At 43.6% G+C, this 60,948-nt stretch overlaps 1 protein-coding gene across 2 annotated transcripts; it reads right to left on the bottom strand.

Annotated features, from left to right (window-relative positions):
- Positions 1 to 9,465: 9,465 nt before the first annotated feature.
- On the bottom strand, positions 9,466 to 48,443 carry LOC129151638 (alcohol dehydrogenase E chain-like). Of its 2 annotated transcripts, XM_054727192.1 has the most exons (10): positions 48,282 to 48,443; positions 38,170 to 38,240; positions 34,678 to 34,779; positions 20,722 to 20,860; positions 18,821 to 18,908; positions 18,505 to 18,724; positions 14,656 to 14,916; positions 11,919 to 12,054; positions 10,973 to 11,111; positions 9,466 to 9,607 (listed from the first exon to the last, which is right to left on the bottom strand). In XM_054727192.1, the coding sequence occupies exons 1-10, from the start codon at positions 48,310 to 48,312 to the stop codon at positions 9,583 to 9,585; spliced, it is 1,212 nt and encodes a 403-aa protein (XP_054583167.1). In that variant the 5' UTR covers positions 48,313 to 48,443; the 3' UTR covers positions 9,466 to 9,582. The 2 variants fall into 2 exon arrangements, with proteins under 2 accessions (XP_054583167.1, XP_054583170.1); XM_054727195.1 differs by lacking the exon at positions 34,678 to 34,779.
- Between the last annotated feature and the right edge of the window lie 12,505 nt (positions 48,444 to 60,948).

Here is a 60,948-nt window from a genome sequence, read left to right as displayed (position 1 = left end):
TGTAGAACTATCCATTTAGGAGTCAGAGGAGGAGAGATCTCTCGCTGCCAAGTATTCCAATGTCCATGTTGTTATTGTGCCTCTTACAGAAATGTCTTAGTGGCTCATATTGTTTTCCCCCTTTTATTTTTCTCACCAAAGTTGATCAACAATGAAAATAACAGCAATTATTTATCATCAGCTTATTATGTGCAGGTCTTGTGTCACAATAGTGGGTATTAGATGGCATTTTGTGTTTGGCAGGCTTACATGAGGGAGGATGAAGAGGCTAGGTAGTGGGGCTCAAGTTCAAATTTTGGTGTGGGGATCAGGAAGTCTAAAGCAGCCCTATGAAATATATTCATTAGACTAGAGGCCCGGTGCACGAAATTTGTGCGCTTGGTGGGGGGTCTCTCAGCCCAGCCTGTGCCCTCTTATAGTCTGGGACTCCTCAAGGATCAGGCCTAAGCTGGCAGGTGGACATCTCTCTCGCAGTCTGCGAACCCTCGCTCCTTACCACCCGCCTGCTTGCTGCTCCTTACTGCTCAGCTCGCTGCTCCTTAACACTGCCATGGAGATGGGAGAGGTTCCTGCCACTGCCACTGTGCTCACCAGCCCTGAGCCTGGCTTCTGGCTGAGTGGTTCTTCCCCTGTGGGAGTGCACTGACCACCAGGGGGCAGCTCCTGCATTGAGCACCTGCCCCCTGGTGGTCAGTGTGCATCATAGTGTCCTGTCGTTCCGCTGGTCATTCTGCCATTCAGTCAATTTGCATATTAGGGTTTTATTATATAGGATATAAATTCAAGGGCAAATAACTGAAAACCTGATTCAGAGTGGACTGAATGCCTAGGGGTTCTTTCCTCCCTGGATAATCAGAATTTGAAGCAGGTGTTCTGCTGCATGAGGACCCCAAGGCCACTGTTCCTGAAATTGCTTTAACCTTTCCCATATTGTTATCATTGGTTCTAGGATGGCTGCCTCAGCTCCAGGTTATATAATGACTAGAGGCCCGGTGCTTGAAATTCGTGCACAGGGTGTGTGTCACCCAGCCCAGCCTGCACCCTCTCCAAACTGGGAACCCTCGAGGGATGTCCGACTGCCCGTTTAGGCCTCTCATAATCCAGGACTGCTGGCTCTCAACTTCTCGCCTGCCTGCCTTCCTGATTGCCCCTAACTGCTTCTGCCTGCCAGCCTCATCACCCCCTAACCACTCCCCTGCCAGCCTGATTGCCCCTAACTGCCGTCCACTGCCAGCCTAATCCCCCATAACTGCTCTCCCCTGCTGATCTGGTCCCCTCCTCAACTGCCCACCCCTGCTGGCCTGGGTCCCCCCAAACTGCCCTCCCCTGCAGGCCTGGTCCCGCCAACTGCCCTCCCCTGCCAGCCTCATTGCCCCTAACTGCTCTCCCCTGCTGGTCTGATACCCTCCACAACTGCCCTCCCCTACAGGCTTGGGTTCCCCCCAACTGCCCTTCCCTGCAAGCCTGGTCACCCCCAACTTCCCTCCTCTACCAGCCTGCTCATCCCTAACTGCCATCCCCTGCAGGCATGCCCCCCCCTCCCCCAACTGCCCTTCCCTGCAGGCCTGGTCCCTCCCAACTTCCCTCCTCTGCAGGCCATCTTGTGGCGGCCATCTTGTGGCAGTCATCTTGTGTCCACATGGAGGCAGCCATCTTTGACCACATGGGGGCAGCCATCTTGTGTGTTGGAGTGACAGTCCATTTGCATATTACTCTTTTATTAGATAGGACATTTAAGGCAGGCAAAAGGGGAGGGTAGTGCAGGTGGAAAACAGGGCAAGGAGACAAATGGAATAATGTTAAAAATGTAGTGCTAATTATATTGTTTTCTTCATCAAATAATAGGCAGCTTGATCCCAGAAGACTCTCAGAATTGTGTTACATCTCTGTTGGCAAGAAGATGTAACATATGGCTGCTCTTTCTTTCATCCTAAAGATGGAAACATATCTCCTCTGCTCTCAGAAATCATTATTTTTATGCTTAGTACTTTATCTCTGCCTGAAATGATTCCCTCATCTCCCATGTCTACTTACTGGACATCTTATAAATGCCTCCTGTCTCATAAAAATTCATGTTTCTAAGACATGGCCATTTCTTTTCTTTATAAAAACCTTTCTTTAATGCGTACTATATGTTAATGAGATTATTCTTTTTCACTTCTCCTCTGATCTCATCTTTGGTTTCTTATTCTCATAACAGACACCGATTTCTATGAGCCATACTTTATGGCATTTCTCACATCCACCTCTTATGATCCCTTTCTCCTCTGTCTCACTCATGTCACACTGCAGTTCTCTTCCAGTTGATTGCCTTGTTTAGCATCAGTCTATCCTACCTACTACTATTAAATTAATTTTCAAGATTGCCACAATTGCCAAACCTTCAATAGTTCTTTTCTTTAGGAAAGGAGCCAAAGCCTATCACTAAGATGACCACAGTCTGTCATCTTTCTGCCTGTTCAATCATTTCTCCCAGCTCTCAATCAACTGACTCACTCCTGGTTCCACTGAGAGTAGTGTAAACACCTCTGTCTGTGGCTCTGAGCTGATATTTTCTCCCTGATTAAAATGCTCTTTCCATTTCTCCTTCTGTCCTATACTCTCTGCCTGGGCAATATTATCTATTCCCAGGAACTCAACTAACACCTAGAAGCCAAGCAGATTAATTCCATATTACCTATCATCTCCATTATCTCAAAACCTTCTATTTTGGGCAAGCAGAATAGAGATGATTGAGCAAGCAGACTATAGGCTGAGCTTCCAAAAATAATGTCAGGACCCAGCTTTCCTTGATTAGGGAGCAGCCAGCTTTTGACTCCAACTCCAGACCCTATCTATCCTCACTATGATCCACACCACTGAGAATGGATCCTCAATATCAAGCATGTCAAACTCAAAGGCTAACATGGGCTAAATAAATAAGGTTTAAGTTTATGTGGGCCACAAAAAAAACAAAACCTTCAATTTTTATAGCAACATAGGTTTATTTTGTAGAGACATGCTGAATACAAAGGGCTGAAATAAATGAGTAATTGTTAACACAAAATAATAAAAAATTTTACAAAAAAGTAATATTTTTTCTTGAACATTAACTTACCAGACACTGAATAACTATACAAATTAATAAGTGTAATGCAAATAAACCTGTTTTTCTTTTCTCTGAAAGCAAATATTTCCTGTTGCGCATACCAAACAAGTCAGTCCAAGACTAATGACATGGCAGTTGGCTGCTAAAATATTCGCTGCTAGAATTAGTGGAGAGAAATGGTGTGCCTGTGCGTAGGGCATCTAAGGGAAATGAATGCTACACGATTATAGTAATCAGTCATTAGCAAACGTTGTAGTTATTAATAATTATATATAACAGGATATTGTAAAAATTAAGTTATGAAATTTTTATTAAAATATTTATTGCATACGATTATATTGGCTGGCCGCAAAAATATTTATTGTGGGCCACATATGGCCCTCAGGCTGTGAGTTTGACATGCTTGCTCTATATCCTGCCTCTTTGAGAAAGCGCAGTTCTTCAGCATGGTCTCTCATGAATGTATTTGATTAGTAGAACTTAAATCACACTCTGGATCTTGTAATGTTTTAGGGGAGAATTCCATGCTAGGAAAGGAGGACTTACACTATAGGGAATTATCAAAATGGGAATCAACCTGCAAGCTATATATTTAACTCAGAACATATTTCCTAGCTGCAGATTTGTATGGATGGCTACAGTTGTAAATCTTAGAAGTTCTTCAAACTTGTCAAGTCCAATGGTCTTAGCTCCTAAGTTGGTGAAGGGGCCTACCGTCCATACTCTGTTGTTAGGACAGAATGGGCCCACATTCCCTCAGTCCTAGTGCCAAGTCAACTATACTTCCTAAGATTATTTCATTCTGATGAATTCCTTCCCCTTGGACACTTCACTAAAATGGGCCCCATCCTCTCTTGTCTGTATCCTTCTCATTCTGTTTCTCTCCTCACCTCTAATAACCCCACCCACGGGTGCAAGAATGAACTTCTAATATGTGAATCTGATCATTTTACCAATCTGCTCAGAATTTTAAAAAATATATTTTTATTGATTTCAGAGAGGAAGGAAGAGAGAGAGAAACATCAATGATGAAAGAGAATAATTGAATGGCTGACTCCTCCTTGCCCCCTACTGGGAATCAAGCCCACAACCCAGGATTCAAACCATGACCTCCTGGTTCATAGGTCGACACTCAACCACTGAGCCACCTCAGCTGGGCAGAACATTTTAATAGAGCTCCCTTTATCCAGATGATTAAATCTAAAGCTCTTTAGAGGAACTCAAGAATCATGGTTACCTGACCCAAACATTTTCCATTGTGAAGTTTTCAAGTTAGCAATTCTAAATGCTTATAATTTCCTAAACACATTATGCTCTTTCATGATGAGCCCTCTGTCTGCAGAGCCATCCTCCAATTTTCCTCCTTCAAAACTATTCTTCATCCTTTAAATTTAGGTGTAAATATTTGCTCCTAGGTAACAATCATTGTAATCACAGAATGCAAAATTCAACTTAAACATTGACAATTTTGCCTTTAGGTATTAGTTTTGGATATAATTGTTATCCTTTCCCCTTCTTTCCTTAATCCTTTATTTTTCTTCAGAACTATTGCAGAGATGAAGAAAAAGAGGCCAGAGAGTTTCAAATATCACTCACACTGAAAAAACTAACCACCATATTCTTCAAAGTCCTGTCTTTCAATGCCTTTGAAGAGGGGAAGGAAGCAAATGAAAAATAACAGGTCATTAATAGCTTTAAATTTTTTCTGCTACTCATTATACTTTGAAGATTTTGCAAAGATAAAATAAATGCCTTAGCATTTCCTTTCATTAATGAAGGAATTCACTTTAGCTTCCTTTCACTTCCAATTTACTGAGGCTTGAAGTTCAAAAGAAGTACTTAGTTACCCAGTTATTTCCCAATCTCATTCTCCCATCCATTCTTGTAACCAGAACTAAGGTTCAGTACCTGCCGCCATGAAAGCCAAACTCATTAGACAGATGTTGGTGAAAAAGGAAAGGGGTTTATTCAAGTGCCAGACACCTGAGAAGATGAGCGACTCTTGTCACAAAGCCTATCTCTACATCTCAGAGCAGTCAGTTTTTATAAGGAGGGAAAGGGAAAGAAGAATAAAGAGGTCAAGGGGAGGCAGTTGAAAAGTTGCCTATATGCAGACCAGTACAGTCCATTAGGATAATATCTCAAAAACTGGTCAAGTGATGGTCTGGGTGCATCATCCAGGCCTTTGTCACCTAGCTTTATGGTTCAAGGTCAGCAAATTTCCCAGAACTGGGATGACTGATGGTCAGAGTCTGTATCTTCTGAAGTTAGTTCCTACGATTCTTTTTAAAAAATTGTATTGTTGAAACTATATCAGATGTCCCCATTGACACTCCCACCCATATCCCACTCCTTCTGCTACCCCAGGACTTCACTTCACTGTTGTCCATGGGTTATGCATGTATGCGTATAAGTTCTTTGGTTGATCTTTTCATGCCCCCCTCCTTCCTTCCCTCTGAGATTCTTATATAATCATGTTGTTTATAATCTAAATATAAGTCAGAGTCAGCATTTATAGAAACAATGTCAAATGAAGGGTATGGTGGGTTACAATTCCTCACTGTTACACTTTGAAATATGAAATTTGCTGTGGAATATTTATTACTTAAATTAAGAATGAACTAAAATTATTTTTGTTTCAAAACTATAGTAATGACTCACCCTTAAGGCAATTATATATCTGGAAAAACACTGTGAATGATTGGTTTCTGGGTGAGTGGTAGTGTATAAACAACATATTTATATAACTACTAGGAGCCCAGTGCGCGAAATCGCGCAGCGCTGTCCACGCACCTCAGCCCTGCCTTGATGCCCAAACCTGTCCACACAGAGCTCCAGCATGCCTGGCCCAGCCACCAAACTCTCTGGCCTTCTCTGACTGCTTCAAGCCCCGCTCTCAGTTCCTCGAGTCACCTCAGGCTGGCCCCACCTTCTCTGGGTGCCTCCCCACTTCCGCCCTGTCTCTGGAGCAACATGGCGACTCCACCCCATTATGGCACCAGAGGAGAGTGTGGAAGCCTCCTGCCTGCTGCACTGTGCTCCTTCCCCTGGCAGGTGGGCCGCAGAGCACTCAGAGTGTGAGCAGTGGGTGGCGAAGGACTGGTGAGGGGGGGGGGCGCTATGGGCTCTCACCCCTGCCTTCCCTGGCACAGGATGGTCCTGTCTCCTCTGGGCGCCTTCCTGCTTCTGCCCTGTCTCCAGAGCAATGCTCCAGCTAATATGCTAAGAGTCTTGTCATTACCTATTACAGCGTCACAACCATTAGCATATTAGCCCTTTATTAGTATAGATTATTTGGCAATCTCTCTGAACTTGCTTTCTCTCATAATAAATATATCTACTGACTTCTTTGTTGACACACCAGATACTTCAAAGAGCAAGCCTGGACTAGGAAACCAGATGCTTTCTCCCTCTGGTTATCCTCTCTCCTGAGTTAGCATTGTTCGGGAGCAATGAAGCAACTTCTGGGTTCTCTTGATGATTGTGATAGGACTGTGCAGATGGGCTTCCAGACACTGAGTCCTGAGTGAAAGGAGCTAACCAAGTCCACACATCTGACCATTAATCTCATCTGAATAGTGTTTGGCCTCCACTGTAGTGCTCCCATCTACTTTTATTCTTGTCCCACTAAAATTGGTTTCTCTTCTTTTGCAATGCCCCGTTTCATGAAAATTGCTAGGTATTTGACAGATAAATAGAATTTAATGTACTTCAATAAAATTGTTACTTTAGAATCTTTTGAGAAAAACGTATTGAGGTTATCTGTGCAACAATCATTTATCAGAATTAAGCAGTCAGTTATCTAAGAATGAATTATTAAATATAGGCTTCCTCTCATTTGAACTTCTGATTTTCTAATGATTGTCAAAATGACTTCCTAATCTTAGAGCATCTTGTGTGATTTATAAAGCAACAAAAGGTTAATTCAAAGTTGAATTTTTGTTTATTTACTATTTCTGGAGAACCTAAGACATTGTATTAGCGTGATTAGTTAAACCATCGACATGAAATTCTTTTTCTTCAAATTGAAAATTTTCTTCATTTTGATTAAACTTTTGCAGTTGGTTCAAGTGAGTGTAAGGTATGTGTATTTACAGTTACATTTTTTTCAAAAAAGACCAACAAACTAATATGGAATTTTTTAAAATATTTTTTTCTTGATTTTAGAGAGAGGAGCAAAGAGGGAGAGAGAGAGAAACATTGATGAAAGAGAAACTTGGATTAGTTGCCTACTGCATGCTCCTTACTGGTGATCGGTGCCGAAACCTGGGCATGTGCCCTGACCAGGAATCAAACCAGCAACCTCTTGGTGCACAGGCCAATGCTCAACTAACTGAGCCACACAGGCCAGGGCAAATTGGAAATTCTTGATTCTAGAGTCAGAATTTTCATTGCTAGAGGCCAGCAGGGCACTGGGTCCATGTGCCCCTTACAGGCTTATCAGGATACCAACAATCTGGAGTCCCATTTTTATTTTATTCTATTTTTTACATTTTAATTTCTTTATTGATTAACGTATTACATATGTGTTCTCATCCCCCCATTTGGAGTCCCATTTTTATATGTTGAGTTCAGCTGTCTCTTTCCCCACCAATGTCAATGCATACAGAGAGCCAGTGTACAAAAAGCACCCACCCTCAGCCTCTCCACACACCCCATGGAGGGGGACTGTGCCACTGACAAGCCCACCTACATCCTGCTCTCCACTTGCTCCCCACAACCTGGGCGGTAGGAACAATGAAGCTGGGTGTAGGCCTTTGTGCAACCAGCAGATTATCATCCTCACTATTGTGACATGGGCATTTAGAACCATCATCTTTTTCTCTGGCTCTCACCTCATCAGCACCAAAATAAAAACATTGGAACACCCAGCCGCATGGACCCAAAGGGACATTCTACAGCTTCCTGGACCCTCAATATCTCCTTCAGCCTCTTACAAAACAATTGTACTATCCCCTGCATTTTCATGGCATTTCATAGTTGAGAAATCTAATTAGCATCATCTCATCTAAGCTTTATGAAGCTGTAATGGGTTAGTAGAATAATTTTTAAAAATAAAGGGTGCAATGGGCTCAGAGAGGTTGAGTAAGTTACAGGAGGTCACAGAGAAGTGGGAGATCACTTGTCCTAGTCTAGAGTCCTCTCCACAATACCAAACAAATTATAGACACAGAATCAAATACACTTTTGGAGAAAGCTAAAACTCCTTACAGGAATAAGTTTTCCAATACACATTTAGAGATAAATCCAAAATGCAAATCTTTCCCTGAGTGTGGGGAAGCATTAACAATGTACCTTAGGACTTCACATATTTAAAAATATTAAACTAATTCCAGGGTTATTGGTTGATTTAAGACATAGTAGTTAATAGAAAAGTTCTAGATAGAAAATAATTTTTGCAAAAAAATACATCTGTATATATGCACACATTTAGAAAACATATTGCTTTTGATGTTTGTGCTATTTTGTAGTTAACCATTTTACATGTCCACACCAGCTACATCCCTACACTTTATTTTATTTTATTATTATTTTTTTAAATATATTTTTTCACTGATTTTTTTTTACAGAGAGGAAGGGAGAGGGATAGAGAGGTAGAAACATCGATGAGAGAGAAACACCGACCAGCCACCTCCTGCACACCTCCCACTGGGGATGTGCCTGCAACCAAGGTACGTGCCCCTGACCGGAATCGAACCTAGGACCTTTCAGTCTGCAGGCTGACGCTCTATCCACTGAGCCAAACCGGTTTCGGCTACATCCCTACACTTTAAATCACCATATTACTCTTTAGTTATGTATGACTCATTTTCAGTTAATGATAAATAATTAAAGTAATAATTAATATGTTTTAACCAATGAAGCACTTTCATGAGTAAAAATTCCAGGTTTTTAAAATATGTTTCTAGGAATAGCTCAGTTTTCACATTTAATATCTGAACCTCACATCCTTCTCAGGTAGCACGAAATTGCTTTTATTTTATAGAACAATCATATATTCAGTGCAAAGGGTATAAAATCAATAAATACACTCCCCTGTGTCATATAAAATGATTGTGACATATTTCCCTAAGAAATTTCCTGCATTTAGACATGCTGGTCTGTATTCACTTAAAAGTCTGAGTGTACCCTTTCCCCAGCAGTTTTTACCTTTGGGCTTTGGTACATTTCATAGAAAGGAAAATACAGGCAGTGGAAGTAGAGGCAGAAGTAGAAGACTTCAAGCACAAGAGACCAACAAGTGTATGCTGGGGGCAAGCAAAATGAGGACCTCTTCCACTGGGCTTCAGTGACTAAGGGTGGCAAAGGTACAAAAAGTGCAAGAAGTCAAAGAAATCCTTTTCCTCAATGGGAAAGACGACACCTTGCAACATGAGTGGAGTGATTAAGAAGAAATGTTTATTGGATTCAATTACTCAGCTGATGGCTCATTTAAATTTCACTTGGATTTTAAATATTTGCCTGAAAAATGACTTCACATCATTTGTATGGCCTCAAAATGTCAGGACGGTACGGATACTGAAACACAAAATAAAAGGTATTAATTATTTTAATATTTATGTAGTTCACATTCTTCCATGGAAGAGTCCAAGGGACATTTGTTGTGTCTCAGTGAACAGGTGTATTTCTTGCCTCTCCCTTCCTGTCCCTATGCATTCAAGTCAAAGACAGTTCACCTTGTCGGGTTCGGTCTTGTGTTTTCTCCAACCTTAAACTCAAACCTGAACTTGGCTGTCATTTAGGCTTTATTATGCATTAGAATTCTCAAAAAACATTTTCAGAGTCTACATGCCTGACATAATAATGAATTGAAAACAACAATGGGTAATGAGTTCTTGCTATTTGTCACATACTCCATAGATGTTCCTTGTGCATTTTATCACTTAAACATAACAATGCTATGAGGCAGGCTTTAAAGATTAGAGATTAAAAATTCTGAGGCTTAGAGATATTGTAACTTGCTCTAGGTCACACATCTAGTGCAAATTGCTGGGATTTAAACCTGAAGACAAAATTGCACAAATTACAAGATGATGGGTATCTTGCCTGAAGGAAGCAATGATGTAACAGGAAATGATGAAGATTTAATAGAGCTCTGATAAAGTGGTGCTTAAGGAGCCTTAGGAAGAAGATAAAGCTGATTTGTATTTAGAGAGACTCCATTCTCAGGAAGATCAGACAGATTATACTGCAACTCTTGTTCTTTCTCAAAATGATCTTCTGATGTATAAATACTTTTAGAGAAGGTCTTGTTGCCTTTAAAAATTATTTATATTATATATTATATTACATTAATATTTAATATAACATTTATATATTAAATCCCAATGTAGCTCCACCTACTCCTATATATAATTTGCATTTACATTAATGTCAACCTTTTAACTGGCCAGGCAGAGGCTACAGTGACTCCATGTTATGCTTATGACTGTGGGACTCTGTTTTTCTTAGCAAGGATGAGTGTTTTTTGTATATAAAGACTAGAGGCCTGGTGCATGAAATTGTGCACTGGTGGAGTCCAGCCGGCCTGCCCTTGATGGCCCCCATTGGCGGTGGGGCCGGCTGGGGCGAGGAGCCGCAGGCATTCTGGTAGTTCTGCTGTTCAGTCATTTGCATATTTCCCTTTTATTATACAGGATAAGTGGCTTTGATCATTTAGATTCACTGTAACCAACATATGTAATTTCATTTCAGCAGAACTGGAAAGCAAAACAACTGTTCCTAGCTTCTCACTATATGATCTTAAATGTTCTATATGCAAAGACTGAATTAGTAATGGAAAACCAAGGCACTCTAATGTCTTTCTTGTACTTTCACCTCTTTTCTGTTAAATAACCTCCCCCCCCCCACCACCACCACCACAAAAGGAAACTTAAAAACTACCTCTTTCCAGTGCGAAGCAGGTCAAATGCTTCATTAATTTTTTCAAAAGGTAAAACATGGGTTATTAATGGATCCAGTGAAAACTTCTTAGCCATAAACTCAGACACAAGTCTGGGGACAGAATCTTTACTCTTAAAGCCTGAAAAGAACATGATATCATTGTCAGATGCAGCCAGGGGTAAGAGAACTGGAGAGGAGACTTTCTGAATAGAATTAAAATGGAAGTTCTACTGCTACTCACTTCTACTCAGACTACTATTACTGAGGTCGATGAGAGACAGTGCTTCAATATCCTCTTGCAGTGGTTAGACTTTTTTTGTTTGTTTGTTACTTAAAAAAATCTGACTAGCTAAACTAGGGTCCTCGGTTATTAGCTCTCTCATAGAGACAGTCAAGGAGCAAAATGTGCAACTGTCTAGATTTGGGCAATGAGAGTAACATGAATTATTGCTATGGGTTTCCTGGATGCTACTAGGTATATTCCATGCCTTGTGTAGTCACATGTATAAAGAGAAGTGGTGCTGAAATACCCTAATTTATGGGGATACCAGAAATGTCTATCTTGGGAATGTGTGTATTAGTTCTACTGCTAGTTGCTTTGGAGCCTGTAGATTTATTTGGGGCCTATTAATTTATTTCAAACATTTTGCTTTTTAAAACCTGGCTTTGGCACTTGATGAAGGGGAGAGATCCTGAGGTTAATAAGAATTCATCCCTCTTGGAAGGCAGGGGAGAATGGCGGTGGGCAGGGGTAAGAGATCAACCAAAGGACTTTCATGCATGCATATAAGCATAGCCAATGGACACAGATGGCAGTTGAGTGAGGGCATGTGCTGGGTGGCAGGAGCAGGCAGGAGAAATCAAGGAGAAAAACAGGAGACATGTAATACTTTCAACAATAAAGAATTTAAAAAAAATAATTCAGCCCTCAAGCCTAAATACATACCACCAAAAATTGCTCCTTTCCAGGTACGCCCAGTCAATAAGAGCATGGGGTTCACAGAGAGATTTTGGGAATCAGGAGGTACTCCTACAATGACGCTTATGCCGTATGCCTCTTGACAGCTTGCCAAGGCAGCCACCTGGAATAAAATTAATATTTGGCATCATTGAAGTGGACTTTCTGATAGTCCTCACTCATGATACATGGTATCATGTAATTTTGATTTAGCTAGATTGCAAACATGTGGAGGGAAGAGATTCAATGTATTTGGCTTCTTCAATCCCATCACGCTCAGCCCAGCACAGTGCTGTGGCTTTAGGAAATGTCCAGAAAACACTTTTTGAATAAGACAATGGATGAATGAATTTGTGTACACTTAATTCTTCCTTAAAAAGTAATGAAGAGGCAAATGTTATTACAAACATATCTATTTAAAGTCTGATTCCTCAAATAAAAGTAATGCTTTGTCATCACCCAATTGTCAGGCTATTTATGAGTTGGTTAACTGATTTTTCATTTGCTTATTAAATAGTATTTTGAACTCAGTACTTTAACTCTGGTGTTTTGATGGTGAACAAGATATAAGGTCCATTATGCATCACAATTTGTCTCTTGTCCACTTGATGGTCACCCTTTTTAATGGATCCCTACAGTACTGTCCATTTCTAATATGGACAATTTTTCTGTATTTTTTTCAGCTTTGTTGAGGTATAATTGCCAAATAAAAATTGTATAAATGTAGGTTATACAATGTTATTTTTAGAGGCTACAATATGATGATTTAATATACATATGACACGTGAAATCATTATCATACTCTAATTGACACATCCATTACCTCACATGGTTACCTTTTTCTTTTCTATAGTAAGAACACTTAAGATCTATTCCCTTTGCAAACTTGAAGAGTAGAATACAGTATTACTGACTATAATCACTATGCTGTACATTGCATCCTGACTTTACCCATCTTATAACTGAAAGTTTGTACCCTTTTACCATCATCTACTCATTTCCTACCCAACCCCAGCCCTGGCAACCACCATTGTACTCCGAGGTTCTAAGACTTCAACTTTATTCCACATATAAAGGAGATCATAAAGTATTTGTCTGTCTCTGTGTGGCTTATTTTACTTAGCGTAATGTCCCCAGCTTTACTTATTTTGTTGAAAATGGCAGGATTTTCCTCTTTTTATGGCTGAATAATAAGCCACCATATACATATCACCATTTCTTTATTCATTCATCAGTTGACAGGCACTGAGGTTGTTTTCACATTTTGACTATTGTGAATCCGCTGCAGTAAACATCGGGGTGCAGATACCTATTCGAGGTAGTGATTTCGATTTCTTGGGGTGTATACCTAGAAGTGGGGTTACTAGATCATATGGTAGTTTTATTTTTAGTTTTCTAAGGACCCTCTATTCTGCTTTTCAGAATGCTGAACCACTTCACATTCCCACTAACAGTGCACAAGGGTTGCCTTGCCTCCACACCCCTGCCAACACCATTTCTTGACCCTTTGATAGCAGCCATCCTACCAGGCGTGGTGCGGTATTGTCTCTGTAGTTGTGATTGGCACTGCCCTGATGATTCATGATGGTGAGCACTTTTTAACATACCCGCTGGACTGAAATGAACATGTTTTAAATGGGCTTTTACCTCCCAAAAATGTATATTGGTTTTACTTTAAACTATTCCTATAATTCTGGAACTGCAAATGAAAGCCTTCCTCTTCCAGTCAGGGTTTTAAACATGTGTAGTAGGACACTTTGTCAGGATCCCCCAGCAATGTATACTGATTAGTCCTTTGATTTTGGAGGATGACATCTGGAAAACCAGGTGACCTTGGGACATGGGGTTACCAGACATTTGGTGCCTTCAGATAAAGTAACAATCAATCCACGTGAGGACTTTGAATGCATTTAGCTGGAGAGGTCTTCCTCCTGGTAATAGGTCATGTGTGTAAGTATTTGAAAGTAACAATCTGCATGCTGTGGAGATGGTGGAAGCACTGCATCACTGAGAACATTGTTTCCCATCAGTAGCACCAGATAACATTTATTAGGAGCTTTCCACTGGACAGGGGGCACTGGGCTAGTATTTTACGTGCATTGTCTCATGTAACCCATCGCTATGAGATACGTATTTCTTAAACTTTTTGGTGAAAAATCTGTTGACTTTTAAAAGTAGTCAGTCTAATCCATAGATTTGGTGCTTAACATGTGTGTGCCAGGCATGGTGCTGTATGCTGTGGTAAAATGGGGCATGTTTTCTGTTAATAAAATGATACTTGCTTTAATTTACTCATTATTTCCTTTGAGCAAACTGAGGTTTATGAAAAAAATCAGAAGTCATTAAACATAAAAATTATTAAACCATTTTGTTTTAAAATGTGAGGAGAAATAGAAAAATAAAACTTGCCAATTTGAGAACAGGATTTGTATGGTTTATATTTACTTGAGATTGAATATTTTAACTAAATATTAACAAAGTAAATTTTATGTTGTCTAATAGTCTAAAAGGGAAATACTCCTTGAGATAGGTGTTGTTTTTTTTTAGTTGATGGAATGAAACATTTTTTTATAATAATAAATTAAATAATCCGGGTACTAAGTAGGAGAAGAAAATCACTATTCATAGGTTGAAAAATATTCTGTATGTATAATATTTATATTCTGTTGCCTAAAAACACACTCCAGAATGCAGTATTTCAAGGCATCCCATGGTATGTACATACCATGGTGTCAAGCCGACCAATGACTTCAAAGGAAAAATCCACACCTCCACCGCTCATTTCCCTCAGCACCTCATGGATGGGTTTCTTGAAGTCCTGTGGGCTGATGCACTCAGTGGCACCCACTTGCTTTGCCTTCGCATATTTGTCTTTGTTGATGTCCACCGCAATGATCCTGGCCGCGCCAGCCGCTTTACAGCCCATGACAACAGCCAGGCCGACTCCTCCAAGGCCAAACACCGCACAGGTGGAGCCTGGGGTCACCTGTGTTTCAGAAAATGGATTAAGTAATGATTGTTGGAAAAATGGATTAAGTAATGATTGTTGGAAAAATGGATTAAGTAATGATTGTTGGAAAAATGGATTAAGTAATGATTGTTGGAAAAATGGATTAAGTAATGATTGTTGGAAAAATGGATTAAGTAATGATTGTTGGAAAAATGGATTAAGTAATGATTGTTGGAAAAATGGATTAAGTAATGATTGTTGGAAAATGGATTAAGTAAAGATTGTTGCAAAGTGCCTAAGCCAGTGATGAGCAACCTTTTGAGCTTGGTGTGTCAAACTTCGCCAAAAAATTGAGCATAACTCGGGTAGTGTGTCACTTTGAGGAAAAAATATTATTTCGCAAATGTTTCATCCTCAGGAGTAGCAAATGTTTCATCCTTGGCATGTGGCCGCCTCAGTGGACACGTGTCATCAGAAATGGTTACGCATGTCAGTGCTGACACACGTGTCATAGGTTCGCCATCACTGGCCTAAGCTGTATAAAGTGTCCTGTCTTATCCACTATCAGGACTATTCACACTCTTATGTCCAACCTGCTGTCAAAACCTGTTTTGGCTTCAGTTGCTTTGTATTTAAATTGAGGGGTTTGAACTAGATCAGTGCTTCTCAAACTTTGCCAGACATTAGAGCCCCCCTGGGGAGCTTTAAAACCTCTCAATGGCCAGGTCACAGCCCATAACAATGACATCAGAATCTCTGCAGGTAGGCCTGGATCCCAGGTGATTCCAATGGAAAGAAAGCCCAGGCTGGGAGCCAGGGGGTTGGATGATCTCTGAGCTCTAAATGCCAATGACTCCCATCTTGAAGAGAGTCTAGTGGCTGAAGTCCATTGACAGGCTTCTGTCAATTGTACATACACAGAAGCAATTTTGGGAAATAAAATAAGTGGGAAAGGTTATTCCAGGAGACCACAAGTAATCTAATCAAACTCTCAATGATTGACTCCTTGTTTCATTAGCTTTAGTAGTCATGGCCAGTACAATTAAAATAGAAATTAGGTGTAAGGCAGAGAAGAGTTATTCTCAGCTTCAAGTCAAACCTAACAACCGGGAAAATGTAACTGGAAACGTTAATACAGCTAGAGATGAATGAGATCTTAGTGGGTCTTTATCTTTGCTTTTTAAAATACACTAATGAACTATAATGTAATAAAAGTTGGCCTACATTCTAATAATGGATGAAATTCATTTTCATGAATGTGCTTGTCTTCTGCTCTGTGTGCAGGCTCAGTTACCACCTGCTCACGAGGCAATTGTACAAGGGACTTAGTGCTAGAGTCACTGAAATTTGAAAAACATGTGCTCTCTGTTGTTCAAATTGGCTAGGGACTATTTAATACACCCAGTCAGCTATAGGAGTCAGCTTTCAGTGTGGGTAAAATATTCCTTCTGTCCCAAGTAATCAAGCATTCTCTAGGGTACAGCATCAGTTTTTACTTTACTTAAAAAAATGTGAGGCTTGTGACTGTGATTTTAAAATGCAGGTAACTCTATATTATTAGTGCCCTGGTGAACGAATTTGTGCATATTGAAAGGAAATTAATTGGAAGAAATATTTTAATATTGCTATTTGCCCTTTCTCTATAATAGAAGTGTCAATCAAATTCACCATCGACAATGACAGATGGAAACACATGGGGTGCGATGAGTGCCAGTGAGAGCTTTATATAAATTGCACATGGGTCAGTCAACTTAGCGTTTTATAGATATAAAATAAACTTGCTTAATTAGACCTGCTTTCTGATTTAACTATTCTTTTCGCAGCCCAGTGAAGCACCCCAACTTCTCCTTCAGGTAATTGTCAGCAACACAGCAGTAAATATCAACACAAAGCAGATTATTATTATTGTAGATCAGGCAGGAAGAACAAAGGGTAATATATTTAACTGCAGCAGTGTTTGACTATATTCTGCGCAGTGAGAAAACCTGAAATCATTTTCAAGGTCCACCATTCTTACTTCTTTTCAGTTGGGTCAAGTTTCTAAACTTTCTAAATCTGTTTTTCAGTTAATAAAAAGAAAACAGGATTCTACTGAGTCTCCTGTCTACCTACTCCAGGACTTCTGTGAGGATCAAATGAGATGAGGCACAGGAAAATGCTTCACAGACATTTGGTGACAGTGTAAGATGTTTGCACCTGGCTATAAAGCAAGTCGTGTTCCTGGGCTGAAGAAACTCCAAGGAGGCTAGTAGCTAGGGAGAGGAAGACAGGCATTGCTACGTGACGTCATTACCCAAATGGACACTTAGCATATTAGCCTTTTATATATACAGATGATTTAATATTCAGCAGGAGTTTTATAAAAGATATGGTATGTGAGTCACAGCCATAATTTTTGGGCAAATAGCATTATGGATCTGGGCCTACTAGATTTCTAACCTTTTGTGAAGAGGGGACTTAAAAGAATTTCTCCTTCAAAGCTACCACCTTTGTGGGATGTGTGTGTGTGTGTGTGTGTGTGTCCATGGCAGTGGAGGAGATGAAGCAGTGAGATCCCCTAATGAGTGGGAAAAAATACATAATATATCACCTCAGCTTCCTTGCTTTCCTCGTAGGGTTCCACAGGGCAGGTAAATTGGTGTTGCTTGGTCTGGAGATATATAAGGTAATGCTTTGGAATCTACTGCTGATAGTGTGAATAGTCTTGATAGTGGATAAGACAAGACACTTTATACAGTTTAGGCACTTTCCAACAATCATTACTAATTCTGGGAGTAGCGGGTCATGGACTAGATGCTCCTCAAAGTCAACTCTTTCATTTCATTTCCTTTTGCTGCCTCAGGACCTAGCAGAACTTCCTGTGCCTGGTGCATGTTTGTGCTGACTCACTGTAGAATGAATGACTAAATGAGGCCCTAGCTCTGAAATTTAGTAATCCCATAAAGAACAAATATAGAAAAATAATGATTGAAAATGGCATCTTTACCATTTTTTCATTAGTTATCAACAACTTTTTCATTTGTTATAAACAGATTAAATTTCTAGGATATGCTCTTAATTTATTCTGAGTTCACTTTTCTTTTTGCTTTTTTTCTTATCTGAGGGAGGGTATTTTTCTACTCATAATTGACACTCTGGAGTGTCTGTGGAGTATATCAATGTTATGTGGTAGTGGGGAGGGGGGAAAGCTGACAGTAAATCTATGAACTAGAGGCCCAGTGCACAAAATTTGTGCACTCAGAGGTGTGTGTGTGTGGGGTCCCTCAGCTCAGACTGCACCCTCTCGCAGTCCAGGAGCCATCAGTTGGACATCTTGAGCACTGCCGTGGAGGCAGGAGAGGCTCCCACAACCGCTGCTGCCCTAGCCAGCCATGAGCCCAGCTTCTGGCTGAGCGGCGCTCCTCTTGTGGGAGCGCACTGACCACCAGGAGACAGCTCCTGCATTGAACATCTGGCCCCTGGTGGTCAGTGCATGTCATAGTGACTGGTTGTTCTGCTGTTCAGTCGATTTGCATATCAGCCTTTTATTATAAAGGATGGCCTCAGATTATTATTAGAAATAATTTTCCTTTTTGTTTCTGATAGCCCGAGTGCGACTGGTTTATCATCTGTTGTCATTCCTACCTTGGCAACTTGAACTGCAGATCCATAACCAGTTGAGAATGCACAGCCAATGAGACAGATTTTCTCTAGTGGTGAGGCTGGATCAATTTTGGCCACTGAGATCTCGTCCAACACTGTGTACTGGGTGAAGGTGCTGGTGCTAAGGAAGTGGTTGATGGGCTTCCCTTTGCAGGTGAACCTAGTGGTACCATCCTGCATGGTCCCGCGAGGAATGCTCAGACTGGCCAGTGCAACACACAGACACACAAGGGCATGAGACACGTGCATAACGGTGTACAAATTAATTGGCTGTGTAAGGAGAGTAAGGGAAACTTACTCATTTTTTGCACACAAATTGCCTTCCGGATGTTTACAAACATTACATTTTCCACACTGGGGATTAATGAGAGGGATGATTTTATCACCTGGAGGGGGATAAAGCAAATTCTTATTAAATGTCTACCCAGGAATTAACAGAGCAAGCACTTAAAGCTACGGGTATGTATTAGAGGCAGCCGTCTTTGAATAGTCTCTCAGAAACAGGATCCAGGCACCATGATGCTGTTGGTCATTGCCTGGCAGCGTTGTTACTGGTTTGGGTTTGTATGTGCCTGAAGATTGCCAAAGAGGACATGTGACTGTGGGAACAAACATGGATTTTAAAGTATTTCCACTGCATTAATGGTTATCTTTTATTCCGTGCCCTTCCTCTAGATAGTTTTATACACATTTTTTTTAATCCTTAAGAATTAAGTCTTAAATATTCGTAGTGTTCTAGTAAGTATATTTATAAATTTTAGTTATGAGAGGCTGCCATAGTTTCACTAGATGTTGAGGACATTCAGTATTTTCTAATAGTTTCGGTTACAGTAAAAATGAGAATTTTGGCAAACATTCTTGCCTTTTCAAAGTGACTGCTTATTTTTACTATAAAATGAGTTTCTATTTTTTTAATTTCCATTCTTGGCTTTGCAAAGTGACTCCTTATTTTTACTATAAAATGAGTTTCTATTTTTTTAATTTTAGGATTTTTTCCCCCAAAGAAAATGTAAGAAAAATGTGACAAAAAAGAATAAAAGAAATTCCTTTGAAAATCTCAACCCTCAACAATGGGTTAGGCACTTTCTTTTAGGATGAGAACAGATTTTTAAATGTTTTTAGCTGGTAACTTAATTTGTGAATTATTTATTTTGCCTGCTATGGTGAAGGGAGCCAGGGTGAAAAGTAAATGTTTCATTTATTGTTAACTTATTTCTAAGTAAAGGAAATACTAAGAGCTGAAACTCAAACCAGACTATATATTTTAATATTTTCTGTCAACAAGTTAAATAAATATTTGGCAATGGGACAGGCCAAGTCTACTGGCTAAAGTTATTTTTCTTTTTGGAATTAAACATTATTTTATTTTCAATTAGCTCCTCTACATATCCACAAAACCCATAAAAATGGTTAGATCATTTAATACATAAACTTTATATGGAGATAATAGCATGAACATTTTAGATTTATTCACTCTTTACCTCTAAAATATTTATCTATATTAATGTACAATAAAATTAAGACAAAATAAATGTTAAGGATAATCTAGTATCCTGTAACCAGTCACATTTAGCCATGGTTAAATGTAGTAAAACATATTATTTATTGCAGGGCCTTCTGCCTGGTCTCCCCTTTCCTTCTAACTAGTCTGTTTCATTCATTCTGTGCTCAAGAAGGGCGGACATACTGGAAGGGAAAACCAGTGAATGGGTTCCACTTCCCAACTAGAGGAGATCATGTTGATTCAGTCAGCGCCTCAGGGTCCCCATCCTGGGAAGTCAGCACTGAACAGTTCCCATACACTGACTTACAGGCTCAGGACACAGACTCAGATGTTTTTCCTGTGTCCCATTTGTAGTTCTTTTTGGACCTGAGAGAAGACACTGTTCAGCAAAACTGAAATGGAAGTTATTTGATTATGAACTCAGGCAGTAGTTCCCTTTTGATCCTCATGTATCCCAAGGATCTAACCTGGTGCCTGACATATAACAAATTCTTGCTGAAGGAGAGAACACATGAGTACATGAATGCATACATGTTTGAGGCAGGAAGGGGGCAGAAAAGGAGGCCTCTGTTCAAACCCTGGCTCTGCTGCTGCCCTAGGCACGGTCTTGAATCTCTCATTGCTTCAATTTTGTCCTCCAGGCTGGGTGATCTTGGGGTCCTGAACAGTACCCTCTCCAAGTAGGAGTTCTATACCTGGCTTTACTGTAGTCACCCCTTCTCCAATGCTCTCCACAATGCCGGCTGCCTCATGGCCTATGATCACAGGAAGAGGTGTGACAAAGTTTCCACTAACCACGTGGTCATCTGACCGACAGACTCCTGTGGCTGCCACCTACAGGGTAAAGGGAAGATAATTAGGTTCAGAAAAATTGTGGCCTTCAGATGGACTTGACATACCCAGCTTTCTAAAGTTGGACTTCTGAAGAGTTTTCAAGGATTTTGCTAATAATCTCTACTTTTCCCAAATACACAAGATCCCCTTTCTCTTCAATATTACTCAGTTTATACACACATACAAGTCCTCTGGGGCCAGGCAGGGAGAAGTCAAGGGGGGAAAAAGGAGACTTATGTAAGACTTTAAACAATAAAGAATTTAAATTAAAAAATAAAAGTTTACTAGAGAAAAAAAAAAAGATTACTCAGTTTAAAACCCTCTACTTCTGGAAGGGAGGAAAGATGGCTGCAGAATAGACGGACGTGTCCTGAGTCCTGTCCCGGAGTGGGTAGAGTGAGCAGCTGAAGGGAGTGGAATTCAGCCCGAATTTGGCGAGGAGACGCAGCTGGTGAGATAGTTTGCACCCGGGAAGGGCAGAGGTCCCCTGGATAAAGGTAAAATCTAGGATCTAGGCAGGAGTATCTGTCGAGCCTCTGTGGCCAGAGGGTCAGGAGGAATCTACTGGGTGCCAGGCCGCATTCCTGAGGACAGGCAAAGCATCTGTCTGGAAAAAAAAAAAAAAAAGGGACCACGGGACTTTGGGAGGTAGAGGATTTTGGACCTTGGAGTCTGGATTTTGGATCTGAGCTCAGAGGCAGCTCTGAAAGACTGGCCATACCGCGCAGTACCGGCAAGAGAGGAGCTTGCGGGGACTCGGTCCCTCCTCACGCTGGGGCCTGTGCCTTTCCCCACTGAACCTGATTCGTGGGACCTTTCGGATACAGACACTTACCCGTGGCTGAGGTGCGGGAGAAGGTGTGGGCTTGTGGAACCTGGGGAGAATAGGCAGTAGTCCAGGGGAGGTGGTGGCAGGTCTAGTGCTGAGTCATCCAAGCCCTGGTCCCCATTTTCTCCTGAATGATAGCCCCTCCCTCCAGTCTCCAGGCAACCAAGATAGCCACACCCAGATCACACCCTGAGTAATACAAGGAATCTGAATACTCCCTGAGGACATAGGACGGGCCTAAAGAGTAATCTTTACCCCAGCAACCAGAAACTGACAAACAGTACAGTACAGAGGAATGGAATCATAAGCCAGCCAAAGGAAGACACTCCACTTTTTTTCACTTTTATTATCCCTTTTTTCTTTCTTTTTCTCTTTCTTTCTTTTTCTTTCTTTCTTTCTTCTTTTCTTCTTTGTTTTCCTGTTTTGGTTTGTTGCTTTTTTTATTTCTGTTTGCATAATTTTTCATCACTATTCTTTATTTGCTATTTTTAATTTCTTATACCATTTTTGAAATCAATTTTTTTGTAAATTTGTTATTTTTTCTTCTCATTCTCTTTCGTCTCATCCACTTATTCCCTGTCTACTTCAATACTAAATTGAGGTTCTCCCCATACTCATCCAATTCTTAATCTTATTTTCACTATATAAGCTCAGCCTCAACAGATTCTGCTCCAATCCTCTTATTCCTTTGTCTTTTATCCCATATCTTTTTCTCTCTCTTCCATATCATTTGTGCTCTCTTTTCTCTGCCCTATCTCTCTTTCTCAGGTGGTCACTTATATTGGGGTTATTGGTGTCGTAAGTACATTTGTGAGTAGTTCCCTCTGTGTTGTGTCTTGTTGAGGTGAATTTTATCAAGATAGGCCAAAAGGCTTGAGAGCAAGCCACATAACCAGACACCTGGAGAGGAAACTCCATCCACAAAAGGGTCAACAACACCTGAGACCCAACTACAGAGGCAGGAAGAATGCGGCAGTGAGGGAAAGAGCATGAGTGAGTGAGGGAGTAAAAGAGGAGCGTGTGGTCAGGTGGGGTATCTGTGTGTAAATGAGTAAGTGAGGCACAGTTAGATCCCACAGGACCTTCAGGGGCAGGCTAATCAGGCTCACCTAACTAGGCAGCTTCTGCTACCATTGCAAACAGTACCGGAAAGCCAGCTTGTCCTTAAGGGCCTAGCCTTTTTGAAGGGGAGAGCTGCTGTAACCGGGTTCCCAGCCTCAACTCCACCCAGAGTGCCCTCAGATAACACCTGGGACTCTACAGCCACCCCTGCCAGGAACACACTACCAAGGCTGTAATCCCATGGTCAACGAGGCTCCAGCTGCCCAGGGCGCAGGCTCCTGTGAGTTTGGAAGCAGGTTCCCCTCTGACCAGCCCAATGCTTTAGCCCAGGGCACTGCAACCACATGCACAGCAGACACGTGAGCAGTCTGCTCCTGTCCAAGGAACAGAAGACCCGCGAGCAACCCGCCACAGGCCTAAGAGAAGCAGCTTCATGTGGCCTGCCTCTGTCCAAGAAGCAGCAGCTGTGTGAGCAGTCAGTTCTGCAGCTACCTCATAATCAGCCCACCCCCTTCCAAGGAACAGCACCTATATGAGCAGCCTCCCCCACCAGCCAGAGGAGGCACCACTGCTGTGAACAGCACCCACCAGAGGAACCACTGCCAACTGAGAAGCAGCTGCTACCATAACCGTCCAAGGAGCAACTACAGCCAGAGAAGCTACTGCCACCTAAGGAGTAGCCCCTGCACAGCTCAACATCTAGATCAGTCGGTGAAGCCAAAAATGGGTAGACAAAGATACCCCCAAAGGAAAGAAAAGGAGGAAATGCCAGAAAAGCAGCTAAGTGAAACAGAGGCATGCAATATGTCAGAAAGAGAATTCAGACTAAGGATCATAGGGTTCATAAATTGGATGGAAGAAAAAATTAACACCTTATGCAAGAGTCAAGAAGAAATGAATGTAAAAATCAACAACTTATGTAAGAATCAAGAAGAAATGAAGAGTGAGATAGCTGCAATAAAAAACACCATGGAAAGTTTCAACAGTAGACTAGGAGAAGCGGAGGACCAAATTAGTGAACTAGAAGACAGGGAAGCAAAACACAGCCAAACTGAGTTGCAATTGGAGAAAAAAATTAAAAGACAGGAGGAGAGCCTAAGGGAGCTATGGAACAACATGAAACGAAGCAACAAATGAATAATAGGGGTGCCAGAACAACAGGAAGAAGAACAAGGGTTAGAAGAACTATTTGAAGAAATAATGTCAGAAAACTTCCCTGATGTGGCAAAGAAAAAAGTCACACAAGCTTAGAGAGTCCCAAAGAGGATGAACCCAAAAAGACCCACAACAAGACACATCATAATTACGATGGCAAATATTCAGGACAAAGAGGGAACCTCAAAGGCTGTAAGAGAGAGACAGAAAATTACATACAAGGGAACTCCCATTAGATTATCAAATGCTTTCTCAACAGAAACACATCAGGCCAGAAAAGAATGGAAGGAAATCTACAAAGTAATGCAAACCAAGGGACTGAATCCAAGAATACTCTATCCAGCAAGGTTATCATTCAAAATTGAAGGGAAAATAAGGAGCTTCACAGACAAAAAATGCTAAGGGAGTTTATCACTACCAAGCCAGCAATACAAGAAATGCTAAAGGGACTGGTGTAAAAAGTAGAAATAAAAAGGTAAGAAGGAACACAGCCTCAAAAAATAAAAATGGCTACAAACAAGTGCCTTTCAATAATAACTTTAAACGTAAATGGACTAAATATTCCAATCAAAAGACATTGAGTGGCTGAATGGGTAAAAAGCATGACCCATATATATGCTGTCTATAAGAGACCCACCTCAGAAAAAAGGACTCATACAGATTGAAAGTGAAGTGATGGAAAAACAACTTTAAGGCAAATGGAAATGAAAAAAGCTGGGTAGCAGTACTTATTTCTGACAAAATAGACCTCAAGGTACAGGCCATAACAAGAGATAAGGAAGGCCACTTCATAATAATAAAGGGATCGATACAACAAGAGGATATAACCCTGATAAACATATATGCACCCAATGCAGGAGCACCCAAATACATAAAAAAACCTCCTGGAAGATATCAAGGGAGAGATTGATAACAATACAATCATAGTAGGAGACTTTAATATACCACTGACATCACTGGATAAATCATCTAGACAAAACATCAGCAAAGAAACAACAATTCTAAATGACTAACTAGAACAGATGGACTTAATTGACATATTCAGAGCAATTCACCCCAAAGCCACGGAATATACATTCTTCTCAAGTGCACATGGGACATTTTCAAAAATAGACCACATATTGGGTCACAAAGTCTCCCCAATTCAAAAACATTGAAATCATATCAAGCATTTTCTCAGACCACAATGACATAATATTAGAAATAAACTACAATAAAAACATTCCAAAAAATTCAAACACTTGGAAGCTGAATAGAATGCTATTAAACAATCATTGGGTTAACAATGAGATCAAAGAAGAAACTACTCAGGAAGATATTAAAAATCTCAATATGGGAAACCAAGATGGCGGCATAGGTGAAACACCTAACCTGCAGCCGGGCACAACAATTTCAAAGGCACAACTAGAGGTCAGAACGGACATCGTCCAGAACCACAGGAGAGCTGGCGGACTGAAATGCCCACAGCTGGGGGGAAGGAGAGGGCCACGGGGACAATCGGGGGAGCCGTAAAAGCCTGAGGTATGGAGAAACTGGTGGAGACACGAGCGCGCGCGCCTGCGGGGAGGATGGAGCCGGAGAGGAGGGGGCGGCTGACGGCCTGGCCGGCGTTCACTGGCAGGAAGGAGATAAAGGCTCCGGAGTGCGCTAAGCGCCGGCTCCGACTGCACTGAGCGCCAGTTCCGAGCGAAACCCTGGGAAGCCAGGCGCAGGCTGGGGGAATGAATCTGGGCTGTGGGGCGCAGGCACAGAGGAGTGGCGGAAGGCAGAGCTCCAGAGGCGCGCACGGGAAGGGGCGCAAAGGACGGACTGTTGCCTGCGCCACTGAACTGCCCTAGCGGGAAGGAGACATAAGCTCAGGACCGTGCTGAACCCCAGTTCCGACTGCACTGAACCCCAGTTCCGGGCGAAACCCTGGGAAGCCAGGCGCACGCTGGGGGAATGAATTTGGGCTGTGGGGCGCAGGCACAGAGAAGCGGCGGCTCCAGACGCGCGCACTGGAAGGTGCACAGAGGACGGACTTTTGCCTGCGCCTCTGGGTGGCCCTGCTGGGAAGGAGACAGGGACGCCAGACTGCGCTGAGACCCAGTTCCAACTGCACTGAAACCCAGTTCCAGGCGAGAATCTGGGAGTCCAGATTCATTAGGGGAGGGACTGGACTGTTTGGCAGTGGGCGAAATTCCAGGGCGCGTTTCTCTCAGAGGTGTTTGCAAGGAATACAGAGGGACACAGACACAGGAGCCTCATAGGGCGGGGCTGACAGGAAGCCAAGGTTGTAGGCTCCACCCTGTAGCTCCGCCCCAGCCAAGCTGAGCAGAAGCTTTTTCCTGCTGAGTGCCTCAGGTAGTGGCTGACCCACACTGCATTGGAGACCCAGAAACGAGGGCATCTAGTGGTTGGTGGGAGATGACACCAGATTTCAATCACTTGCATAAGGGAGGCATTCTAGAGGCAGACTCAGTGAGCGCCAAGGCATTGCTGCATCAAGACCCGGCCCACAAACATGTCTCCTGCACAGCAACTCTTCCTATATGGACAAAGAGGGTCCTCACGGCCAATTGGCCTGGAGGACAATTCCTCCCAGTGACACCAACAACAATCAAGACTTAACTGTACAAAGGAGGACCAAGATGGAGACATAGGGCGGCAGCCTGATCGTTGCCTACCACAACAATATTGAGACTACGACGGGAGAGCAGAGCAGACACCAGCCAGAAAGACCGGGGGGCTGGCTGAGCAGATGCTCTACAACTAGAATAAAAGAGAGGGGTACGCAGGATGATGCTGATGCCGGTGGCCCAAAGTCCACACTTTAAGAACTATGGCTCAGGCGACACAATGGTGGCCTGGAACGTGCTCGGCGCAGTTCCCCCGGCGGTCTCCGGCTGAGGGGACGGCTCCACTCGCTGCCGAGCACGGACAGACGAGCCCCTGGGAGACATGGGGTGGGAGACTCTGTGCTTGCTGACCTCCGAGTCCTTCAAGAATCTCAATGCCCCGAAGTGGCCAGGTGCGCACGCTCAGCGACTGGCCACCGTTGCAGACGCAAGGGCCGACGCAGCGACACCAGACCAGCCCACCGCCGGGCACCGGGCACACCGGAGCCTTGCCGAGCCCGCCACCCAACGAGTTCTGCGGCAGCCGCCCTGGAGCTCTGAGAAAATGACCGAAGGAATTGCTGAGAGGGAATTGACCAACAGGAATTGGGATCAAGAAGACGAAACCCCGCTGAGACCCGAGTCCAGGCGAGCCTGCGAGCCTCTGGGCTCAGATGTGGTCACACGCCTCTAGGTCTAGGTGAGGCCTCACGCCCCTGGGTTTGGGTGAGGCCACGCGCCCCTGGGTCCAGGTGAAGCTGGATTCCGGGTTCGGGTGAGGCCATGTGCCCCTGGGTCCGGGCGAATCTGAACCCTGGGTCCGGGTGAGGCCGTCGGTCCCTGGATCCGGGTAAGGCTGGGTCCCGAGTACGGGTGAGGCCGTGAGCCCCTGGATCCGGGTGAGACCACGCGACCAGGGGTCTGAGAGAGGTAACGCGCCCCTGGGTCCGGGTGGCTTCGTGCACCTAGGTCCAGGTGAGGCCACGTGCCCCTGGGTCTGAGAGAGGCCACGCACCCCTAGGTCCGGGCGAGACCATGTGTCCCTGGATCCGGGTGGGGCCTCGTGCACCTAGGCCCGGGTGGGGCCGCGTGCCCCTGGGTCTGGGGGAGGCCAGGCGTCCCTGGGTCCGGGTGAGACCGTGTGTCCCTGGATCCGGGTGAGGCCTCGTGCGCCTAGGCCCAGGTGAGGCCACGTGCCCCTGGGTCTGGGGGAGGCCAGGTGTCCCTGGGTCCGGATGAGACCGTGTGTCCCTGGATCCGGGTGAGGCCTCGTGCGCCTAGGCCCGGGTGAGGCCACGTGCCCCTGGGTCTGGGGAAGCCAGGCGTCCCTGGGTCCGGGTGAGACCGTGTGTCCCTGGATCCGGGTGAGACCTCGTGCACCTAGGCATGGGTGAGGTCACGTGCCCCGGGGTCTGAGAAGCCAAGCGTCCCTGGGTCCGGGTGAGACCATGTGTCCCTGGATCCGGGTGAGGCCGCGTGCACCTAGACCCGGGTGAGCCCAAGTGGCCCTGGGTCTGGGAGAGGCCAAGCGTCCCTGGGTCCGGGTGAGACCATGTGTCCCAGGATCCGGGTGAGGCCTCGTGCACCTAGGCCCGGGTGAGCCCAAGTGGCCCTGGGTCTGGGAGAGGCCAAGCATCCCTGGGTCCGGGTGCGACCATGTGTCCCTGGATCCGGATGAGGCCTCGTGCACCTAGGCCCGGGTGAGCCCAAGTGGCCCTGGGTCTGGGAGAGGCCAAGCGTCCCTCGGTCCGGGTGCGACCATGTGTCCCTGGATCCGGGTGAGGCCTCGTGCACCTAGGCCCGGGTGAGCCCAAGTGGCCCTGGGTCTGGGAGAGGCCAAGCGTCCCTGGATCCGGGTGAGACCATGTGTCCCTGGATCCGGGTGAGGCCTCGTGCACCTAGGCCCGGGTGAGCCCAAGTGGCCCTGGGTCTGGGAGAGGCCAAGCTTCCCTGGGTCCGGGTGAGACCATGTGTCCCAGGATCCGGGTGAGGCCTCGTGCACCTAGGCCCGGGTGAGCCCAAGTGGCCCTGGGTCTGGGAGAGGCCAAGCGTCCCTGGGTCCGGGTGCGACCATGTGTCCCTGGATCCGGATGAGGCCTCGTGCACCTAGGCCCAGGTGAGCCCAAGTGGCCCTGGGTCTGGGAGAGGCCAAGCGTCCCTGGGTCCGGGTGAGACCATGTGTCCCTGGATCCGGGTGAGGCCTCGTACACCTAGGCCCGGGTGAGCCCAAGTGGCCCTGGGTCTGGGAGAGGCCAAGCGTCCCGGGGTCCGGGTGCGATCATGTGTCCCTGGAGCCGGATGAGGCCTCGTGCACCTAGGCCCGGGTGAGGCCACGTGCCCCTGGGTCTGGGAGAGGCCAAGCGTCCCTGGGTACGGGTGAAGCCAGATCCTGGGTCCGGGTGAGGCCGTGCGCCCCTGGATCCATCCGGGTGAGGCTGGGTCCCAGGCCCGGGTGAGACCACGCGCCCCTTGGGTATGGGTGAGGCCACGTGCCCCTTAGTCCGGGTGACGCCATGCCCCTGGGTTCGGCCGAGACCAAACCAGAGGGAGTCGGACCTCCATTACCACCATTTGTCCACCATCCAGAGCTGAGGGGTCAGTGCTGACATGTACACATAAGGAACTACTGGACAGTGAAATTGGGTCTCAAAAGAACTCTTGGTCCAGGGGGAAGCTCGCTACAGATTGATTCATTTGCCTGTCAGCATAACTATTATTGCTCGTCTCACATTCAGTTCTTATTAGTATATATCTAGTGACATATGATGTCGCTCATCTAGGGGAAATGATGAACAACATAGACTGAGGAACAAGAACAGAACCAGAAGCAAGGAGGCATCGATCGGACTATCGGGCCTCAGAGGGAGGATAGGGGAGGGTAGGGGGAGGGTGGGGGGAGGGGGAGAGTTCAACCAAAGGACCTGTATGCATGCATATAAGCCTATCCAATGGTTAAGTTCAACAGGGGATTGGGGCATGCGTGGGGAGAGGGGTGGGATGGGAATGGGGGGATGAGGACAAATATGTGACACCTTAATCAATAAAGAAATTTAAAAAAAAAAAAAAAAAAAAAAAACACACAAAAAAAAAAAAAAAAAAGAAAAAATCTCAATATGCTGGTAACTATGGAAACAAAAGCCCGGGGCCAGATGGCTTCACAGGGGAGTTTTACCAAACATTCAAGGAAGAACTAAAACCTATCCTCCTCAGACTATTCCAGAAAATTCAAAAGGAAGGAACACTTCCATGCTACTTCTATGAAGTCAGCATCACCCTAATACCAAAACCAGATAACGATAACACAATGAAAGAGAATTACAGGTCAATATCCCTCATGAACATAGATGCCAAAATCCTCAACAAAATTCTGCCAAATCGGATCCAGCAGTACATCTGAAAGATCATACACCATGACCAAGTAGGATTTACCCCAGGGATGCAAGGATGGTACAATATTCACAAATCAATAAATGTGATATATCACATAAACAAATTGAGAGATAAAAATCACATAGTCATATCAATTTATTCAGAAAAAGCATTTGACATAATCCAAGTTCCTTTCTTGATAAAAACTCTCAGCAAGGTGGGAATAGAAGGATCATACCTCAACATCATAAAAGCCATATATGACAAACCCACAGCCAACATCATAAACAATGGGCAAAAACTAAAACCATTTTTGCTAAGAACAGGAACAAGACAGGGATGCCCACTCTCACCACTCCTGTTCAATATAGTGCTGGAAGTACTAACCATTTCAATCAGACAAGAAGAACAAATAAAAGGCATCCAAATTGGAAAAGAAGAAGTAAAACTGTCTTTATTTGCAGATGACATGATACTGTACATAGAAAACCCTAAAGACTCCATCAAAAAATTATTAGACTTAATAAATGAATTCAGCAGTGTAGCAGGATACAAAATTAATGTCAAGAAATCTATGTCATTTTTATACACCAATAATGAACATACAGAAAGAGAGACTAAAAAAGCAATCCCATTTACCATCGCACCAAAAAAAATTAAGATACTTAGGAATAAACTTGACTAAGGAGGTAAAAGACTTACACGCGGAAAACTACACAACACTGAAAAAAGAGATAGAGGAAAACATAAACAGATGGAAGAATATACCATGTTCATGGATTGGTAGAATCAACATCATCAAAATGTCCATACTACCCAAAGCAATCTATAATTTCAATGCACTTCCCATTAAAATACCAATGGCATATTTCACAGACCTAGAATGAACTTTTCAAAAATTCATCTGGAATAAAAAAAGCTGAATAGCTACAGCAATCCTGAGAAAGAAGAACAAAGTAGGAGGGATCTCAATACCAGATATCAATCTATATTACAAAGCCACTGTTCTCAAAACTGCCTGGTATTGTCACAAGAACAGACATATAGACCAATGGAATAGAATAGAGAACCCAGAAATCAATTCAAATCGCTATGCTCAATTAATATTTGACAAAGGAGGCATAACATACAATGGAGTCAAGACAGTCTCTTCAATAAATGGTGTTGGGAAAATTGGACAGATACATGCAAAAAAAATGAAACTAGACCACCAACTTACACCATACACAAAAATAAACTCAAAATGGATCAAGGACTTAAACATAAAATGGGAAACCATAAAAATATTAGAGGAATCTAAAGGAAGAAAAATCTCTGACATATACTAAAGCAATTTCTTCACTGATACTGCTCCCAGGGCAATGGAAACTAAAGAGAAAATAAACAAATGGGACTACATCAAAATAAAAAGCTTTTGTACAGCAAAGGAAACCATCAATAAAACAACAAGAAAGCCCACTGCATGGGAGAACATATTTGCCAATGATATCAATGATAAAGGTTTAATCTTCATTTACAGGGAACTCATGCAGCTTAACAAAAAGAAGATAAACAACCCAATCAAAAAATGGGCAACTGATTAAATAGACACTTTTTGAAAGAAGACAGAAGGAAGGCCAAGAGACATATGAAAACCTGCTCAACTCACTAATCATCAGAGAGATGCAAATCAAAACGACGATGCGGTATCATCTCACACCAGTCAGAATGTTTATTATCAACAAGTCAACAAATGACAAGTGCTGGCGAGGATGCAGAGAAAAAGGAGCCCTTGTGCACTGCTGATGGGCATGCAGACTGGTGCAGCCACTGTGCAGAACAGTATGGAGTTTCCTCAAAAAACTAAAAATGGAACTCCCATTTGATCCAGTGATCCCACTCCTAGGAATATATCCCAAGAAACTAGAAACAGAATCAGAAAGGATATATGTACCCTTATGTTCATCGCAGCACAATTCACCATAGCTAATATTTGGAAACAGCCTAAGTGCCCATCAGCAGAAGAGTGGATTAAAGACCAGTGGTATATCTACACAATGGAATACTATGCTGCGGTATAAAAGAAGGAGCTCTTAACATTTGCAACAACATGGATGGAGATGGAGAACATTATGCTAAGTGAAATAAGCCAGGCAGAGAAAGATAAAAATCACATGATCTCACTCATTTGTGGGATATAATGAACAACATAAAGTGATGGGGAAAAAAAAAATAGATCCAGAGACAGAGAAACTTCAATCAGAATGTCAAACCTCAGGAAGAAATTGTGAGGTAACCAGAAACCCAAGAATGCCTGAGGACGCCTTTCTAGCCATGCTAGCAATCATCAGTTGTACAGTAATATTACCTGGGGCAAATGGGAGAGTATTTTGGACTTAAGCTCCTGACCCTTCATGGGTAAGACCCCTTACGTGGGCTAATCCCCCGCCTAATGTAGTCATCAATAGTACCAAACACCTTGGTCATCCATGGCAAGCAAGCATAATTACACAGGAGTCTCCACCCAGCTTCCCTTTTGTATGACACAAAATCAAACCACTGCCCCTTTGTGTGTAAAATTACTTATTTTTCCAACAGTTGTCGGTGGTGGCATTGGAAGAGTGTTACTCAGAAACATGGGGAATTTTGGCAGGTTTAGTGGTGTTTGCTGTTGGCGTCTTGTGTGTAAAATTAAAGAAAGGTTTCTGGCTTGTGTGGACACCAAGGAAAGGGTGTCACTACTATCACTACTTGCCCCTGGGAGAGGTGCAGAAAATGTAACTAAGACCTTGTCTATACAAAAAGAAATCAACAGCCAGTTTGAAATGGAATTGCCATGGCCTAGAGCAAAGATATTACATGATATTATTCTACAATGTCATCAAAATTTTTCCCAGATTTTTGTTACCCCCATTACCTATAATAGTACCTCGCACCCCTGGGGATCAATAAAAAATCATCTTTTTGGTGCTTGGGGACAAAAGTAACACATCTCTTGATATTTTAGAATTACAACAACATAATATACAATTATCCCAAGCAAACTTACAAACTAATTCTTTGAATGTCTGGCAGTAATTTAAAAAGGACATGAAAGGATTTAATCCCTTCCATTGTGTAGAGGGCCCCCTGGGAAGGCACCTGAGCATTCTATATTGGTCTCTCTTGCCCTTTTGGCCAAGAGGGACCCTCTTCTCACAATCCAATTACCCACAGCTGTTGCCTGAGCTTTCTGTTCATGTCGAGGTTGATGCCTCATGATGACTGGTACCATGGATCTGTCTCTCACCCAGTGGGGTGAGCTGGGCCCTCCCTGGAGAATAAACCCGGGTTCCCCAAGATATGTAATCAGTGCTAGGGCCCCTGCCAGCAGGCGAGGGGATCTCAAGGCAGGTGCTGGGCGTGGAGGCCACGGGGGCATAGGTTACCAAGGAGACAGAACTGAACCTCACATCATCCTGCTTAGCCCTGGAGAATGACTGGTTAGCCAGAGATGGGTAAGATTCCTCAGGGAAGGAACAACTTAAGACAGGCACAGTCACAGAGGGGCCATCAGGAGATAACTTGGGGGTCAACAGAGGTGGGGCACAGAACCTCACCCCCCCCAACTTTGCAGGGGCCTGAACCCTCACCCTTTCTGAGGGAAGTCTCCTGCCCCCATGACTGCTCAACTTCCCATGCCCAGCTCAAATTGGGACCCGGGTAACAGACAGAGACTTGGCCACCAGCAGCTGCCCTCTCACTGCAACAAGACTTGTTTGAGTTGTCTTGTACCCATGGTGTGGTGAAGTGGGTTTTTGATATCTAAATCCAGCCTACCACCCGGAATGCTCAGGATCTACTCAAGAAGGCAAATAATCCTTTCCATAAAATATGATACATCACATAAACAAATTGAAAGGTAAAAACCACGATTATATCAATTGATGCAGAAAAAGCATTTGACAAAATCCAACACCCTTTCTTGATAAAAAACAAAACAAAACTCTCAGCAAAGTGGGAATAAAGGAATCATACCTCAACATAATAAAAGCCCTATATGACAAACCTATAGCCAACATCATACTCAGTGGGCAAAAACTAAACCCATTTCCCCTAAGAACAGGAACAAGACAGGGATGCCCACTTTCACCATAACAGTTCGATATAATACTGGAAGTGCTAGCCAAGAAGAAGAAATAAATTCATCTTTTTGATCATTTTGAGCTTGACTCAGTTTAACTCTTTATTGAGGTCGACATTAGGATTATACTGTACATACTGTCTATTCTATTTTTAAAAGTTTAGCAACTTGTATTAGTATTTTTATCTTTCCTTGACAAGAAATGTATTTCCACTATTTGGATTACCTAGGGCACTTACCTAGGTTTCTGTTTCGATCCTGGTTGGGACACGTATGGAAGGCAAGGCAACTGATCAATGGGATGTTTCTCTCTCAGTGTTCTCTCTCTCTCTTAAATCAATCAATAAATAAACATATCCTTGCATGAGGATTTTTTTAAGTGCTTCTTTTTAAAAAATATATATTTTTATTGAGTTCAGAGAGGAAGGAAGAGGGCTAGAGATATTAACATCAATTATGAGAGAGAATCATTGATTGGCTGCCTCCTGCATGCCCTACACTGGGGATCAAGCCCACAACCCGGGCCTATGCCCTGACTGGGAATCAAACCATGACCTCCTAGTTCATAGGTCAACACCCAACCTCTGAGCCATGCCAGCTGGGCTAAAAAGTGCTTCTTAATAAACTATTTATTATTTCCATTTGTACTATTCTCTGAATTTTCTTATATCTAAAATTCAAAAGATGTGAAAAAGTGTTTCACCTTTATACGAACTTCATTAGCCTTAGGGGGTGCTACCTCCACCTCCTCAATGGAAAAGGGTTTCTTTACCTCCCATAGCACAGCTGCTTTGCATTTTATTACCTGGAAATTGAACAGAAAATGATACACATACTTACCCACTCCTGAAGTCAGGGATTGTGACTTTCATATTTTTATGTGCAACATCTAGCCCCATGTCTGGAATCTAATAAATGTTATATAGAAATAGAAAACTTCTGATTTGCAAAGAGAATGAAAATACCTTTTAAAAATGTGTAAAGCAATAAACAGGGAAATATAAATAGAATTAACTATAATGAGGCATTGAGATAATATGCAATATGTTCTTTTAGGTCATCCTTATGTTGTTTCTTTTTCCAAGGGTTACTAATGCAGTTAGTCCTGAAAGTGGTTGTTTGCCCACAAATGTTGGCTTGTAATGAAGTTTTAAAAGACAATTATTTCACTGATAGAATCACTTGTCTGGTCACATAAAATCTCTTGCTCTCTTGCTTAAATTCTCTACTTAAGCCCCAAAGAATCCGACTTTATGATTCCAGTGCACACTTGCCTCCCTGCATAGGTGACTTCCCTTTCTCCTTGCCTGTCCTCCTCCGATTTTCTCTCCCCACTACTTCTGTGTGCTACTAGTTTGCATGACTCATTTGAAAGTAAGCTTTGGCAGCTCGGTTTTCTTCTCTAATTTATGTGTAGCTATTTTTTCCAGATTAGATGCGAGCCAGAAATCACAGAGGTTACAGCTGTACACACACACACACACACACACACACACACACACATACACACACACACACTCACACACACACACACATTTATATATATATATTTAAAAGTTAGATAACTGTGTGTTTGACTTTTTAATCCAGCATAGTTTACCCATAGATGTTCTTCAAAATTAAAGTTGAACACATATTTTTATGAGAATGTAATTTTGAGAATGTAATATAAAATCTGTCTTCAATGCTACAAAGCTTATACATTTGAGAGCTTTTTTTCTATCCTATGTAATAAAAGGTTAATATACAAATAGACCGAATGGCAGAACAACTGAAAAAACCAAACAACTGGTTGCTACAATGTGCGCTGACCACCAGGGAGCATGTGCGGAACATGGCGGGCATTGGCCACAGTGGGGTGGTGGAGCAGGTGAGAGGGGGTGTCAGACCAAGGCGGGGCACCAGTCGCTGTCACCAGGGCAAGCCTCTGGTGATAACTGAAAATTTCACCTGGCGCTCACACCCACTGTCAGCCTGGCCCCGTTTGCACCCACAGCCGCTGGAGCCACCACTCACACCCACTGCCGGCACCAGGCGCCAGCCCCATTTGCTGGGCACCATCAGCGGGTGTGATTGGTGGCTGTCACCCAGATCGCCCCTGAAGGCTTCTCCACCTCCCCCTGCTCCTGAGGGGCTATCAAGACAGCAGCCACTGCTCACACCCACTGACTGTGCCAGCCCCACTCGCACCTGCTGCTGGCACCAGCCCCAATAGCTTTGCCCCATCAGTGGGTGCAAGCGGAGCTGGCGCCATCAGTGCATGGGAGCAGCAGCAGGGGGAGCAGAGCTGCCAGCAGAGAGGGGACCAGGGGCCATGGCAGGAGGGGCCAGGCAGGGGCAAGGAGGATGGGCCAAGACCCACCCCTGTGCCCACTGCAGCCTTGCGGCCCACAGTTCCTTTCAAGGTGTACAAATTTGTGCACTGAGCCCCTAGTTCTATAATAATTTTAATTATAAATGTACAATTCGTAATTGTAAATATGATTTTAAAAGGTCAGTTGAAATGTATGCTTTTGCAAATTAATTTTCATTATTTATATGTCTAATTCTTCCACTTTGCCGAGGTGTTTGCCATGGTCAATAAATATGAGAGTACTTAGAAATAATACACTAATAGTACATAGGTCCTGATTATCAGGTGTTTATTTGATGGGCAGGCATGTTGTGGCTGATGCTGAATGAGTTACATACTTAATCTTTAAAACCCACAAGGCTGTATTATGGAGCTATTGGTCTATTTTACAGATGGCAAAATTGAGGCTCAATTGACTTAGTAACTGACTAATTTTTGCAAAGTCAGAAAGTCTGCTGCCCAGAGAATTAAAACAATCCAACTTTATCTTTTCACCATCCCATGGTAATAAGCGTTAACCAAATCTTACATAACAACAACATCAGTAGTAGTGGCTAACATGTATTGAATAACTTCTATGTACCAGACACTATCCTAAGTGCTAAGGAGTATTAATTTATTACATTCTCACAACTATCTTATAAAGTAGGGATCATTATGATTGCCATTTTGCATTTGAGGAAAATATGATGCAGGAAAAATAAACAGGAGAAGTGTTACACAAAGATGAAAACTATGGATGTTGCCCCGGAGGGGGAAGAACTGATTGCTTAGCATTTACTGTTTTCATGAATACATTTGGTTTACCCATTTGCTCTCTGAACTCATTATTTCTTCCAAGCTGAGTTTTGACAAATTTATTTTTCCTAACTTTTCATTTGGAATGTAATTTGCTATCGTAAATGCTAATCAGTAACAAATAAAAACAAAGAGAGTTGAAATGAAAAAACTGACAATTGACTCTTGAATTTTCAACAAATCATACTGATGTATAGGCCTGTTGTATAACATAGGGTGTGTAGAAATCTCAGAAATTTTCAATTGTGTTATCATAGCAAAATATTAGTGTGATCCACTCCTAACACAACAAAAGTACTGGACATTTTTTGGGACTGAGCTGTTAAACAATGTGAATTGATTATATTGAATGCATTTCTCTGCACTTGTAAGCACATTGAAGAGATAAAAAGATCTATGAAAGACCTAGAAGCAAATATCCCTGTTCCTATTAATAATAAGTGATTCAAACTATATCGGTATTAATTTTTTATAAGATCATGTTGACTTTTGTATGGAGATGATATTTTTCTATAAGATTTCTATGGAAATTTCTTGGATTGAGTCATCATAGGATCCTTTAAAATTAGAATTTGCATGTTGATGGCTTGCTTAACCTTGATGATTCTAATGCTTTGAGATCAATAAAACTTATGTCAGACTGAACTTTTCTCCTGTGTTCATAAAAACAAAAATATGATTACAAAAAAATAACGTTTAAGTTATGGCTTCTTAATACAAAGTTAAATCATTGATTAAAAATATTTCTAACTGTAGATTTTCAAATTATTCATGATTGGCTATAACTACTGCCCATTTATCTAATATAGTAAATAAAGACATTAATAGGTACAGAAGCTTTACATTCTTTTAAAGATATTTATCAACAGCCTATTTAAATTCTGGTTCAATATACATTGCATAACAAAGCATATATTCTATGTTATGTTTCAGTTTATATGGTTTCTATTTTAGATATAAATTATAAATTATTCATCAAATGCTATTTCTTTTTGTATATTATCTAATGAGAATATATATTTCAAAAATAAAAAAAATGCTTACTTTTCCTGCTGTGCTCATGTTTCTGTTCTTTCTGCAGGCCAGGAGGCGGATGGATTCTTGCAGACCCTTTCCTGCTCGATTACATGAAGCAGATATGTTGCACAGGTATTTTATTTGCTTGAATAATGCTCAGTTCTACACATGCAATGTGGTGTCTTTATCCAAACCCATAAGTTTATTCCCAAACCATATCAAATCAGAGAGAAATGGGCACTAATCCACCACTCAGGATTGAACTTTGTAATATGCCAATTACGAACAACAGCTGGATTTATTTGGTTAATTATTTCTCTACACATAAATTTTACACACTCTCCTTTTTTCTGGATTCCTCATTTACTCTTTCTCCTCATTTCCCATTTGTGTGAACAAAGCTGCAACTTCTAATCCTCATGCTGCAGTTAGGCAGAAGGAGCAGTAAGGAAGCAGCACAAAGGACATAGGACAGAGAGAGGTACAAGCCAGAGGAATGTGTTTGCCCCAGCACCCTCCTCCTCTTCATAGCAGAGATGGCAGCACCAGTCAGTCACAGAAAAGGGGCTCATGACCCTGGCATTTCAGCTCTCCTCAATACCTAGCAGCACTGACTGAGCTCCTCCCTGTTCCAGGCATTCAGTAGGGTCCACTGGGGTGGCAAGGAGGGATAAGCGATGGCCTCTACCTATGCGGAGAGGCATATGGGGAAATGCTTATGACATGACCTTGGATCCAAGGCAGACCCTATCTTTACTAGCTGCGTGAATTTGCTCTTATTTGTAAAATAATAGAATAATAGTACCACTTCAAAGCATCGTTTGTTGAACCAATGAGACAAACCCTTTAAAATACCGGGAAACCTGGCAGATAGAACAGTCTTCAATAAATATCAGCTACAATGATTACCCATAAAAGAAAGCTCACAACCTATGGCAAAAAAGGCACAAATAAGTCGGACCATCGGGATACGCTGTTTCAAAGGAAGGGCATCTGTCTAAAGGACTCAAAGGAGGCTTTGGAGAGAGAACATTTAAGTTAAAAACTAAATATTGATCTTTCTTGCACAGCCAAAATTGAAAAACACACAATCTTGTGCATTTCTATTATCCATTGGTCATTGCCATGCATAAGAGAAAGAATATGAGTTTTATCCTACCTTATAATAGAGAAACATGCAAATTGACTGCACCTCCGCTACGCCCACGATTGAGCCGGCGGGAGGCTAGGGGGCAGGACTCCGGTGGCCTATCCGGCCATTGAGAAGATCAAGATGGCGGCACCCAGTCCTCTACATTCCGGGGGTCCCTGGGGAGATCGGCACCCTGGGGGGGTGTGGCCGGGCCCATCCAGCCGCTCCCGGGGGTCCCTGGGGCGATCGGCACCCCGGGGGGGCGTGGCCGGGCCGATGCAGCCTCTCAAGGCGGGGGGGGGGGGGGTCCCTGGGGAGATCAGCAACCTAGGGGGCATGGCCGGGAGATCAGCAACACTGGGGGCCTAGCCGGCCCATCCAGCCGCTCCCGGGTATCCCTGGGGATATAGGCAACCGCGGGGATATGGCCGGGCCCATCCAGCCTCTCCCAGGGGTACCTGGGGAGATCGGCACCCCGGGGAGGTGAGGCTGGACTCGCCCAGCTGCTCCCAGGGTCCCTGGGAACATTGCAGGCATGTGGTTGCTGAGACCCAGACCAGGCCTCTGGCCACAGATTCATAGCTTTGCGGAGACCTAGGGCAGGGATCTGCCTCATCTGCAGAGAGACAGAGGTTCTGCAATGCCCCCAAGATGTGGGTGGGCCCAGCCAAGGATCAAGGGGCATGGAAGGACTCCTGGCAGAGGGCCAAGGACCCTCACCCCTGAGGCGGGGGTTGAGGGGTGGTGCCACCTCAGTGGAGGGGTGCTGCACTGCAGGGTACTGGACTGACTGATGTGATTCAGAGAAGCTCCCAGTGCTAATGGGCCTCGCTCAGGCGGCCTTCACACTTCAGAGGCAGTGACTCCTGCTCCTGCCTTGACCTAAAAGCAAGCTCGCGACACCCTGCCCCATGGCAGAGCATGCCTAGGCAGTGAGTGGGAAGCCTTCCACCTGCTTCAGAAAAGGGGGGGGCAGTAAAGAATGGGGGGAGAGGAAAGAATGTGGAGCATCCGCAATGAAGAGGTGCTTGAGAAAGAGGCTGGGAAGCCTGACTGGAAGGTTTGTTCTGTTTGCTGGGCCTCTGCCCCTTAGGAAGCGCAAAGAGCATGGCTCTGAGGGCTTCCTGTGTGCTGAGTCAAGTTCCACAGCCAACTGGAATTGGTCTCAGTTTCCTGGTCTGTAAAATGGATGAAGCGTGTCCCAGTGCCTTCACTGAGCTCTGATGGCCAATTGAGATACTATATAAAGAAAATGATGGAAGAAGTGAGGAAGAAAAGGAAGGACAAGCAACACAAAAGAAAGACTGAAAGGAACCTGTAAACCCATTGTCACTTAAATAGGGAATATAGTCAATAGTGTTGTAATGATGGTATGATGCCAGGTGGGTACTAGAAATATCGGGGAACACTTAGTAAAGTATATGATTATCTAACCACTATTCTGTAACTAATATAAAACCTGAAACCAATACAAAATAATGTTGAATGTAAAGAAATGAAAATTGGAGTGAAATTTTTATACATTTTAAAGTTTAAATAAAAGCTGTAAAGGAAGGAAGGGGAGAATAAAAAGTGTTTTTCATTTTGCCACTTCATTAAAAAGACAGTTGTCTTTATATGGTGCTTTTATACTTTTCTAAGTCATTATCTCATTTTAATTTCCGGGCAACTTAAAGACAAGATAAGTATTCCCTCCACTATTGAAAGAAAGGAAATCTTGGTGTCTGGTCCTAATGATTCAATCGTCAAGCCCTTATTGTAAAGCAGGGTTAGTAAAATTTTCTGTGCAGGGTCATATCTATACTAATAAAAGCCTAGGGGGTGATCAGGCCAGGAGGGGAGGGTATTTGGGGGCAATCAGGCCTGCAAAGGAGCAGTTAGGGGGCAATCAGGCCAGCAAGGGAGCAGTTAGGGGGCAATCAGGCAGGTAGGTGAGTGGTTAGGAGCCAGTGGTCCCGGATTGTGAGAGGGATGTCCAACTGCAGGTTTAGGCCTTATTCCACAGGGATAGGGCCTGAACCTGCAGTTGGACATCCCCCGAGGGGTCCCATATTAGAGAGGGTGCAAGCTGGGCTGAGGGGACACCCTCCCTAGTGCACAAATTTCATGCACTGGGCCTCTAGTTTTTAATAAGTCTCAAGCCTTATACCAACACTTGGAGCATGCTGCATTCAACTACTTAATTAGATATAGTCTGCCAACATGTATGCATTCGCATAAAGTTCACATTTTTCTGAAATTGTCAAGGGCATGACACTGTTGTCTTTTTTCAACTTTACCTGTGCAGGTGCAGAGGGTCATACGGGGCCACACTCCATCCACCGGGAAGAGAAGACACTGCTTGTCCAGACCGGTCACCACCTTGTTCTCCCTGCTGCTCACCTTCACTTGTGCAGAGCAGCATGAAGAAAGGGAGTCTGACCACTTTTCAGAGATTCTGCGAGGCCTCAAGGAGCTCATATCTCCAATCACATTGGACTTGAGTGAGTTTATAGAGTGATGGTGGGATAAGTATTAGGAATAATTTGAATTCAATGTATGGTCCTCCATTTAGGCTGCTGTTAAAAAGATCAGTTTAAACAGCAAACTGGTTTAAACAACAGTTTATTTCTGATAGTTTTGGCGGCTGGAAAGTCTAACATCTAGGTAAAGGTGGACTCAGTGTCTTGTGACAGCCCAATTCCTGGTGTGTGGACAACCATTATCTGCGTTGTCACATGGTAGAAAGGGCAAGGGAGTTCTCTGGAGTCTCTTTATATAAAGGCATTTATCCAGTTTATGAGGGCTCAAGCCTATGATCTCATTGCCTCCCAAAGGCTCCACTTCCAAATATCTTGACATTGGGGATTAGGTTTCAACATATGAATTTGGGGGAGTACACAACACTCAATCTATAGCAGGTGTCCAACCTGGTTCAGGTGTCCAGCCATGAAACAATCAATTAAAACCAGACAGTTGAGATCATGCAGCTGTAGAGAACTCCACAATTTCTGATGGTATCACGAAGCTGATAAGTGACAGTGGCAGAATCCTTAACCACTTCTGTCTAATCCGTAACCCATATTCTTCCCACTACTCTACAAAAATAGAGCAAGGCATAACAGAGTTACAGTTTATCTATCCAAAAAGCCCCCATCATTTTAGAAGCCTCAGAAGGAACACTGCTGGCAAGGAACTCCAAAATTATCCATTCCAAATTCCTTGTTTTATAGGCCAAATGTCATGGCAAAGCAATGTGGCTAATACTTACTTAGAAGATACTTGGAAAAGAAAAAGATGTAACTCTTCTCATGGGTGCATAAATAATCTAATAGCTTTCAAATATCATGGGGTTGAGGCAGGGTAAGGAGAGAGGTTAATAGTAGCCAAACAGTTAAGTTGCTAAGTCAATACGTTTGATCTACCCAAATCCAACACCATAAATTTATTTCTTGGCAGTTTTTTTCTGAGTACCTAACTGAAATAATCTGAAGGCTTAAGTGAAATATTATGGGTCAGCTTGATGAAGAGGTATGCAAATGATCATTTTTGAGATGCTACAGAAAAAATATTGTATAATGATTGTAAAGTAATGCAAATGACACGAATTCTACTTTATTAGTTTTATAAAAATATGTATGAGGGAAGGGTGGGTGGACAGAAAAGTGGTTCTATGGAAAGTAACCACCTCTCAGGCTGACCTGATCATAAATCCTTAGCTGGAAGGTGGTGGTGAGTAGTTATGCCCAGGCATATAACTCCTTTAGTAAAAGAACTATCTTTGCCTTAAGCAAGCCCTGTCCATTGTTTCAGTGCACCTGAGTTTGAAATGCTTCTTTTCAGACACCTCTGTCTGAAGCATAATCTCATTAACTACCTTGTCCTTCAGTCCCTTCCTTGTTGTCTCCTAGCTTCATGTGATTTTCTTTACATTCTCTTCTGTTTTAAAAAATATGTTTTGTTGATTTCAGAGAGGAAGGGGGAGAGAGAGAGAGATAGAAACATCAATGATGAGAGAGAATCATTGTTTGGCTGCCTCCTGCATGCTCCCCATTGGGGCTGAAGCCTGCAACTAAGGCTTGTGCCCTGACTGGGAATTGAACCGTGACCTCCTAGTTAACTGGTCGACACTCAACAACTGAGCCACACAGGCTGAGCCTTGCATTCTCTTCTTAATTCCAAATGCATAAAGGAACCTGCATACTGTCATTTCTTGGAAGAATTTTTCTCAGTCTGTTGAGATCTTGCTTCCAGAAATATCCTCTGGTTGACTCAAATAAATTATTATAAAAATTTCCTACAGGTTTGTATATTCATACATCAACAGATTTTAGGTAACCTTGAAATATTCTGAGTGAGCAGAAATGTGGAACAGACAGGTCACACATCCACATGTGGTGGTTAAGAATAGGGAGGAACACGTTGGCCATGGAGGACCCCATAGAATAATGAGGAGTTTCAGCTCCAAAACCTGCAGCTCCAGTGCTGAGGAGAGAAATCCCCCCTGTAGATGGCTGTGAAAATCAGCAGGGACTCACTCTAGGTGAGATGGAGGGTTGCTGTAGACACAATCATCCTCTTAAAGGGCCTAAGCACAGCCTCACTTGCTCACAACACTCATCCTAAGCTCCAGAGAAGGGATAGCAACTCAAAGAGTGCCAGGGCCATAGAAATCATAAAAAAGAACTAGTCAGAAATGAAACTACAATAACTGAAATGAAGAATACATTGGAGGGAATCAAGAGCAGACTGAATAAAACAGATAATAGAATCAGTAATTTGGAAGACAGGTAGCAGAAAACACCTAAGTAGAGTACCAAAAAGAAAAAAATTAAAACACAAGGATAGTTTAAGGGACCTCTGGGACAACATGAAGTTTAACATTTGTATCATAGGAGTACCAGAAAGAAAAGAAAGGGAGGGAGGGAGAGAAATATTTGAAGGTATAGTTACTAAAAAGTTCCTTAATCTGGCAACGGAAATAGACATACAAGTCCCAAAAGTGCAGAGTTCCAAATAAGAAGAAATCAGAGCAAACAAGAAAAATAAAAATAAAATCATGGACATGGACTATAGTGTAATGATTGCTGTGGGGAGAGCCACTAGGGGGAGGGGAAGGAGAGTATAGGGGAGATAAAAAAGCAAACAAAAGAAAACAAAAATGCCAAAGGATGATTTTAAAAGCAGCAAGAGAAAAGGTAGCTCCTATAAGACTTTCAGCTGATTTCTCAAGAGAAACTTTGCAGGCAAAAAGAGATTGGCACACGTGAAAGAAAAATAACATTGAATATAAACTGTAATTGGCAAAAAAAAAAAAAAAGAGAAACACAAGAACCTATAACTAAGATTACTCTACCCAGGAAAGCTATCCTTTAGAACCAAAGGAGAGATGAAATGTTTCACAGGCAAGAAAAGGCAGAAGGAGATCACCATCATCAAACCAACATTACCAGAAATATTTAGGAGACCTCTTTAAGAAGAAGAAAAAAAATTTTTAATTACTAAGAAAAGATATGAAAGAAAAATTTTCTCACTGACAAAGGCAAACATATAATAAAAGGAATAGATCAACCAACACAAAACCTAGTACAAAGGTTAAAATGAAAGAACATATAACAATCCTAAATATGCATGTGCCTATAAAGAGACTAGAGGCTTGATGCATGAAATTTGTGCAAGGGACTTGGCCTTCGCAGCAGTGCAGCCCCAGCTTCATCTGGAAAGTCATTCGGCTGTACAGTCTAATTAGCATATTACCCTTTTATTATTATAGACTAGAGGCCTGGTGCACGAAATTTGTGCACTGGGGAGGGTGTCCCTCAGCCCAGCTTGCACCCTCTCTAATATGGGACCCCTCGGGGGATGTCCTCTGGAATCGGGCCTAAACCTTCAGTTGGACATCCCTCTCACAATCCGGGACCACTGGCTCCTAACCGCTCACCTACCTGCCTGATTGCCCCCTAACTGCTCCCTTGCTGGCCTGATTGCCCCCTAACTGCTCCTTTGCGGGCCTGATTGCCTCCAAATACCCTCCCCAAGGCTTTTATTAGTATAGATATGACCCTGCACAGAAAATTTTACTAACCCTGTTTTACAATAAGGGCTTGACGATTGAATCATTAGGACCAGACACCAAGATTTCCTTTCTTTGAATAGTGGAGGGAATACTTATCTTGTCTTTAAGTTGCCCGGAAATTAAAATGAGATAATGACTTAGAAAAGTATAAAAGCACCATATAAAGACAACTGTCTTTTTAATGAAGTGGCAAAATGAAAAACACTTTTTATTCTTCCCTTCCTTCCTTTACAGCTTTTATTTAAACTTTAAAATGTATAAAAATTTCACTCCAATTTTCATTTCTTTACATTCAACATTATTTTGTATTGGTTTCAGGTTTTATAGTAGTTACAGAATAGTGGTTAGACAATCATATACTTTACAAAGTGTTCCCCAATATTTCTAGTACCCACCTGGCATCATACCATCATTACAACACTATTGACTATATTCCCTATTTAAGTGGCAATGGGTTTACAGGTTCCTTTCAGTCTTTCTTTTGTGTTGCTTGTCCTTCCTTTTCTTCCTCACTTCTTCCCTCATTTTCTTTATATAGTATCTCAATTGGCCATCAAATCTCAGTGAAGGCACTGGGACACGCTTCATCCATTTCACAGACCAGGAAACTGAGACCAATTCCAGTTGGCTGTGGAACTTGACTCAGCACACAGGAAGCCCTCAGAGCCATGCTCTTTGCGCTTCCTAAGGGGCAGCGGCCCAGCAAACAGAACAAACCTTCCAGTCAGGCTTCCCAGCCTCTTTCTCAAGCACCTCTTCATTGCGGATGCTCCACATTCTTTCCTCTCCCCCCATTCTTTACTGCCCCCCCTTCTTCGAAACAGGTGGAAGGCTTCCCACTCACTGCCTAGGCATGCTCTGCCATGGGGCAGGGTGTAGCGAGCTTGCTTTTGGGTCAAGGCGGGAGCAGGAGTCACCGCCTCTGAATTGTGAAGGCCGCCTGAGCGTGGCGGGTTAGCACTGGGAGCTTCTCTGAATCACATCAGTCAGTCCAGTACCCTGCAGTGCAGCACCCCTCCACTGAGGTGGCACCACCCCTCAACCCCCGCCTCAGGGGTGAGGGTCCTTGCCCCTCTGCCAGGAGTCCTTCCATGCACCTTAATCCCTGGCTGGGCCCACCCACGTCTTGGGGGCACTGCAGAACCTCTGTCTCTCTGCAGATGAGGCAGATCCCGGCCCTAGGTCTCCGCAAAGCTATGAATCTGTGGCCAGAGGCCTGGTCTGGGTCTCAGCAATCACATGCCTACAATGTTCCCAGGGACCCCGGGAGCGGCTGGGCGAGTCCAGCCTCACCTCCCCGGGGTGCCGATCTCCCCAGGGACCTCCGGGAGCGGCTGGGGGGTTCGGCCACACACCCCCGGTTGCCGATCTCTGGGAGCGGCTGAGCGGGCTGGGCCATGCCCCCCCTGGTTGCCAATCTCTCCAGGGGCCCCTGGGAGCAGCTGGGCAGGCCAGGCCATGCACCCTGTGTTGCCAACCTCCCCAGTGATCCCCAGGAGTGGCTGGGCAGCCCGGCCTCGCCTCCCCCGAGTGGCAATCTTCCCAGTGACCCCTGGAACTAAGAGGACTGGGCGCCACCATCTTGATCTTCTCAACTGCCGGATAGGCCACCCGGAGTCCCGCCCCCCAGCCTCCCGCCGGCCCAATCATGGGTGTAGCGGAGGTGCAGTCAATTTGCATGTTTCTCTATTATAAGGTAGGATTGTTATTATAGATCATTAAACTGCTGAGCCAAAATCTGATAGAACTACAAGGAGAAATCGATGAACCCATTATAGCTGGAGATGTCAGCATCTTTCTAGCAGAAAGGACAATCCCAGCAGGCAGAAGATCAGTGAAGACACAGTTGAACTTAGCGATACTATCAATTAACTGTACATATGACATTTATGGACTACTTCATCTAACAGCAGCAGAACACGTTCTTTTCAAGCTGACATGGAACTTTCACCAAGGTGGATCACTTCTGGGCAATAACATGCAATTTAACAAGAATTCCAATTGAAACAGGGAAAACAAAGTGCATGGCATCATGCTTCATGGTATGCATATATGTCTTGATCATTTTCACATATAACTACAATGAAGACTTAGATTACATAATGGGTAGTTATAAAAGTTATATGTTATGCCACAGTACTTAAAAATAAAGTTAATTCTTCTCAAATAGTGAGAATAAGATATCCCTCATGTTTTTGTCACATATCTTTTCTCATTCAATCATGCCTCCTTTTCCCCCCATTGTAAATGAAATAATGTCCAACTTTTTATTAAGCAATCATGAGAGTGTGGGCAATTCCTGGGCCATTGAGGCCTATGAAAGATGATAAGACAATTATCTTGTCATTAATTGCAGACATACCCTCCTGATACGTTCAATACAGGACAAATATAAGTATCAGATGATAAGACAAATATAAGTATCAGATGATAAGACAAATATAAGTATCAGATGATAAGACAAAGATGATAAGACAATTATCTTGTCATTAATTGCAGACATACCCTCCTGATACGTTCAACACATGGTAAAAATATTTTTAAAAGACAAATAGAAGTATCTTCTCAGTTACTGAAAAACCCAAAGTCCAACTGTACCTTCTTACATATATGGTCTTGGATAATGCGTTATTCCTGTCTCTTGAATAGGGACAGCAACTAACCGATATCACGAGTATTCCCCACGAAACTGTGAGCCAACTGCTGTGTTATGCTTGGCCAGGAAGACAGGAAGGGTTTGGGGGTTCTTCTCAAGGGAGGCACCCAATCCAGGCTCCAGCCTGGGCTCACCCCAAGCCGCTCCTCACCCTTCCTGGGAGGCAGTGAGGTGTCCTGGATGGAGGCAAGAGAGCGGAGCTTCGTCCGTCCCCCCTCATCCCTAATGGGCGCTGCCCTTCTCCTGGCGCACTAAGGGCTCCCGCGCTCTCTGGGATGCGGGAGGCAGGCACTTACTAGTGAAGGCCATCCGGGCGCCGGGGAACATCTTTCCCAGGTGAGTTCTGGCCTAGTCCGCTGCAATTGCCCCGCGACGCGCCTAATGTTTCCTTGAACGAAAGGCAGGGAAACCTAAGATCCAGGGGGAGAGCGAGTCCCCAATCCAGTCGCTGAGCGAAGGGGCGGTTAGGCGGGTGGCAGTTGTTGGCGGCCAACGGCCCTCCCACCCGCAGCCCCAGCCCGGTTCTGTCCGCGTGGCCTGGGCGCTCAGAGGAGCGGGAAGCTGCCTTCGGGTCCCTCGTGCTCCCCGGTGCCGCCCAGCGGCCGAGCCAGACTCGGGCAGCACCACCTCCCTCCCGGGGCTGAGCTGCTGCAGCCGCGTGGACTCCTTGCAGGCGGCCGGGTACCTGAGCTCCTGGTAGCGGGGCAGCTGCAGGAAGGCGGGCGAGACTAACCGCAGCTCGTGCTCTGAGGCGCAGGAGGGGACCAAGACCCCGCCGCCCTCCGGGCCCCGACCCCCGCCGCCACTGTCCCTGCGGCCTCGTCCCGCAGTTAGCGGGTGAGTCGTCGCCTACGTTGGGAGGCCCCGCCGCGCTGGACCCCGCGAGTACCCCCGGGGGCTGGGCAGATGGTGCGGGGCAGCAAGTAGCTGATGGGGAAGAGTGCGAGCAGGTGAGCAGCCTGGAGAGCTTGCGCCCTAAGCAGCCCACCGTGGAGGAAGGTATGCAGCGGCGGCTTGCAGCGCACCGCTCCTGCACGCCAGCTCCGCGCAGCCCCCGCCGCCCCGCGAGGGCGCCACCAGGTCCCCACGTGGCCGGCGCAGACCGTCGCTAATGCCCGGGACGGGGGTTTGGGAATCCGTCTGCAGGGTATCCGTCGGCCTCTCCGGGGGCGCTGGGATCGGACGCCGCGCGCTGCCCCTCGCGCCTCCGCTACCTGAAGCCGGAGCACCCTCACTTGCGCAGAAGGAGGGGTCCGAGGCACCCGGGGCTGCGGGAGGCGGCCGCTCCTCGCAGCCAGAGCAGCTTCCTGAGCATCTGACCTGAAATCCTTGCGCCCAGCCTCGGAGGCCAGGCGCGGGGCGTCCTGAGCCGCCCAAGATGGGCAGAGGCAGCCTGCGGGGGTCTGCCGCGGGCATCCTGGCCCAGGCCGCTGCGCCCTTCCGGGGCTGGAAGGGTTAACGCTCTGCGCTCAACCCAGGAGCCCCCAGATCTTGATTACTTCTATATAATGAGGATTCTTAAAAGTTAATCATTAAAAAACTACTTTAGTTCTTTCCTAATCTAACCAACTGGTACCAAGCAAAGAATTGCTTTTAAAACAAAATCGAAGGTAATTCATAACAATTTTTAAAATTTACATTTAAATAAAAAAGGAATATTTATAATATACTTAAAACCATCCATAAAATGAGTATTATGACTTTAGAAAATGCATACTGGTATGTCATCTTTCCATGCTAAATCTGCTCTAAGACATGGCAACTGGTTAAAATTCTTAAAAAAAAATCTCTATTCCAACTTAAAAATGCAAGTATGCTTTTTCAAAATATATCATTACAGCCTTTGAAAATGTAAATTTTAAATGTTAATATTGTTGACCCCTCCCCCTGCTGATTCCCAGGTGCTCATCAGACTTTAAATATTGTATTTCATAAGGATTGCGTGTCTTCACCAAGTCCTTGACTGCATGTCTGTCTGCAGCAGACCCACGACTCACAGAGGGAAGGGTGGAGGGGAAGCCAGGTCTCCATCACACAGCACAGACTCCTGCCACATAGACTCTCAGACATCAGGACAGTTCAGATGCTGAAATGTAAAATGATCACCTTTAGTGATTTGTGCCCATACCTTCTCAACGAGAACAGTTTAAGGGATTAACCTTCCTATCTGTTATAGGAAACCTAGGTAAACTGGTGTTGGAAATCCTTCCACGCCTGAGGTCCACACCAGTGAACTTTCCTTCTCGTGGGTCTCTGATAAGCACATCTGCAGCAGGCTGGCAGGGACAGGGCCTTTCTGGCTGAAGAGAAGGCATGAAGAAGCCTACACAGGGGAGCAGGAAAGGTGATGCATGGTACTTAGACTTCTGGACGCCTGGAGACTGTGGCAGGAGGTGAGACCTACTCCCTCACTTTATCCCCACAGCCTGGCACTGAGGGTAGAGCAGGTGCCAAGTTCTTAGCTGTGGAATGACCGCATACATTAGTAAATGAATAGTAAAAGGCTTTCAAAAGCTTGCAAAGGCATTGATGTTTCGGGCAACTTGAGTTTTAGCAGCTTAGTGAAGGCCTGACCACTATGGTAAAATACAGGAAGGCAGGAGACCTGTTTCCATGCTACTGTGTTGACACGCCCAGGGGAGAGATGGCTGGACTGAACTAGGTAATGCTCTGGGCAATGAGAGGGAGGGGAGCTGGAGGAGACCCTGGGGTTGCATCCCTGGGCTCAGCATCTGTTTGCATGTGGTGGGCAAGAGCGAAGGAGAAGTCCAAGGTGATGCTCCGCTGCTAGTCCCTAAAAGCAGAAAGGGGGCGCTGCGTGCTGAGTCAGAGGTACCGGTGGAAGAATGATTTGGGGTGAAGTTAATGCAAGTGGGACACACGTGCGGCCATGCAGGAAGTGGATGGAAATGAAGCGCTTGGGTTTATAAAGCTCCATTTGTGATATTGGAAGCAAAAGTCCTGAGAGCAGATTTATGTTTCCAACTGGCCATATTAAGCTACTTGTTTTGCTTAACTGAGTGAAATGTGGGGTCTGACCATTTAACCCTTTGTTTCCTTGCTTAAAAACAGTTTGCATGTGTGTTCATAATACAGTGACCTTGTAGTCTAGACCAGATGGAGAGACACCAGACAACATAGGAAAAGCACTCAAGGGGAAACCTAGTGAGAATCTGGATCTCAGGTTAACGCACAGTTAGTTTCTGCTGCTAATGAAACCCAAGTCCTTGGAACACAGTGGCTGTTCAATGAGGATGTAGAGACCCAGTGAGTGAATTGTCATTTCATCTTGGAGACAGGCTCTCTGATTGCTGTTCCAAGCATCCATGAGCAGACATGGGAGTGACGTTTGTGTGAATTTTTCCTATTCCACCTCTCCCCTTGCCCAACCTTCAGAAGTAACAACAATAGTGACAAGAACACCCATGTTTGGCCCTGGCCAGATGTCTCAGTTGGAGAGTCGTCCTGTACACCAAAAAGTTGTGGGTTCGATCCCCTGATTGGGGCAAGTTCAGGAGGCAACCAAGCAAAATTTCTCTCTCTCTCTAAAAATCTATGCAAACAGCCCAGCCCATGTGCCTCAGTAGTTGAGCGTCGACCTATGAACCAGGAGGTCACAGTTTGATTCCCAGTCAGGGCACATGCCCAGGTTGCAGGCTTCATCACCAGAGGGGAGTGTGCAGGAGGCAGCCCATCAATGATTCTTTCCCATCATTGATGGTTCTATCTCTCCCTCTCCTTTCCTCTCTGAAATCAATAAAAATATTTTAAAAAAATCTATGAAAACATATCCTTGGGTGAGGATTAAAAGGAACAGCCAGGTTCGCCTGGAGCCTGCCAGCTCCGTGGGAGGAACTCGGGGCGTGGTGAGAAGAGCACAGGCTTTGCACTGAGTTTGCATCCTGGTGCTGCCCCTACAAGGTCAGGCAAGTTATTTGCGTCTCACAACTTTAGTTTGTTCAACTGAAGATGTTATCATATCTCACCTGCAAGTATCTGAAGAAAGCACATTTGAAAAAGCACTTTGAACAGTGTAAAGCAAGAAAATGTTGTGGCATTTCTTGAACAACCTAGCCTCTTTATGATGAAAGAAAGATAGCCAACACGAAACCAATCCGGTGTAGAAAAACCAAAGCCCAGAGGATTTTTTAAAATTGGTTACTATAGGACAATGACGTACTAAGTCTATGAAAAAGTAATCAGCTATATCAACCTTGCTAGTTTAAAAATCAGAAATAAAATAACAAAGAAACTGGTGTATTTATAGGTATTGATATTTTTTTTAAAGTAGCCTATGGAATGGAGGCAAGATCACCATAAATAAAACCTTTTCCCTGAATAGAGCAGTTCGAGTTCTTCTTGGATTTTTTTAAAAGGTAAAACGTGGGTTAACAACTGGTCCAGGTCAAATTTCTTTGCCAGGAAATCAGTCACAACCTGTAAATAAGCACACGTTTTCTCATTAGACTTTACTAAAAACTATTTATATTTTATTACATTTGTATCTTGTCTCTTCTGCATTTTTACCTTTTCCTCATATTAAACTATTCTCATCTGCACACTATAAGCTATTTATTCCCCCAATGGCCAACTCCCCCCAAAAACCTTTCATGAGCCCGCACCTCCTTCTGGCTGCCCCATATCTCTGTTCCTTTTATAGAAAAACTACAGGAAAAAAACCCAACTCAGTTCTAGTTTGCTGTTTCCAGTTCCATTTCCTGTCCTGCTCTTCTCTCTTGAGCCCACTCAGCTCTCTGCTGTTCAGTTCTTGTCAAGGTCACCCCTGACACATACAATGCTGAATATGAGGCCAAAGTTTTTTCTCTTTCCACAGCATCATCCGGGGCACAAAAATGAGAGGCTGCTGTGTATAAAGGCAGTTACTTAGGCCTGGCTCCTTAGGGGAAAGAAGACGTGAACTGACGAACAAACAATAAGAGATATTGACTTCGACCATTTGTGCAAAGTGGTGAGATTACATATTATTCAGGAATATCAAAGTAAAATTGATATGCAGATATACAGATTATTCAGGAATATCAAAGTAAAACTGATATTCAGATATACAGATTATTCAAGAATATCAAAGTAAAAATCAATTATTCAGTAAATATCTATTGGGTATACACTAGCACCAGGCACAAGGCTGGGAATATAGCAAAGCAAAACACATCAGGTCCTTGCTGCCAAGAAGCATGGGAACCCTCTCATTTTACTGCACGGAGTTTGACAATAAACAAGCAAATGCAGAGGAGGTCATCCAGGGACAGCAGGGGGAGAAAGACAGAGTGAGGGCCATAGGCAGTGCTAGAGGGACAGACAAGGTGGGAGCAGGAGGAAATGCTATTTTATGAAGCTCAGGGAAGGCCTGCCTGTGAAAGTGACATTCATACAAAATATAAGGGAAATGAGCTAGGCAGGAATCTTGGGAAAGAGTATTTCAGGGAAAGGGCAGAATAAATGCAAAGGCGTTGAGGAGTGTTGGCAAGTGAGAACAGCGAGGAGGCCAGTGGCTGGAGCAGAGTGAGAACAGAATAGTAGCAGCTGGGGACAGTGGGCCAGATCACAGGGCACCTTCTGGCCATTGCATGTTTGGGGATTTTATTCTGAGCGAGAAAAGAAGCCATTAGAGCAGCTTCTTTAGTAAACTAATTACTAAAATTCTGTGGCACCCCAAAACAGAGACATATTTTTCCCAATCTGACAAAAAATAAATATAATTTTGATCAACTTTCAATAAAAAATAGTAATTACCTACTCCTTTTGTCCAAAGTGACTTTTTGAAAAATCAGGTGCCTCTATTTGTGTTTAAGCATTTCTGGTACCAAGAATTAACCAATTGGATACAATCTTATGTGACATAACCAATAAGATGCAACTCTATTATATGACCTATATATTTATGGTTTAAGACAGGGCATTAACACCAGCTGGCTGTTATGTTGGATGTTGACATTTTTTAAATTTGACAATCTAAGGGGAAAGAGGTCAGTGCCCCTGACTAAGTAGACCAATATTGCATGTTTTTAAAAATTCTTGTGGCACACCAATGTGCTGCGGGCTACTAGTTGAAAATCGCTGCGTTAGAGGGTTTGAGAGAGGCGTGACTTGATCTGCCTTCCTTTTTAATAGTCACAGTCTGGTTGCTCTATGGCACTGGTTGGCAAACTCATTAGTCAACAGAGCCAAATACAACAGTACAACGATTGAAATTTCTTTTGAGAGCCAAATTTTTTAAACTTAAACTTCTTCTAACGCCACTTCTTCAAAATAGACTCACCCAGGCCGTGGTATTTTGTGGAAGAGCCAAAGGGGCCAAAGAGCCGCATGTGGCTCGAGAGCCGCAGTTTGCTGACCACGGCTCTATGGAAATGTTCTAGATAAGGGACAAGGGCAAGGACAGGGGACCATTTAACAATGCTAAAAGTTGCTGATGGTGGCCTGGACAAGTGATGGTGAGAATTGGTCAGGGCCTGGGTATACTTCAAAGATAGAGCCAACCGGATTTGCTGAAATATTCATTGCATGAGATAAAGAGTGTAATGCAAGGTTTTGGGCCTGATCGACAGGAATGATGAAGAGAGCATTGACTGAGATGGGAAGGCTGTGGGAGGAGCGATTTTCAACCATTAGCCCAAAGCACATTGGTGTGCCACAAGGTTGGGGGATAGGGCAGAGGTGGTGGCATCAGGGGTGGTTTGGGGTAGGTTAAGTTTGCATGTTTATCAAATATCCAAGTGGGTATGTCAGGTAGGCAATTGGGCATATAAGTCTGTAGCTCAGGTGGAGGTCTAGGCTGAAGATATAAACTTAAAAACATGAGAACATGTATCGTGATTATGTCTATACATATACATATTCCCCAAATAATAAAATATATGAACAAAGTGTTTTATAGAACTTTCTAATTTGACCAGGTTGATATTCATTAAAACTAGAATTGTAATCCTTAGAGACCATCTCATGTGCTTTGATATATGAGAAATGTAGCCTGAATGATGGATCCACAGTCACATGAGAAGCAGGGCTGGACTAGACCTGGACAGCCTTTCCAGCCCTTTGCTGTTTTTGCTTGTGGTCACATAATATTTCGCTAAATCAGGTTCTTGTACAATAATTTCAAACTAACAAAACTGTCATCTTTGTATCACTTCTCCACCAGGGCAAACATGCTGATTTTTCTGTAATAATTTAAGCTGGTATTTAATTGCTGTATAATCATGTAGCATTGGGGAGGAAATTAGAAAATTAGCATGGTTAGAGATGAAGGGAACCACAAACGTCCTGAAGTATCATAGAATGATTCCTGGGTGACTCACGCTGTCAGTTTGCATCTCTGTGTTCCTTTTTTTGTACCTAGCCCAGTTTTTACATCTAACTGGGTCTTAAATGCTTAAAGCAGAAAATTATAAAAGTAAATATTTGTGATGCATCCAGTGATTACTCAAATTTATAAGAAAAGCATGAAGCGATACATCCGCTCCTACTACTGCTGCCCATCCCCCCACCCCCATATACCATACTCACATCCAGATATAGATGCAAAGGATGTCCTAGTAAGAAGAAAAATACAAGTTAATAGATATATAGTGCAGCAATTGTTCTCCTTAGTTATAAAAAGGTTTTTATGTTTATAAAAATAATAAGATATTCTATTTTAAGTCTGTAATAACTTCTTATTTAATGAGAATATCCGGTATGGTAGAAGGGGAGGCAAAATGGGCAATTCATTATTGGAAAATATTTTGTAAGTACACATCAGGGCACTTAAATTTTTTTTCTTGTAGATGATAACATTTTAAAAATGTTTTTATGGATTTTTAGAGAGAGAGGGAGAGGGATAGAGATAGAAACATCGATGATAGAAACATCATCAATCAGCTGCCTCCTGCATGCCCCCTTCTGGGGATCGAGTCCATAACCTGGGCATGTGCCCTGAATGGGACTTGAACCCACGACCTCTTGGTTCTTGGGTCAATGCTCAACTGCTGAGCCATACCAGTCTGACATAAATGATAACATTTTATTTTTTTGGCAACTATATTGAGATATCTTTAACATATAAAATTGAATATATTTAAGGGCTATAACTTAAAATTATTTGTATCATCACAATCAAGCTAAATAACTTACCCATCATCTCTAGAGAGTTAGTAGGCTCTGTGTGTGTGTGTGTGTGTGTGTGCACATTGAGAAGATTTAACATCTATCCTTTTAGAAAATTTCAAGTATTTAATGGAATATTGTTAACTATCATCACCACACTATACAATACATTTCCAGATCTCGTTCATCTTGCATAACCAAAACTTCGTACCCTACTTAAGAGTATCTTGACCTTAGACACAGAGAGCAGACTGGTGAACCCCAGAGGGCAGCAGGATTGGGGAACTGGATGAGAGAGGTGAAGGGATTAAGAAGTACAAATTGGTAGTTACAAAGCAGTCATAGGGATATACAATGCAGCATAGGAAATATAGTAGTAATGCTGTGGTGACTGTGTATGGTGCCAGGTGGAGACTGGCAGTGTTGGGGGGAACACTTAGTGAGGTATGTGATTGTCTGGCCACTGTGCTGCACACCTGAAACAAACATGGAATAATGTTGAAGGTAGACTGCAGTTAAAAAAAAAAAAAAAGAGGAAACATTACATTCCTCATATGTCCCTGGCTCCTTTCAAGCAGCTGCCCCATAGCTGAAACTCAGAGGGAGTGAGTTAGAGTAAGTCCGTGCTCTGGCCCTTTAAGAGGAACACCTGGGACTCCTACAGCCTCTGTATTACTCAGCCACAATCCCAGCTTGTTTTTACAGCCCAAAGTTATGGAGACTTCTCTTCCCAGCTCTGGAACCCTGGGCTGGGGCCTGATGTGGGGCTGGGACCCTTTTCTCCTCAAGGGAGGCTTTCTCAGCCAAGATATTCCTCACAATTAAAAAAGTCACACATGGGTGTTGGACCAGCCTGTTTCTCACCTCCGCCCCTCCCATCAGTCTCAATATGCTCTTCTTTAACTCTCTAGTTGTAGGACTTCCATTCAGCCAGATTTCAGGTGGTTCTGAATGATGGTTTTTCTGTATTTTAGTTGTAATTTTGATGTGGTTGTGGGAGGATGCGAGTACCTTGTTTTACCTACCCTGCCATCTTGGTTCTCTAGGCTGATTATTGTTATGGGCCAGACTGTGTTACCTAACATTCATATGTTGAAGTCCTAATCCCCAGTACCTCAGAATGTCTCTGTAATTGGAAATAGTCTTTTAAGAGGTAATTAAATTAAAATGAGGTTATGAGAGCCGGCCTTTGCCCAATATGACTGGTGTCTGCATAAGAACACAGAAATGAGAGAAGACCATGTGAAATCAGAAAGAAGATGGCCATTTATAAGACCAGGAGAGAGTCTCAGAGAAAACCAACCTTGTGGACACCTTGATCTCAGACTTCTTGCTTGCAGAACTGTGAGAAAATACATTTCTGCTCTTTAAGCTACGAAGTCTATGGTACTTTCCTGTAGCAGCCTTAACAAACTAAACAGTTATGCTACTAATAGAGGAATATGCAATATGTCTGGGACGCCGTCACATTAATAGTAATGACTGAACAACAGGCTGCATGGGGCAACAAGACTGGCAGGTGGGTTAGTGAGGGACGACCAAACAACTGAACAGCAGGCTGTGTGGGGCAACCAGGTCGGCAGTGGGGGGCAGTAAAGGGTGACCAGGCCAGCAGGGGGGGGGCCTGTTAGGGGCAACCAGACTGGCATAGGGGGCATTTGGAGGTGACCATGCTGGTGGAGGGGGCAGTAAGTGGCAGGGGGTGCAGTTGGGAGCAACCAGGTCTGCGGGGGCGGGGGGGGGCAGTTAGGGGCGATCAGGCCAGCAGGCAGAGGTGGTTAGGGGTGATCAGGCTGGCAGTGGGGATAATTAAGGGCAATCAGGCAGGCAGGAAGGTGAGCAGTTAGGAACCAGCGGTCCAGGATTGTGAGAGGGATCAGGCCAAAACCGGCAGTAGGACATCCCCTGAGGGGTCCTGGATTGGAGAGGGTGCAGGCTGGGCTGAGGGGACCCGCCATGCATGAATTTTGTGTACCGGGCCTCTCGTTTATTATAATCAGAGGGAAATTAATCCCCAATGTAAAGGGATCCCCTGCTCTCATGAGCTACACTGAAACACTGAAGCAACTTGGAATACTAGTATTTATAACCCCTATGGAAACCACATTATTACATAACCATCTCTATCTCAAAATTATACAGCTTTTGTGCTAAATTATACACTATATTATCTATCTATATAAAAGGATAAGTGACCGACTGTACGTCCATCTGACCATCTATCTGACTGACCGGTACATATGACATGCACTTGCTATTGAAAAATAAATGTTGACTTATACATACGAGATACATGTAAAGCTCTCGCTGGCGCCAATCACATGTGTGTGCTTTGATCTGTCATTGTCAATTGTGAATTTCCTTGTTTTTGTTGGCATTCAACATGAACCACATCGCGATTTATTCATCCACCATCTGACCAACTGACAGGCCAGTACATATGATGCACACTGGCAATTTAAAAATAAATGTTTACTTGTGCATGCATGATAAATATAAAGCTCTCACTGGCACAAATTGCACGCATGTTTTAATTTTATCATACTACTAGAGGCCCGATGCATGGATTCATGCACCGGTGGGGTCCCTCGGCCTGGCCCGGCGGGGTCGGGGCAAATCTGTGCACCAGCTTTCCAACATCCTCTGAGGGGTCCCAGATTTCGAGAGGGCACAGGCTAGGCCAAGGGACCCACCAGTGCATGATCAGGGCTGGGGAGTGACCACGAGAGGGCTCCAGGGCATGTCCGGCCCATCTCACCCAGTCCAGATCAACCAGACCCCAGCAGCAAACTAACCTACTGGTTGGAGCGTCTGCCCCCTTGTGGTCAGTGTGCATCATAGCAACTGGACAAACAGTCGAATGGATGGTTGGACACTTAGCATATTAGGCTTTTATTATATAGGATATTATATATACTATTAGAGGCCTGGTGCACAGATTTGTGCACCGGTGGGGTCCCTTGGCCTGCCTTATGCTCTCTTGCAATCTGGGACCCTTTAGGGTATGTCAGATAGTCAGTTTCAGCCTGATCCCCACAGGCCTGATCCAGACAGGAGGGAGCCCAATCCTGTGGGTTGAACGTCTGTCCCTTGGTGGTCAGTATGCATCATAGTGACTGGTTGACTGGTTGTTTGGTCGTTTGGTTGCTTAGGCTTTTATATATATAGATTTTGACATATAATTTGTTGCAGTAATATAATTACCACATGAATCTTTATCTAATTAATTTCCTTTCAATATGCATGAATCCGTGCATTGGGGCACTAGCCAATTATAATTAGAAAGTGCTGCCTTGAGCCTACTGAGTTCTCCAGCATTGGAAATGTTCTAACAATGACTAGATACATATGAAAACATGCTCAAAGTCACCAATTATCTGAGAAATGCAAATCAAAACAACAGTGAGGTACCATCTCACACCTGTCAGAATGGCTATCATCAACAAATCAACAAATGGCAAGTGCTGGGAAGGATGTGGAGAAAAAGGAACCCTCTTGCACTGCTGGTGGGAATGCAGACTGGTGCATCCACTGTGGAAAACAATATGGAGTTTCCTCAAAAAATTAAAAATGGAACTCACACTTGACCCAGTAATACCACTTCTAGGACTATATCCCAAGAAATCAGAAATACTAATCAGAAAGGATATACATATGTTCATAGCAGCACAATTTACAATAGCTAAGCTCTGGAAACAGCCTAAGTGCCCATCAGCAGATGAGTGAATTAAAAAACAGTAGTACATCTACACAATGGAATACTATGCTGCTGTAAAAAAGAAGGAATTCTTACCATTCACAACAGCATGGATGGACATGGAGAGCATTATGGAAAGCGAAATAAGCCAGTCAGAGAAAGTTAAATATAACATGATCTCACTCATTTTTGGAATATAATGAACAACATAAACTCATGAACAAAAATAGATCTAGAGACAGAGAAGCATCGAACAGACCATCCAACCTCAGAGAGTAGGCAGGGGAGCGTGGGTGATGGGGGCATAAGAGATCAACCAAAGGAGTTGTATGCATACATATAAGCATAACCAATGGACAGAGACACTAGGGGGGTAAGGTCATGTGCTGGGGGTGGGAGTGGCTGGGGAGTTATCAATGGGGGAAAGGAGACATATGTAATATTTTAAATAATAAAGATTTTTTTAAAAAAGACTCTGACCCTTTTAATTTTTCCTGAGGATTGGGGTCTCCAACTAGAGTGGAGATGAGATTGTATGCTCAAAGCAGAGGACATTGTTGAATAATTTTAGAAACAACAGAAAGGTCATTGCCAATTTGTAAAGATTTAGGAAGTCCAAATTGAGGAATGATTTCTTAGCATCTTCTTGGGCCTTTATTCAATTCTAAGAGGGTATGGTTCCACCCAGCCCATGAAGTTGTCAATAAACATGGATAGGTATTTATTTCCTTGAGAAAGTTGCATTTGAGTTAAATCTACTTGCCAATTTTCTCCAGGGTAGGTTCCCCATCTTTGGCTAGGGGTTAACTGGGTAGAGGATAGAGTCCCTTCTGGAGTATTAGTAAAGCACAAGTCACAAGCCTTTGTAATTTCCGTGATAGTCTTATGGAGTCCAAATCCATAAGAGAATTATAGTTTATTTAAATTTCCCAAGGTGAAACCTCTAGTGGTAGGGCCAGTATTCCAGGCGGCCTAACTCCAGAGCTTAATAACCTGCCCAGCAATAATAATAAAGGCTAATATCTTTGCCATTCCCATAATGCTCCAGGTGCTTTACCTTCAATCCTCACCCTAACCCTGTGGTAGGTTCACTATCATCCCCCTTTAGAGCTACATGTTTCTTATTTATGTCTTTCCCATCACTAAAGCCACTTTCTGAT

Source organism: Eptesicus fuscus, chromosome 2 (assembly GCF_027574615.1).
Source record: "Eptesicus fuscus isolate TK198812 chromosome 2, DD_ASM_mEF_20220401, whole genome shotgun sequence".
In the NCBI taxonomy this organism is placed as follows: domain Eukaryota; kingdom Metazoa; phylum Chordata; class Mammalia; order Chiroptera; family Vespertilionidae; genus Eptesicus; species Eptesicus fuscus.
This window is presented reverse-complemented; position numbering and strand designations above follow the sequence as displayed.

What these genes read in the sequence shown, in the direction of transcription:
- LOC129151638 (XM_054727192.1), bottom strand. Translation starts at nt 48,312, where the DNA reads ATGTTCCCCGGCGCCCGGATGGCCTTCACTA. An exon ending in ACATGAGCACAGCAGGAAAA is followed by an intron (nt 34,780 to 38,169) that starts GTAAGCATTTTT and finishes TTCAATTTCCAG; the next exon opens with GTAATAAAATGCAAAGCAGC. An exon ending in CTGCAGTTCAAGTTGCCAAG is followed by an intron (nt 14,917 to 18,504) that starts GTAGGAATGACA and finishes TCTGAAACACAG; the next exon opens with GTGACCCCAGGCTCCACCTG.